Genomic DNA, 60,948 nt, shown 5'->3' on the forward strand with positions numbered 1-60,948 from the left:
AACATGTTAAACACATGTATTCATACAAATCTAGAAATAGTGCAAGAAGAAAGCTATTTACGAGAACCACATTTTTACTACTATTTTTATAAAACATCTTGCATTCACTTTTCCTTGTTTATTTTTTAACTTTATGTAAAGTTAGCGTTAAACAGCACTGCCATGCATATATTGCAGCTGGGGGATGCACACACTTCAATTATTTAAATATTCATTTATTCCAATTTGATTGCTTATATCTAAAAAAATATTGAGCTGTAATGTAAACAATGCATTTTCTCTGAAAAAAAAACAGTGCTTACTGCAATAAGCTGTAGTTGGTCTGGTGACTATAGTGTCCTTTAATTTATTTACCTGTCCTTTGCTCTCTTTGCTTCTTCTTGAGATTTCTGGCTTCTCTACACCTTAGTTTGTACTCTGAACTTAACATTGTCTGCATGGACCTTTGTAATGGATCTGACCTCAAGTTTACTTGAACCCTTAAAATTGGACACCTAGCTATTTTGTTATTTGCTTTTGTTTTTCTTCAGCCCATGTCTGACCTACCCAGAACCAGTCTCCTCACATTTTTGTAAATATTTTATTATATCTTTTCATGTGACAACACTGAAGAAATTACACTCTGCAACAATGTAAAGTAGTACGTGTACAGCCTGTATAACAGTATAAATGTGCTGTCTCCTCAATATAACTCAACACTAGTGATGTCGCGAACATAAAATTTTCGGTTCACAAACCGCGAACGCGAACTTCCGCAAATGTTCGCGAACCGGGCGAACCGCCATAGACTTCAGTAGGTAGGTGAATTTTAAAACCAACAGGGACTCTATCTGGCCACAATAGTGGTTGAAGGGGGAGGAGGGGGAGACCTACTGTCCTCCCCCTCTCCGGCCCCCACCCCTGGGCGGTGGGTGGGGGCCATAATGATAATGAGGGGGGGACCTATAAAAATAACAATAAGGGGGGGACCTATTGTCCACGCTGTGTAAAATGACACAGAGCACTGTGATTGGATGGATTTCAAGCCATCCAATCCCACTCATCTGTGTCATTTTACACAGCGTGGGAAAGTTCTTTGGAATTTTCCCACGCTGTGTAAAATGACAAAGAGCACTCTGATTGGCTTAAACCAGCCAATCAGAGTGTTCTTAGCCTAATTGCAGGGCGTGGCAAGGCTTTATAAGCCTTCCCCCGCCCTGCAGAGCTCAGTCTGTGCGGAGCCCTCCATGGGTGAACATGGATTTTTTTTTTCTTGCGTCGGTTATTATGGTTTTTTATTTGCCCTTTTTTGGGGCTGAAAAAAGAAGATTGTTGAAGAAAGAAAACATTGAATGGTAAGTTGTTTTTATCTAATTTTTTTACAGGTTTTTAGTTAAAGGTCCCCCCCCTCATTATTTTTAGGGGGAGGGGCGTAGGTAGGGAGATTTTTTTTGGGGGGGAGGGGTGACTAGGGTCCCCCCCTTTGTATTTAGGGCCCCCACCCACCGCTCAAGGGTGTGGGCCAGGGGGAACAATAGATCCCGCCCTTATTATTATTTTTAGGGCCCCCAACCAATGCTCAGGGGTGGGGGCCGGGGGGGACAGTAGGTCCCCCTTATTGTTATTTTTAGGGCCCCCACCCACCGCTCAGGGGTGGGGGCCGGGGGGGACAATAGGTCCCCCCTTATTGTTCATTTTATGGCCCCCACCCACCGCTCAGGGGTGGGGGCCGGGGGGGAGGACAATAGGTTTCCCACCCCTATTGGTATTTAGGGCCCCCACCCGCTCAGGGAGGGGGGACCCTTTTTTTTTTTTTTTTAACAGTGAGCAGTAACAGGCTGCTCACTGTTTAATAGACATGCCCCTACTCGCGGTATTGCGAGTAGGGGCACAATTTACTAATACTAAGTAATTTTTACTTAGTATTAGTAAATTTGGCCACAAAAAATTAAATAAAAAATAGGGGGCGGACCAAACATCGCATATGTTCGCCATCCGTGGCGAACGCGAACACGCTATGTTCGCCAGGAACTATTCGCCAGTGAACCGTTTGGGACATCACTACTCAACACACTGCCATTAATGTCTAAACCGTTGGCAACAAAAGTGAGTACACCCCTAAGTGGAAATGTCATAATTGGGCCCAATAAGCCATTTTCCCTCCCCGGTGTCATGTGACTCGTTAGTGTTACAAGGTCTCAGGTGTGTATGGGGAGCAGGTGTGTTAAATTTGGTGTTATCACTTTCACACTCTCTCATACTACTTACTGGAAGTTCAACATGGCACCTTTTGGCAAAGAACTCTCTGAGGATCTGAAAAAAAAATTGTTGCTCTACATAAAGAAGGCCTAGGCTTTAAGAAGATTGCCTAGACCCTAAAACTGAGCTGCAGCATGGTGGGCAAGACCATACAGCGGTTTCACAGGACAGGTTCCACTCAGAACAGGCCTCAACCAAAGAAGCTAAGTGCACATGCTCAGCGTCATATTCAGAGGTTGTCTTTGGGAAATAGACGTATGAGTGCTCCTAGCAGTGCTGCAGAGGTTGAAGGGGTGGGTGGTCAGCCTGTCAGTTCTCAGACCATATGCCGCACATTGCATTAAATTGGTCTGCATGGCTGTCGTCCCAGAAGGAAGCCTCTTCTAAAGATGATGCACAAGAAAGCCCGCAAACAGTTTGCTGAAGACAAGCAGACTAAGAACATGGATTACTGGAACCATGTCCTGCGGTCCGATGAGACCAAGATAAACTCATTTGGTTCAGATGGTGTCAAGCGTGTATCGGCAACCAGGTGAGGAGTACAAAGACAAGCACGTCTTGCCTAGAGTTTGTTGGGGAAAATATTATATATATATATATATATATATATATATATATATATAAAGGCTTGGCCTGTAGTTGTGGGAGGGGCTTGGTTTCCCTATAAAAGGGCTACCAATCCACTCTCACATTACCGTCAATGGTCTGGCGAGTCAGAACGTTACTTCCGGTTCTGACCGCCATCTTGGATTTTCGTCTTACCTGTTCCTCGCGGTCTCCTGGTCTCCTGGTCTCCTGGTCTCCTGGTCCGGTGCTCTCCTGCGTTGTCCGGGCTCCCCAGGGTCTCTTTTCCCGCCACCGCTGTCCGCACAGTTTTCCGGTACTCGCTGCCGCCGAAAAACCGTAAGTGGGGCCCGCCGTAAAGCAAACTGCTTCTTACTCACAGCTTACACGGCGGAGCCCTTTCGCATGTCGGCACTTCTTTATAAATCACTCCGCCGCTCAGTAAAATAATCCATGTCCTTTTAAACTGCAGAACGATATCGCTGCATTCGGCTACACACTTAAAATTTTCTGCTTTCAACTAAACGGTTTAAATATGTACTGTATCACTATTTTAAAATTCACACGTTAATTAGGAATTTTAACACGATCCGGCACCCACTTCTTAGGTGGAATTTCGCCCCCTACCGGTCAATAACGATACTACACACAAATTATTATTTTTTTTTTTTCTTTCTCCCTCTCTTTCTCTTATTATGTATACATAAATTATGCTACACCTGAATTATGATTTCTGACGTCTTCCCACAGGTTCTTTATCAGAAGTTATATTAAGAATTGGGCACCGGAGTCGGTACCATTTTATACCTTATTTATAGGTTGGTAATATTGTCACTGGTTATGTTTTATGTAATGGCCATATAACATTTAATATTAGGTTAAAAATATTATTTACTCTCCTAGGCTTAGTCAGCGGAACGGTAGCTTTTACAAGCAAAAAGCCGGTTTCTCTCGGTTATATCTCCTCCGCAAGTTATCGGGTAGGTTCTGGTTCTAAGGTCCACGATCTGGCCTAACCACTACCCCAGAGTCAGATATTTATATATCATCTTATACCCACAGGTTAACCAACCAACAATATCACAGTTTCTCTGCAATTGAGAGGTCAAGCCTGACTCACTCTTCAGGTACTACGCCAGATCCCACTATTTCCTAAAATATTATTTGAGGGGTACTGGTCCTAGATTAGGTGGCCCAATTAGATAAATATTTTCTGGTCTTAATCCTTAGGCTAGTGGTCCCGCGAGGCCAACATCCCTAACCTCACACTCGGAGGTAATACGTCCCTCGGGCCAAATCATAGCTAGCCGCCTCGCATCAATGCAAAGAGAGGGCCTCACCTGTCACTCCCAATCTTTCTTATGCTTTAAATGACACCGAGAGGCCAACACCCCGCCACAACGTTCGGTGGCCTCAAACGTCCCCTCGGGCCCACGCATAGATAGTGCCTCTCAAGCCGCTTGGCAACTAGCAGGGCCTCATCTGTCACGTTTCAAAAAAGCTTAATTGTTTCACCGCTTGGTATTTTGTTAGCCCACCAGTACCCAACCACAAAACAATTCATACGACTGACTATATATATTTATAATTTCAGTTATGTCACTAACGCCAGTTATTCCTGAAGAACTGTCACCACCTAGCACACCCGCTAGGCCTACCACCCCTGGTCCAAGTACAGACGTGAATAGCCCGGCATCCCTTAGATCGTGGACCATACCACGTCTTACAGCTGAACTAAGAAGACGCTGCATCCCTTTCCCAGCTACAGCTAGAAAGGCGGAGTTGTATAGGCTTCTGAACACTACCACTGACAACTCCGAGGCAGGGGAAGGCCCTAGCGGGTCTCAAGTACCAGCATTTCATACAATGATGACGTCCCTTATGACATACATGGGGAAAATCACTGACAGGCTGGACATATTGGAGGCCGGTAGTGCTACTCACTCCACTACAAATACAACGGTCGCCACTCAGCCTCTTGCTGATACCTTACCCGGTAATACCCCACCAGCCACGGGGGACATAGAATCTATAGATCCCTCACACATGGTCCCAGCTCACCTTAAAAAGGACATTCTGGAAGGCAAGGACGTTAACCTAGCTTCATTGCTTATTGCCTCCCAGGATGTCCTTGAGAACAGGACCTTTGCTTGTGGGGACATTTCTGTAGTCCTTAAAGCTAGGGACCCTCGCCTGAATAAAAATTGAATATACCAGAATTTGTGTTAGGTTTTGGCATCTATAGGGACGTATATTGCACTGTATACCCAGGGAAAAGAGCCGAGCTGGATGCGTACATGCACAAGTTGGTGGATTTGGGGCACAAATACGGTGGTACAGCGTTCTACGATTACCACCGTTCCTTCTCTGCAAAGGTGGCCGCAGCTCTGGCTCAGTTCAATTTAAGCATTAAGTGGAATAAATTGGACACGGAGCTATTCTGTAGGCACTTTGCAGGCCTCAAGCCCCCAACTTGTGCAGTATGCTCATCAGCAACCCACAGCACTAATTTCTGCCCTAATACAGCTGAGGCAGAACAAAACCAAGCAACTACTATCCCCTCAAGGTCAAATAAAGGTTTAAAAGACAAACTAGGAAGAGATATTGTCTTCTTAGGGAAATCCCAAGTATGCAACAATTTTAATGCTGGCAATTGTGGGTTTAGTTCATGTAGACTAATGCATGTCTGTTCACATTGTTTTAGGGCTCATTCCAAGACAATGTGCCCAAATAAAGCTTTTCCTAAACCCTATCTCACATGCGTGAACCTCAGCTTATTCACTGATTTACTACATCTACACCCATCACGACATTTTAGTGACTACCTCATAACAGGTCTATCGGAGGGTTTTCACACAGGGTTGATACACTTACCTACAGGCACACTGGAATGTGACAACTTACTTTCCACACGTGATGACCCACAGCTGGTACATAAACTTATCACAACTGAGGTGGACCAAGGGTTTTTGCTGGGTCCTTTCCACTCACCACCTTTTACTTCTTGGAGAACCAATCCCATTGGGATTGTCACGGGGAAAAACTCACTTAAACCCAGGCTAATCATTGATTTATCCGCACCACATTCCTCTACAGTCCCCAGCTTAAATTCCCTCATACCATCGGAAGAGTTTTCACTGCATTACGCCACTATCGACCATGCCATTGGGGCTATCATTAAAGCAGGCACAGGGGCATGGTTGAGTAAAACGGATGTAGTGAACGTCTTCAAATTACTTCCTATGCACCCTACACTTTGGCACCTTCACGGCATTAAATGGGAAGGGTTATACTATTTTTTCACGCGCCTCACTTTTGGCTCTAAAAGCAGCCCGCGTATTTTCGACACATTTGCAGAGGCCTTATGTTGGTTGTTACTCAATATATGCAAATGTCCCTCAGTGATTCACTATTTAGACGATTTCCTCACAATTGAGAACAACACACTTCCACCCACAAGTTTAAGACACATGTTGGCATTATTTGAGTCACTTTCTATCCCAGTCTCCCCACATAAGACCCTGGGGCCTGACACTCAGATGCAATTTCTGGGGATACAACTAGATACAGTACACATGCAGGCTAGCCTCCCTCATGAGAAAATTGAGCGTATCCTGGCAAGCATTGACCATTACCTACAGCAAGGTCGTTGCACAAAAAAAGATTTACAATCATTGCTGGGATCGCTTAATTTTGCAATGAGAATCATTCCCCAAGGGAGATCATTTATTTCACATTTGCTGTCACTATTTCCACAATTTACCTCAGACACATCTTACATTTCATTGGACAACCACGCAACATCAGATTTGCACATGTGGAGAATTTTCCTCACTTCTTGGAACGGGCGTGCCATGTTTATACCACCTCACTCAGACACTTCACCTACACTATGGACAGACGCTGCAGCAAACACAGGTTTCGCAGCCATATGGGGAGACCAATGGCTTGGGGGTCCGTGGCCAACTGAGGTGACAGCTCTCACAAAATTCACAGAGACCTCTGCTTTATTTGAGTTGTACCCCATCGTGGCAGCAGCCGTTACCTGGGGCCACCAGTGGTCCGGTCACACGGTTTGGTGCTATTCTGACAACATGGCTACTTGCCATATTGTCAATAAAGGCCGGTCATCATCACTGGTAATTATGAGGCTCTTGAGACGACTCACATGGGTAGCAGCCACTTGTCAATTCTTTCTAACATGTATTCACGTTCCAGGGTGCACAAACATCAGTGCTGATCACTTGTCTCGATTTCGTTTTCAGGAATTCTTCTCGACACTGCCCACCGCTTCCAGACTGGCAACACCAGCCCCACTTTTCACAGACATGATAATGGATTAAAAGCCTTGTTAAATCACGCACATCACATTTCTCACCTTGCACTTTCTGTAAATACAAGAAACACTTACGACAGAGCATTTCACATATTCAGGAAATTTATCACGGATTTTCACATTCACGACATGTTTACGATAGAAGCAATTTTGGGTTTCACTTCTTTTTGCCACATCAACCTAAAACTATCATTCAACACTATTAAATTATACCTCACGGGAATTCAACACCACATGCTTATTCAACAACCCAAAGCCACTACTTTCTTGTCATCATATCAAATCAAGACAGTTCTTAGAGGCATTAAAAAATTAGACACACATGTCCCAGCAAAACGACTACCTATAGATAACCATATATTTCATGCCCTAATCGACTTGTTAGATTCCTCCCCGTTTGAGCCCAGGACAAACACGGTCATAAAGACAGCCATATATCTAGCTTTTTATGGATTTCTCCGTCCCAACGAATTCACAACCAGGACTATTACGACCACTGATTACTTAAGAACCATGGACTTAGAGAAACATAACGACCATTACCTACTCATACTCAAACACTCAAAAACCAGCACCATGGGTCATACCGTTACGATCCCTTTGTACCCTACTCATAACAAATGGTGCCCGGTACAAAATGTTGACAATTATCTGCAATCACTCCACAAACAACCATTACAACCTTTGCTAGAACTGCACGGTAACGTTCTAACTACAGCAAGGTTTATGCTCTATGTAAGATTGCTGTTGACTAGACTCGGCTTGAACCCTAGTCAATTTTCAGGTCATTCTTTCCGAATCGGGGCAGCATCCACAGCCTCTGCTAACCACATACCTCCACACATCATCAAAACAATGGGACGCTGGAAATCTTCCGCTTATACTCTTTATATACCCAATCCTGTTAAAGAATTAAGACTAGCTTTTTGTGACTTATCTAAATAAAGTTTGGTCAACGTATTATGTCTTATGGTATTTATTTTTAGAGTATGGAAGAGAAATGGCCAAAAGGCAGTGGGTCCTATAGGACAGACCAGGGGTTAACCCTAATTGGTAAAGGAATAGAAAGAAAAGAACACAGTCTGTCCACATATGTATGCATACATACATCGATATCAAAGCAACAGTCGAAAAAGAATAATAATGACTTTATTAGGTAACACACAAAAAAAAAAAAAACTGAACTATGTACAAAGGGGAGGGGGGAGGGAGAGACAGAAGTATGTCTGATGCGGAAGCACCTAGGTAGTTAAAAATATATATACAGAGATAGGCCTATATATATATACACAGAAGGTTTCTAAGATAATAGAAACCGCTAGCTCAGGCACTCCTCTAGATCTCCTCAATACCATGGGAGGTTTGCCGAGTGATACAGTAATGATACTGTGTGACTAGGTAGGGTAAGCGGCTGTATGCAGGACCACTATGGTAAAAAGGATATTACCCCTCGGTACAATTAATTCTTGCCGAGAGAGATAGACAATCAAACACCTCTATAAGGGTAATACATACATCCATAAGTGGAACCTGGCTGCAGATACCCTTAGAATCTCCTAGGTTGTCAATGATTCTAACGGAGTAAAATAGTGGTAGTATCACAGGATTATTTGTAAAAGTGGTAGTTACTGAGATATACGTTAGAGCGACGTAGCTCCAATTTTCCCCAGTGTTCTCCTCGGAGCAATAAAATTCTTGCCGAGAGAGACAGGAGAAAAATAATAATATACAGATTGGCTGAGCGGTTAACCCGGTGCCTGTGAGCTCAGTAACTGCGGTTGTCCCCACGGTTCTCCTCGGAACAATAAAGTGTCTTGCCGAGGGAGAGAAGGGGGATAAGTGTAATGGTAGACTGAACGGATAACAAAGTAATTTGTCTGTGAACTCCAGGGGATACAATGTCCCAGTCTAACACTCCGTACAGTTGGACTAGTCAGTTAGATGTCAATCTATTGACTGATTCCTAAACACTGGCAACCTGACGAGGATCACTCAGTGGAGTGGAGTTTGCCCGTTTATACACTTCCACTTAACACCACACTAGTATAGTAATATGATGAGCCCAGAGAAATGTAACAATCGGGCTAGGGTATCGTATATGTGGTAGTGAATAGTGTGATCAGGGGCCAAAATCCCTCCTCGTCATGTCATGAAGTGTAAAAGTCCGTAATGGAGGAAAAGGAAAGGTGCCTTCTTGGGTACCCGGTATAGTAAAGAGGAGAAATAGAAGGACACAGATAAAGTGTGTCCTAAGTTTTTAGCAATCGTGCCTATGTAGTGCTCAACAGTACTAAATGATATGCCCTGGTCGGCAACAGAATACTGTGAGTGAGTGCTGGCTAGTATGGGATCGGGTATGGATTTATCCGATCGGAGTAGGTGTTTAAATAACACCAGCCCAACTTATGTAGTAGTGGGGCAACAGGTCTGGACACCCAAAAGCAAGTGTCAGACAGTAACGTTTTGAGGTGAGGATTTCTCCAGCGTCTTGCCCAGTAACGTTTTAGGTGAGGATCTCTCCAGCGTCTTGCCCGACGCGCGTTTCGCCTGGGGGAATGCCAGGCTCGTCAGGGGAAAAGAATTCCCGGATGAATTAGTTTTAAATAGCCCGCCAAGAGCCCTGATTGGTTCCAGGGAGTCTCAGGGGGAGAAGTATGATTACGGTGGCCGGAAAGGCTCATGCCGGTATGGAAAAAGCGTTGTTCCAACTCGGGATAGGTAATAAGAGCCTTGTCTAGGTAATCAGGATAAGATTCATACTCCAGCGGTTGTGGAGTGAAAATTTTACAGGGTGCTGTAAATGTCAGCCTAATACATGCCCATGGTTGGGAAGAAATACTTTGGTGAAAACTTATTAATGAAAGAATAAGTATGATGGTAGACATAGGTAAGGCGACATCAGTGAAGTGTGGCATGGTAAATGCCTATATGGACTCCACGATACTGTCATTTGTCACATCAGTAAACCATGCCATTCAGAAGAGACGGAAAAGAATTTGATAGGTTTAACTGTGGGAGTTGTACAGGTAGTAATATAGTGGGTAGGGAAGATGTTTAATGGATAAATGGAGTATAATTAAACTCCTCATTAAGACCATAGGGGGAAAGGGTCTTGAATGAGAAGATCCATTCAGATGGTATTTATTTTTGCCCACTTTTTACAGGCCTACTGCTCTGTCGGTTTCGGCACACCACAACCGACTAATTCCAACTAATTGGTATTTATGTTATTATATGTTATTATATGTTATGATCTCATATACGGCTATATGGCCACGACCACAAATATAAAGGCTTGGCCTGTAGTTGTGGGAGGGGCTTGGTTTCCCTATAAAAGGGCTACCAATCCACTCTCACATTACCGTCAATGGTCTGGCGAGTCACCCCACCCGCCACTCCCTCTATTACAAACACCCTCTAAGGTGGGCCCACTTTTTACAGGCCTACTGCTCTGTCGGTTTCGGCACACCACAACCGACTAATTCCAACTAATTGGTATTTATGTTATTATATGTTATTATATGTTATGATCTCATATACGGCTATATGGCCACGACCACAAATATATATATATATCTGTTTAATATGTGCTTGATTAAGTCTGTGTGTATGGGAGGTCAGGAATTATCTTCAAAGGGAGTTTCTGTTTAGATAGTTGGACAGATACAGCACCTGAAAGACACCGATCACATTTTACATATAAACTGGTCTTCAAAGGAGTCTCTATCTAGGAAATCACACCTTAGGTTAGAGGCAAAGGGATGGCTGGGAGAGTTCTGTAACATTCTTCTTCTGTAATATTTAACTGGGCAGATTCTAAGTAAAGATTTCTCTCTGGTAAGAACTATGGTGTTGGCTGTTTATTTGTAATATCGGATAGAATACCTTTGTAGTGCTAGTCATATATTTATCTGGACAAGGGGATAAAGTTATATGTTAGTTCTTGGAAGAGGTGACACAGGGATATTACATTCACTATTAATACACAACGCAGAGTGGATTTCTCTCAAAAGGATACCAATTGGAAATATTTGTGGTGAGAGAAGGATTATACAACATAATTGGTGCCGTGACCGTGGCCGGAAGATTTCTTTCTTCAGAATCTGCCTAGGATCCAAGTTTTAACATCAGCGTATTTGGTTCTGTGACTGTCAGCCAGAAGAGGTTTCCAGTGTCTGCATAAAGCTTGGTGAGTATATTTGCTATTTATTCTATTGTTGCAGTGTATATTTTTAATATGGCATGTAAAAAGGTAGATGCAAAAATTACTTGTTCAGAAAATGTTAAACAGTGCTTATGAATTATATTAAGAGACATGGTGGTCCTTATGAAATCTCTCAGGACTGTAAACAGTCATGGGAAAAGATGCAGGAGTTTTTAGGAGAAATGTTATTTGATAAAAACGTGTCTGATAAAAAAAGAAAAGGGTGTATTATGCAAGCATTATTATCATGTTGTTTAAAATTAGAGGGAATTGTAAAAATGAAGGAGGATTAAATGGCAGAGCTTAACTCAGCAATTAACATCAAATCTGAGAAATTGAATAATAAGATTGTAGATCTAAGACTGCATGCAGTTACAACTGGTGAAGCTTTGATTGAAAAGGCCAAAATGTGTGAGGAGCTTACAGTGGAGAATGAGAGGCTGAATGAGAACATTTTGAAGATGCAAAAAGAATTGGATGAATGCCGACATGCTACTAATATGGCTTTTAATAAAATGGCAGAAAGCATGGCACCTTCGAGTAGGTCTCCTGTGTCTGAAATTCCAGGGTCTATTTCTAACCCAAGGATTGGAGATACAGAATACAAACCTCTTTTTCCATGGGAGGATTTGAAAGAAAAGTTGGTGACAAATCTCCCTGATGCTCCAACTACAACAACCACAGTGTTGAATCCTGATAATTCTGGAGAGATTCAGCTGGTTACTAAGCAGTTAAAGCCACAAGAAATGGATGCCATAGTTAGAGAAATAGGGCAGGTCCCTCAGCAGGATATCAATCGCTTTTTGCAATGGTTTTGTGGAATTCAAAGAGTGAAAGAGATGTATAGTTTGACAACTAGTGATATGGAGAGAGTGCTGCAGAGAGTTGTTGGAAATGGATTGTGGGTCAGGATTGTACAGACATGTGGTCAGCAGCGTAGAACTAGGGATATGTTGAAAGAGATCTTGAGAGCACTTTATGGAATTACATCAAATGTGTCATTGTCTGGAAAAATTAAACAGCTGAAACAAGAGTCTCCGTATGAATTGTCAGCTAGAATCTCCACAGTGATGGAACAGTTTGGTGTCAGTAATCCTGGTTTTGAACAGGGAGGGATGGTGCATAGTTCAATGTTTTTGGATGCATTAGAGGAAGATATTAAGGATGAGATATTATCTGTAACCCCAAACCCATCAGAAATGTGTGATTTACTGTTAAGAGCTGATAATTTGTGGCGAAGAAAGGTTAAAAATGAGAGTTTTGCTGTAGATGCTGCCAGGATTTTCAGAGTAGAGAGGAGAGAAAGGGCTACCATGTATCCTCAGAAACCAATCAGGGGAAATAGATTTCAGCATATGGGAAATTTTAGAGGTGAGAATGATTCTGGTAGTGAGAAAAGACAGATAGATCCACAGAGGGACCATAGGAATAGGGATAGTGCTAAAGGGAGCAATGTAATGGGAGACAATTGGAGAAATAGATGGGAGGAGCCTCAGGTAATCAACAATAATTGGAATAATAATAATAACTGGGAGAGGCTAAAATGGAGAGATAATAACTGGGAAAATCACAGTTGGAGAGAAAAACGAAGAAACAACCGAGAGAATACTTGGAGAAGGAACCATAGATGGGATGAGCAGCCCAATAGACGAAATTGGGATAATTGGAGGAATAAAGAAGGGAATAGCGAATACTGGGACCTGAAGAGACAGACTGAGAGATTGGAGGCAGAAGTAAAAGCACTTAGGGAACAGATGAGAGAGGAGGGAAAGACTGATCAATTGAGGGTCCCCACCAATTAATAACTCCCATAATATATATATTTTTTTCTCTACATCTGTATGTTTGTTTTTCTTTTGTTTCTATTTATGGTTACCAATAAAAATAGCCTTAAGCTGATTTTTGATTTTTATCTTTGTATGGCAACAGATCGTTGTCAGTTTTCTATAGATTGCATGCTGACAAACATCTTTGATGGTTTGTCGTTGTTTTTTAACCGAGCTTCAGATTGGAAACGGAGTAATGTTGCACATTTTTTTCCCCTACCATCCATTTCCAAAACCAAAATGGAAAGGTCCATATATTGTGCTTGACAAAATTGGCCCTTCTGTGTATTTGTTAGACGTGGGAGATGAGAACTTTATGCCAAGTTAATGTAAATGTTAACATAGTCTCTTAGTTCTCTATTCCAGATAATTGGAGATGGAGTGGATCCCTGGAAGAGCAGCCCACATAAGGAATATGAAGTGCAAGAAAATAGCAGTCGTGATGTGTTTGGAAATATCCAGGAGGAAGTGATTTACATAAGAGTACCAGTATATTTTGGGCCAATGCCACAAAGGAAGTGAGGATAAAGATGCTGCTGGAGAGAAATTTTACATTTTCCCAGGATGGTGTTGTAACATGCAGCCCCCATCAGACTGGATTACGTAATACAGTTGACCCAGCAATTAACATAAGAATTATAAATTCTCAGGACTGTCCAACTACCACCCTGTGGCCACAGCATGGCCTTTTCTTACAACCAACACAAACTGTTGCGTATACTGATGTATCTTATGTAACATTACCATTATTGTTAAATTTTTATACCAGAGAGTTGCCCAGAGATGATGAAAGAATGGTTTAAAAATGTATTTCAAGCACATATTAATCTATTCTGGGATGCAACACAAGGGCTCAAGTTTAGAGAGAGAGAAAAAAAAAAGGGATCTGGGTACTGATATAATCTCAGGACTCAGTTTGGGAACATCAATTTGGAATAGGGCAGACATAGAGGGTCTTAACTCACGAGAACAAAACTATGTTAATGGGTTGCAGCAAATTATGCTTAAAGAGGGACGAGTGGATTTTAACACTCTAGCTGAAACTGATGTCACGATACAGAACATTCACACAGTTGCTGCAGATTTGCAGTGGATTAATATATCTGTGAATGCTCTCAGAGAATCAGTTAATAACAATAATGTATCTAAAGCTATGGTATGTGGTATAGTTGGAAATTTACTAGACGAACATCTAAATTTAGGCCTCCAAGAAATAAAACGAGGGGAATGGCCCAGAATAATCAATTCTACCCTAGTCTTTGATCTGGTTAGGGAATATGGCATAGATTGTCAGAATATAGTCCTTTCCAAAATTAAAGGTCTGCAGAGTTGGTGCAATAAGTGCAAATTAGGAAAAAGGGTAATTCCATTAATAATTGACATTCCAGTTTGGACAGAACAGCCTGTACCTGTTTATAAGATGACTGTTTGGTGAGTTGGAAGTGGCTAATCACACTAATGTTTTAAAACAATTCCTTCCACAAACTCGCTTAGTAATAAAAGAAGACCAGTTCTGGAAAGTTATCAACCCCAGTTGCTGTGACAGACGTGGTAATGCTTGGCTTTGTTCCTGTGTACTTGAACCACTAGTCCAGGCAGATGGGTGCATGGTGGAAAACTCAGGAAGCTGCCCTGTTCACCTTCACAAACCCATAAATGGTTGGAAAAGAGTGGTGCACGGACAGGGTCCCACGATCTGCGCACTGGGAGTATCTTCAGTTCTGTGGCAGCAAACTATACAATGTAGGGTACCCCAAACAGGATGGTGTGTTAATCTTACCTATAGCTCCATGAAAGTGGGCAAGGAGGTCATAAGAGCCAATATCCAACTCACACAAAGATCTATGGACGTGGTACAGGAAGATCTAGGAAATTGGAATAAAATGGCTCCCTCACTTTTTAAGAAAATCCCACCACTTAATGTAGATTTGGATACATTATTTAAAAGAAATAATCAAATGGTTGTGCAATTGCAAGAGCTGGTGAAGGAAAATGTAGCTAGCCTTAATGATTTAACAAATAGTTTTCAAGAGCCCTGGTGGAGCATACCCTACAATACTACACACACCCAGGATTAAGAACTGCTTCTGTAGTATTTGTTTGTCTACAATTTGTTTTAATCTGCTCTCTATTCATTTTATATTGCTGTTGGAGGAAAGAAATAAAAAAAATCCATACAAAGCAGGAAAAATTAGAGCTCACATCCATTTTAGGGGTATAAAATATATGTGTGGGTTCATGTCTTGCCTTGATTTTTTTTTATATACAGAAATCAGAGTGGGTGGCGGGGTTGTATGTGAATAATCTCCTTATTAGATCTTATTCAAGTGGGGGAGTGTTGGGGAAAATATTATATATATATATATATATATATATATATATATATATATATATATATATATATATATATATATATATATATATATATATATCTGTTTAATATGTGCTTGATTAAGTCTGTGTGTATGGGAGGTCAGGAATTATCTTCAAAGGGAGTTTCTGTTTAGATAGTTGGACAGATACAGCACCTGAAAGACACTGATCACATTTTACATATAAACTGGTCTTCAAAGGAGTCTCTATCTAGGAAATCACACCTTAGGTTAGAGGCAAAGGGATGGCTGGGAGAGTTCTGTAACATTCTTCTTCTGTAATATTTAACTGGGCAGATTCTAAGTAAAGATTTCTCTCTGGTAAGAACTATGGTGTTGGCTGTTTATTTGTAATATCGGATAGAATACCTTTGTAGTGCTAGTCATATATTTATCTGGACAAGGGGATAAAGTTATATGTTAGTTCTTGGAAGAGGTGACACAGGGATATTACATTCACTATTAATACACAACGCAGAGTGGATTTCTCTCAAAAGGATACCAATTGGAAATATTGGTGGTGAGAGAAGGATTATACAACAGAGTTAAGCATGGTGGTGGGAGTGTCATGGTCTGGGCCTGCATGAGTGCTTTTGGCACTGGGAAGCTACAGTTCATTGAGGGAACCATGAATGCCAACATGTACTGTGACATACTGAAGCAGAGCATGATCCCTTCCTTTCGGAGACTGGGCCGCAGGGCAGTATTCCAACATGGTAACGACCTCAAACCCACCTCCAAGATGCCACTGCCTTGCTAATGAAGCTGATGGTAAAGGTGATGGACTGGCCAAGCATGTCTCCAGACCTAAACCCTATTGAGCATCTGTGGGGCATACTCAAACGGAAGGTGGAGCACAAGGTCTCTAACATCCACCAGCTCCGAATGTCGTCATGGAGGAGTGGAAGAGGACTCCAGTGGCAACCTGTGAAGCTCTGGTGAACTCATGCCGATGAGAATTAAGACAGTGCTGTAAAATAATGGTGGCCACACAAAATATTGACACCTTGGGCACAATTTGGACATTTACAGTTAGGGGTGTACTCACTTTTGTTGCCAAAGGTTTATACATTAATGGCTGTGTGTTGAGTTATTTTGAGGGGACATCAAATGTACACTGTTATACAGGGTGTACACTTACTGCTTGACATTGTAGCAGAGTGTCATTTCTTCAGTGTTGTCACATGAAAAGATATAATAAAATATTTACAAAAAATGGGTTTACTCACTTTTTTGAAATACTGTAGATATACACTCTGATCTGACGTGTGAGGATGTAAATGCCTGATGAGTCACACAACAGACACTGGAATGGAGAGTTAGGGTGATAAGTTGGTCACAATGAGATATGGAGACAGTAACCCTGGAATTAGAAAGTGAATGATAATCCTGGAGTGGAAAAGGATAAAATGCGTTTCAAGCTCAGTGATTACATTTATGAGAAAAATGAGTCTTTGGAAATAGTTTTACGTTTAAGTAGGGGTAATATAGGGTAGAGACTTTCAGAGTTATTTTACTAAAGTTAGAATTCAAAGTTAATGCAAAGTGAATTTCACATTTAACGTCAAAATAGTCTAAATGGAAAAGTTATCAAAAAATGATCAAATTATCATAAAAGTCAGCTATGCTCTGAGTTCAGTTACTCTAGTGTTAAATTTGAAATTCACTTTGAATGCTCACTTAAACGCTTCACGCCGTTATGGCGTTCCATGCCGTCCCGCATTAAAAGGGCTTTAAAGCCGTTGCGGCGGCATGGAACGCCGTAACGGCTTAAGCCCCCAGGAGGAGAGGTGTACTCACCTCCGCCACGATCCTCTTCTGGGGGGCTGCCTGACAGCCCAGGCAGCCCCCCTCCGGCAAATGAGGCCCCCGAGGGCCATGTGATTGCTCTCAAAGAGCGATCACATGGCCCCCTATAGCTGGCTGTGCATCTGCCAGCAGGGGGACTGTCTGACAGTCTATCAGACAGTCCTCCTGCTGGTAGGAAAGTATAAAACAAATTAATGAATTAACATGTGTAAAAATAAATTAAATATATTTATATATATATATATATATATATATTATATATATAATATATATACATATTATATATATATGTAACGTCATACAAAGTGTATTTTAATATTAATATAACTATATATATATTAATATTAAAATACACTTAGAATGACGTTACATATATATAATATGTATATATATTATATACAATAGATGTACATATATATATTATATATAAATACGTATGATTAAAATAATAAATAAATAAAATAATAAAATAAATAAATAAAATATTGAAACAAAATTTTATGTATATTATATATGCATATTTAATTTCATTCTAACTGTATTTTGTTATTAGTATATATATATCGGTAACAAAATACACTTAGAATGACATTCTATATATATCTATCTATATATAAAATACAAATATCCACAAATATATATATATAGATAAATACATATAATTACATAAAAGATTACATTAGTATACACGTAGAATTTAAATACCTATAAATGCATATATATATTAAAATTCTACGTGTATATTTAAATAATCTTTTAACATAATTATGTGATTTGATTAATTAAAATTTGATTGACATGCCTGACAACAGGGAGAAACAGGGAGAAACAGGGAGAACGTGCAGAGAATTTAATTCGCAAGCACTATATTTGACCCTGTAACTCTCCAAGACACCATAAAACCTGTACATAGGGGGTACTGTTTTACTCGGGAGACTTCGCTGAACTTAAATATTAGTGTTTCAAACTGGTAAATTGTATTACAACGATGATATTTTAAGTAAAAGTGAAGTTTTTCCATTTTTTTTACAAACAAACGGCACTTTTATGATCTATATTATTGTTGTAATATGTTTTACTGTTTTAAAACACTTATATTTGTGTTTAGTGAAGTCTCCCGAGAATAACAGTACCCCCCATGTACAGGTTTTATGGTGTTTTGGAAAGTTAGAGAGTCACATATAAAGCTTGCATTTCATTTTTTTCACATTGAAATTTGCCAGATTGGTTATGTTGCCTTTGAGAGCGTATGGCAGCCCAGGAATGAGAATTACCCCCATGATGGCATACCATTTGCAAAAGTAGACAACCCAAGGTATTGCAAGTGGGGTATGTCCAGTCTTTCTTAGTAGCCACTTAGTCACAAACACTGGGCAAATATTAGTTTTTTGCTTTTTTCACACAAAAACAAATATGAACGCTAACTTTGGCCAGTGTTTGTGACTAAGTGGCTACTAAAAAAAGACTAAACATATCCCACTTTCAATACCTTGGCTTGTCTACTTTTTCAAATGGTATGCCATTATGGGGGTAATACTCATTCCTGGGCTACCACACCGTCTCAAAGGTAACATTATTAATCTGGCAAATTTCAATTTGAAAATGGAACGTTCTATATTTGACCCTGTAACTTTCCAAAACACAATAAAACCTGTTAATGGGGGGTACTGTTGTACTCGTGAGACATCGCTGATTACAAATATGTGCATTTTTCTGCAGTAAAACCTAACAGTATTATGACATTCACAGCTAAAATGTCAGACGGAAATACACATTTTAAAAAAAATCTTATTTTCTCACTTTTTTTTTAAATTTTATTTATAATAAATTATCTTCCATATATGAATAGTTAATGATAAATTAAAGCCCTGTTTCTCCTGAACAAAATGATATATAATAAGTGTGGGTGCATATAATTTGAAAGAGGGGAACTACGGGTGAACAGACATATAGCGCAAATTCCAGGTTTTGTTTACGTTTTGTTTCGATCAGAACATGCACTATTGACTCCGTCCTGAAGGGGTTAAGTAAGGGGTCAAAGATGATGCATGCAAATTTAAGAGGTGGACATGAGGAGGGTCCAAAGCTGGGGCCCTGGAAGACATCATGTTTTGGGCTTATTTCTCAGGTACAAATGATGACAACAACCCCGGATTATAGTTTACGTAAATACAGTTAAAATAGATTTTATATTTACTTATTATTAAATAGTAAGAAATCACATACTTGATTTTCTGTTCTGATTTCAATATAATGTATTCTGTATGGCAAAGGCAGTTTTAATACACTAGGTGATTGTGGCTGTGTTCCATTAAAACATCCTAGAACAATCAGTTGGACTAATAATGTGTTTAATTTGTTTATTTTTTTTTCAATCTAGCTGATTACCCAACCATATCTCACTCCTGGTGAATTCAGGCTATTGTACATTTTTGTATATATATTTGTTTTTATATTTTGAGTCTCATAGAGAACTCATAAGGATAAGATAACTATAACTGCTGCATTATATGTGTATGTTTATATAAGTACTTTTTTAAACAAACACACATCTGTTTTCTATCACACGCTAACATAATATTTCCATGAGGGCACATGTTTTTATATATTTTTTTGTTATTTTTTTTTTAAACCAACTTCATAGCGCAAATGTATTATGAAATATGAGCTGTAAACATTTGCTTATGTCATTTTACACATAATGTTTATTTTTTAAAAATACATATATAATAGGTTGACAATGTCAGTGTCATTTTGTGAAATGTGAAATTGTAGATTAAAGCAGGCTGCCCTCGAGCAACTTATTGGTAGCAAAGTTATGTCTTTCCTTGCAGTTGGTTGTTAAAGCACTGAGGTGTCTTAAAGTTGTTTTATGGGTTAAATGTTGTAGTCACTGGTGCATATATATCAGGCAGACAGCAGTCATACAGTTAGGTATTTTGTTTCAAACTCTAGTCCTACCCTAAGCAGTGACCAACATAAAACATCAGAACTGGAGAATAAAGAGGTAAGCTTGAATTTATAAAATCAACAAACTATTCTCTAGAGCAAATGGTTATGATTAAAATAAGTTATGTATTAAGAGGTGAGTGTTTTTTATTTTAGTTTTTTTGTTATTTTTTTCAAAGAAGAATATAGTTGCCTTGAGAGGCAGTTCAACTTCATACGACAGGATAAAAACAATCTGCTATAAGCCAAGGGTTTCAAGTTTAAGGTAAATGCTAGCAGGCATCAGTTATTGGGAGAAAGGTCTTTTACATTACATTAATGTAAGTAAACACTTTTTTTGTTGCTAGTTCTAATATTACTTTCAGTATTTAAAAAAAATGATATTAATTATGACAAAATGCATTTAATTGTTTTACATTTGTAACTAGTACAGATCTTGGATTGTTACCAATTTCATAATTGCTTATTGTGCCCATAGCGAATATGTATTACTGATAACTGATTTATTGTATTGTGATTGATTCGTTATAATATTTTATAGCTGGAAACATCTTATGTAGTGATGAAACATGTTAAGTTGTATCAGTAATGTTTGACCTGACATCATTATGATCACTGCAGTGTGAATGCCAAAATGTGTACATGGATTTCTTTTTCTGTACTTTAGATAGCTGAAACTTGTGGAGTTTGTACATGTGAAGATGCAGTGTGTTTGTTAAGGTCCTCTTATATTTGCTTATGTTTATAGTGAGTGCATATTTATATCATCAGCTTTTCATGCAGTTTAATTATAGTTAATTAGCAAGTGTTGTAATTTCAACAATATTTTAATTATTTTTAAATATTCACAGCATTTTAATGAATTTAATAAACTTTTTACAATTTTCACTAAATGACCAATTGTTATGCTTTAGCAAGTTCAAAGACAATTCTAAGTCTATTTTTTCTTTAAAAAAACCAAAAACAAATAACCTAACTCCAATAGCCAGAGGGAATGGAATTCTAGAACAGACTTTGTGTGGGACTATTCTCAGGGACCAGCTGTTTAAATGCTCTTTGATCTATTATGATTGACTAGAAATATCCATAGAAAATATTGTCCAGATGATTTAATATTATTTTTGTCCATGGATTCAAAGTAAGAGCATCTGTATAGAGATACACAATAGAATCTTTATTTTTTTTATGTTCCTCCACTACCCACACATTTCAGGTGCTCAAGAAGATTCAGGAAAATCAACAATTACTATTTGTTTAGTAATCTTTGCAGAATGTTTCATTTTGAATAGAAAATATATTTTATTACGTGGAAATTTAAAAAAAAAAAAAAAACTGTCTGGTTATATGTTGTGTCAGTAATAACAAGATAAACATGGATATTGGCCATGGTTCCACCTGTTGGGCATATCCTGCTGAGAGAACTTTGAATTCCCGAGAGCCTAGAGTGACATAAAAGTAGGAAGTCCAGAGAGTTTAGCTACACCAACTCAAGCCTCATTTTCAGAAAAATTAAAACCTGATGCTGCTTAGGTTGAAACAGGTTCTATAAAGCTGAATAACAACATTATTTACTATCATTCTTTAAGGGCTACAATGGAAGTTTGCAGATTCTTGATGTTCATATTGACCGTTTTCATCTCCACACCTTCTGATGCCCAATTCTACGATTATGTGGACCCTGAACTCTACATTTCAATTTACAATGATTGTCCCAAGGAATGTTCTTGTCCTATACAGTTTCCACGTGCTTTATATTGCGATAATAAAGGCCTGACAGAAGTACCAGTCATCCCATCAAGAGTTTGGTATTTGTATCTTCATAATAACCAAATTAATTCACTCAAAGAAAAATCATTTGCAAATGCTACAGAAATAAAATGGATTAATTTAAACAAAAATAATATCAGCAGCAAAAATATTGACAAGAATTTGTTGAAAAATTTCAAGAATTTACTTTATTTATTCCTAGAAGATAATGATTTAGATGAAGTACCAGCACCATTGCCAGACCATGTAGAGCAACTTCGTTTGGCAAGGAATAAGATCTCAAAGATTCCTGAAGGTGTCTTCAGCAATCTAGAAAACCTCACATTGCTGGACTTACAGGACAACAAGCTCACAGATGGTTCTTTTCAGGCTGATGCCTTTGCAGGACTTAAGAATCTTATGCAACTCAATATTGCTAAAAACACACTTAAGAAAATGCCAACAGGCATTCCATCTAACACCATACAATTGTATTTAGACAACAACAACATTGAAGAAATCCCAAAGAATTACTTTAATGAAATACCCAATATAGCTTTTATTAGACTAAACTACAACAAGTTAGCTGATGCTGGTGTACCCATCAACGTGTTCAATATTACATCTTTATTAGATTTGCAATTATCCCACAATGAACTGACAAATATACCCATGGTTAATGGCCACCTGGAACGTCTTCATCTTGACCACAACAGAATAAAAAGTAAGTTCATGATAAAATAGAGAAGACATTTTAGAAAAAAATAGTCTGAATTACCTTTATGTAACAAATGTACAAGGAAATGAATTAACAAAAGTATTCTTCACTTGGTCAGAAAAGGGACACATCACAGGATATATTTCAGATATGAGGGCGATAGTTATTAAAAAGTATTTTATTGAAACTGCAGTCAAATACTCATTTTGTGTTTCCTCTGTTTCAATACCTTGTTAGCAGCATACATATTATGTAGTAAGAATTTACACTTGAACTGTTACTCATGTATGGTGGTCACGTGAGATCAGCTCACGTCATGCTTGTGCTAGGTAATTAGGTTTCATTTAACAGTGAGTCATGTGAAACAGCTCAGCATGCTGCAATGTCAACAGTCTTGGTAAGTAAGCTCCGACCCAGTCCCAACAGCTCTCAAATTTACTTCCTACGTTTGCTACAATGAATAATACGTTTTGCTGTACTTTCTTGGTGGGGCATGACTTGTATTGAAACTTCATGGGGAAAAATATTAAGTTTAATAAATTAAAACGTTTGGTTTGGTAAGGCAACTCATATTTTAATAATTTTCTTTACATACAAAAATCTACTTTTTATTCCAAATATTTAGTTTTTTTCATTTATGTCATGATTATTAAACTAATCATGAAGAGCTGTTGTTGTTGAAATATGAACACATCATTTTTACATTATTCACTATTAGCATAGTTCTTAACCAAACTATTTTCACATTAAAAACGAGCTTAGCTGAAATTTTAGCTTTTCTTTGTTGTGCTTTTAAGAGTAGAATAGTTTGGGTTATTTCACAGATGGAGACAATTAAAGGGCTAGGTTTTCAATGACATGAAATCCACATGTTCATGGACCCATTTAGAAATCCTTCCCATCTAATTCATGAATTTATCTATTTTTGCTGTTTACTAGTGATATGTGGATTCATGTATATATTCTTGCAAACAAATGGAGATCAATGGAAATGCACAGCTTGGACATTATCAGCAGAATAAACTGCTATCACTTAGTCTACTATACCATTACTAAGATTTTACTAGGGTTTCCAAGATCAAAAATGTGATACTTGAAACGTCAATCTCCTTTTGGTCAACTATAAACTTCTACACATGGGTAATGTTTTTTTCATCAATTTGAAAGTTCTAAACATAGAATGTATATATATATATTCGGCATTTATGCCTTTCTGACAGTTTTTAACAAATATCTGTAGTCATTAAACAATGGATCAGTAAAGTTACTTAAAGGCTGATCTTGTTCATTTTGCAGTAGTGTTGGAATTGTTACATGAAATGGCCAATTGCAGCTGTACAGAAACTAAGCATGTAATGTATTACAATAGATGCTTTTGAATTATAAGATTTTTCTAAAGTAGTTCTTGAAATACCTGGTATAGTGAAAAGCCAGAATATTATAAAAAAGCTAAAACTTGACATTATTAAAATGAATATATATTGGTGATTGTTTTGTGCTTCCTACAGGAATGCATGGAGTTCAAAGGTAAAGTCAACGTTAATGTCAGGAACATATTTTACTTTAATTAATGCCCCCCTCCTTTGGCTTCTCTTTGTAGAATTCACCACAGGCACTGTCTGGTTCTGTCAGTTCACTGAGTGCATGGGTAATGACAGATAGAAGTCTTATGGATTAAATTACTTTCAAGACAGCTGAGCTCTGTTGATCACAGGCTACCACTGGTTTGCCTTATGGTACAGTAAAGATGGAGACCTATTTTTAAGCAAAATAATGACTTCAGCAGCTTCCAAGATTACTATAGTGAAGTATAGACTTGAGAAAGTTTCAAAAAAATTAAACATGGGTGTGATTGAAATTAAAATATGATAACATTCGTGGAGTTAACCTTTGTGAAGTTACATTTTGATTTAAAGTTCAATTTTAAAAATTTAAATTATTTTATTTATTTTGTTATTAAAACGTGAAAAACAAGAATCCATTAACCCCTTAAGGACCAAACTTCTGGAATAAAAGGGAATCGTGGCATGTCACACATGTCATGTGTCCTTAAGGGGTTAAAGACAATGACCTATACTGCAGGCCAAAACTTTTTCTCTCTCTCTCTCTCTCTTTTTTTTTTTTTTTTTTTCAAACTAAACCACCTGCATCCACTATATCCCTGGGGGAATGTAATATCTGGGGTAGACTATCTGAGATAACCTCTGTCAAACACAAGGAGAGGAATGATCCTACCCTCATCTATTAAACTGTCTCTGTATATGTGACTACTAAAAGATCGCTTTAATAGTTTTTATCCTTCGGGCTGTTTATCATACCTTTTTTTTATCATACCCTTCTTTTTGGAAAAAGTTACCATCTGTTAAAGCAGAAGAAACAAACATGAAACTACAATAGGTTAAAGAAAGGCATGTTTACATTAAGTTGCATTATGAATGAATAGTGCAGAGTGACATTCTTTTAATTTTGATTAAACATCTCACATGCTATGACAAGAGATATCTTGACTAGATATGTCAAATATAGGTGTGTGTGTGTGTGTGTGTGTTAATAAAAATGCATCAACAGTTTCCACTAAGAGACACAATTTCACCAATTCACTGTCTTAGTTCCTTAGATGAGTCCTCATTGATGCTATTGGAGTCTCAGTTGTTGAATACTTTGAGGAAGCCAATGCTTCTTAAATATTAATTTAACTGAGCATCCTAAACTGTGCTTTTATGTCTCACTGTTGAAGATTATCCTAGATAAAACAAGCTAGATCCTTATGTGGGCCAGAATAGAATAGACATTTTGTCTACTTCTTCTTTGTTTGTGGGTGGTGTGTGTTTCCTTTGTCAGATTTGGGCTGGTGTCAGAATGAATAACGTTGCTGTGTTAAAGCAACAACAAAATATATATTTGTTTAAATTAATCACTAAAATTACATAATAAATATTATAAATGCTATAGAAATGGATTAGACCAAAAGGTAAACAATCACTAGTGTTTACAGTTTAAATATTAAGTGCCACTCATCAAAAAAACAATGATATAATCAGAATGTAGAGGCAATGGAATGGTATACCATCAAACCCACCACTCATAAAAGGATATATATATATATATATATAGACCAAAAGGTAAACAATCACTAGTGTTTACAGTTTAAATATTATGATATAATCAATGATATATAATCAATGATATAATCAGAATGTAGAGGCAATGGAATGGCATACCATGAAACCCACCACTCATAAAAGGATATATATATATATATATATATATATATATATATATATATATATATCCTTTTATGAGTGGTGGGTTTCATGGTATGCCATTCCATTGCCTCTACATTCTGATTATATCATTGATTATATATCATTGATTATATCATAATATTTAAACTGTAAACACTAGTGATTGTTTACCTTTTGGTCTAATCCATTTCTATAGCATTTATAATATTTATTATGTAATTTTAGTGATTAATTTAAACAAATATATATTTTGTTGTTGCTTTAACACAGCAAAGTTATTCATTCTGACACCATATATATATATATATATATATATAAAACTAAGCCTGAAAATGTAGTTACCCAAACAAATAGTGTGTAACTAACAATTATATCCATAAAACCTACAGGGAAAAAGTAAAACATTGCTTCTTCCGGCATGTGAGACAATTAAACAAGAATACAAGATAATGCATACCCTGATTTAGTATAATCATACTTTTCACTCTCCAATTTAAAACAAATGCTTTTTCACTCACAAGTTTAAGCCTCAAATGATCAGATGTGCAACAATAGCAGTTGATAAACATTTATAATGTGTACAATTCCTTGCCAAAATCTGCCTTAAACCTGTACTATACACCCATCTGCTAATGCCTCCAAAGTACCGATTACAAAGCTAACATTCACACACCCTTGCATTAGTTGAAAATGAACTTGGACTATCTAATTATCTTAATATAAGAAGTAAAACAGTCCCATACTAAAATCATAGACAAATAATACACATTAGCACAAACACCATATTAAATATTCAGCAATGGACTAAAAAGTCCTACATGGGAGAGTGGCAGTAGTAAGGGAAGGAAGCCCTACCCTTATTGATTTTAGGGATAATAGAAAAAACAGGTAACGTAAGAAAAGCAATAGGTAGGGAGAGACCAAAAAACGTATATTGCTGGGGTTTTCTGGGTATGTCAGAGCTGATCTGCAAAGCAGGGAAACTAACTAAATAGTTAGAGTAATTCAGGCTTTCGCCAGGTGCTACCCCAGCGTATATACACAGAGCAGGTGGTCCAAGAGGCAAGAAACTGGGAAAATGTGGAGGGGTCAGTCCCCCCAAAAAACACAAAACACAATAACTCCAAAGAGTCTGTCCCTACATTACCTCGGCACCGTGGACTAACCACTAATGCCTACCTGAACCAATCTCCCTTGGTAGCACTAATATGCACGAGTTTAGTTAAATAAATCCTAAACTAAACTAGTGCATATTAGTGCAACCAAGCGAAAGGTATATTTAATATTCATAAAACACCTAAGGAACCCTCTAAAATTACTCATTCACACACAAAGTAAAACATAAATATGTACATTGTGTGTTCCTCACATCCATTTATGGCTAGTACCATCTCATCACAACCAGGAATTGGGCACACTTTACTCTTAGAAACAAATGTAGCATCATGTACCCATTGGTCATCTGGCTCCCTTTATACTTCCACATTGAGCCTGATACATAATATAGAGGTGTATATGACTGACTGGGTAGTCTGATACCAAGCAAAGGCCCCCACCGGTGTTGTACTGATGATCCTGATTGGTGTTCTAAGAATGGATAGAGGTGGAGACTATTTGGATGTGATTGAGATTCTGCAGAAGAATGGGAGAAGACCAGTGAAGGAGTGGGGGCATGTATGGTTGGCACCTGGATATAGAAATGGATTAGCTAAGCAACATACCTCTTACTTGACAGCATGAACACTTTTTTTTCCATTCAAATTCCCCAGCCTTCTCTGTTTTAACTTAACACCAGCATTATTGCTGCAGATTGTTGGGGAATAGACCATCTCCCCTTTAAACATTGGTTAACACTATTATTTAAAAGGAAAAGAATAGCATATTTCCAATAATACTTGCATGTGAAGCATTACTGGGGCATTAATTATTAGTCTGACCTTAGACAATTCATTTATAAGCCGCTTCATGATATGATTGGCATCCAATGTTTTCCTGATGATGTACCTCTTTTAAAAATATGAATAGATACATAGATGTTATAATTCAGCGTGATGGAGTGAAATGCACTAATATTTCCTCCATAGAAAGTACACTAGTTGTTACTAGAGGAAGCTGTATGCACAGTCATAGACATAATGTACCATCTACAAATACATTTTCACAAACAAAGCAATCCACATAAATTAATCAGCAATCCATATGCATTACCAGTGCCCATTGATTCTATTGTGTGGCTTGAAAGGTTAACCCTGGATGCACATATTGAACTATTGTTGTTTGTGTACACACTAGACACTGTAAATCTGTTTTAAGTATCAGAGGGCACTAGGCACCACTGTTCCTAAAAGTATCACTTACTGTACTTAGTATTTGAGAAAGATTTATGTTTTCAAATACATAATTAATTCTGGCAGCAGAATGGGCACACATTCAGTACACTTTGCAGTATGTGCCAGTAATTCAGTGTGTGGACTCTGCCAGGTCAGTACTGGGCTGCTTCTCAGATGTATTGCAGGCCAGATGTGTAATCAGGTGACATCAGCCGTGCGCAATTCAATGGAGCCAACATCAGCAGAGATTAGTGCCAACATTCAGGCATCAAAGAATTAACTTGTTGAATGGAAGTGCAGAATAAATACATTTAATACAGACCATTGGCTGTTTGGAATTGAATTTTCTTACTGCATTATTGACATCAGGGAAAAAAAAGGATGATACCAGATTTAATGTATGCCCTATTTGAAATTATCCATTATTTGTTGGTCTCATGTGAAAACATTATCAGAATTACATTGGATTTGAGATGTTAATGTATATATATATATATATATATATATATATATATATATATATATATTGCATCAGTCAATATGTAAAGTTAATCTTTTAATTGTTCCCACTTTAGTGAACAGAATGTAAATGAACATATACAGTTGGTATACCAAGTCTTAACCTGGCTCTGCTATTGATTGCAATGTGTGCTTAGGTTCTTTTAAGGACAGCTCTACTAAGATAGATATTAGAAAAATAATTTAAATTCCATAAAAACCAACATCTATGCAATGTTTGATACACTTGCAATCAATACCTAGGCATAGGCGTGCGCACGGGGTGTGCCGGGTGTGCCTGGGCACACCCTAATCCCCGCGGCACGCCTATGCATTGAGACCGGCAGGGGAGATCTCAGGATCTCCCCTGCCGGCTCATGCAGAGCCGGCGCTATCCGAGCGCCGGCTCTGCTCTCAGCCTCCCCTCACTGGTTCACAGGCAGTGAGGGAGGCAGGAGAGGACCCGGGGAGCTATTGCCAGCAGCTCCGCCGGGTTCCTCTCGCGAGATCTGAGCGTTGCCGCGGCAACGCTCAGATCTCGCGTGAGTGAACTCTAGCCCCGGCTAGAGTTCACTCTCCTCTGGACCACCAGGGATGGATGGCAGCAGCAGCAGGATCCCCCCTCCCAGGCATAAGGTAAGAAGGGAGGGGGGATAACTGATCTGCCTCCACCTCCACTGGACCACCAGGGACAAGGAACAAGAATCCCCCCTCCCCACATAAAGTAAGAAGGGAGGGGGGATATTAATTAATGTACCCCCACCTCCACCCCCCACAATCACCCACACACATACACACATACACAGCACACACACACACACATACACAGCACACACACATACAGAGCACACACACACACACATACACAGCACCCACAGACATACACAGCACCCACAGACATACACAGCACCCACACACAGCACCCACAGACATACACAGCACCCACACACATACACAGCACCCACAGACATACACAGCACCCACAGACATACACAGCACCCACACACAGCACCCACAGACATACACAGCACCCACAGGCATACACTGCACCCACAGACATACACAGCACCCACAGACATACACAGCACCCACAGACATACACAGCACACCCACAGACATACACAGCACCCACAGACATACACAGCACCCACAGACATACACAGCACCCACACACAGCACCCACAGACATACACAGCACCCACAGACATACACAGCACCCACACACATACACAGCACCCACACACATACACAGCACACTCACAGACATACACAGCACACCCGCACACATACACAGCACCCACAGACATACACAGCACCCACAGACATACACAACACCCACACACAGCACCCACAGACATACACAGCATCCACAGACATACACAGCACCTACACACATACACAGCACCCACACACATACACAGCACACCCACAGACATACACAGCACACCCACAGACATACACAGCACCCACACACATACACAGCACCCACAGACATACACAGCACCCACAGACATACACAGCACCCACACACAGCACCCACAGACATACACAGCACCCACAGACATACACAGCACCCACAGACATACACAGCACCTACACACATACACAGCACACCAAAAGACATACACAGCACACCCACAGACATACACAGCACCCACACACATACACAGCACCCACAGACATACACAGCACCCACAGACATACACAGCACCCACACACAGCACCCACAGACATACACAGCACCCACAGACATACACAGCACCCACACACATACACAGCACACCCACAGACATACACAGCACACCCACAGACATACACAGCACCCACAGACATACACAGCACCCACAGACATACACAGCACCCACACACAGCACCCACAGACATACACAGCACCCACATACATACACAGCACCCACACACATACACAGCACCCACACACACATACAGCACCCACACACACATACAGCACCCACACACACAGCACCCTCACAAACACAAACAGGACCCTAACAAACACACACACAAAAAACACTACCAGTACCCTCACACACAAACAGCACCCTGACACACAGTACATTTACAGCACCCTCACAAGTGCACACACACAAACACACACACACAAACAGCACCCTGACACACAGTACATTCACAGCACCCTCACAAGCACGCACACACAAACACCCTCACCCACATAGTACACTACCAGCACACACACATCACACTAACAGCACCCTCAGCTTTGTGTGTGTGTGTATATATGTGTATATATATACATACATATACATATATATATATATATATATATATATATATATATATATACACGCCGCGTGTGCTTGTGCTTGAGGGTGCACACCCTAATGCAATAGGCTGCGCACGCCTATGTACCTAGGTAGTCAGTGACTTCAATAACAAAAAAAAACCTAAAATGAACTAATATACCAAATGGACAGCAACTTGCCTTGGGTAGGTTCAGCCCATGTTTTTCAACTTTGAAAAAAGGACCAAAGGAGAAATGGGATGTGCTGGCTGTCTGTGTAAAACAGAGACATGTCATAACTACTAATTTACTGCCTTGAATCAAGTGCATGTGCCTCACATTCGTTTGTGCTCTTTTTCATGTTAGGGAATTCTGGGTATGCCTGCAGGACCTCTGGCAAAGCCACAAACATCTGCCTAGCATAAGTATAATGAAGATCACATAAGGAAAGGGAATGAGATTAAATGCAGCTTTGGCCACTAAAACAGCAAATATCTGATTGTTACATGTGGACACCTATGACACAATTTTCACAATGTGTACAGTATAATCATATGCATGGGCATCCGCAGGAATTTGTCTGGGGGTGGAGGGGGTGGCATAATTGTAAGTGTCATAAAAGGGAAGGGGCATAGTCATTATCACATAAAGCCAGGGTGAAAAGCGTTTTCAGAACTAGGGTGTCAGGAATACATGTTTTTATTCCGGACACTATAGTGTTCCTTTGGGGCAAATTAAAGGAACATTATGGTCACCATAACAACATCTAAATGAAAATGCAATGATGCCAGGAAGCCCCTGGGTGCTCTCTTTCCTATAAGGGGTTAAACCGCTCTCAAATGGTTTAACCCCAAAAGCTTCCTCCAGCTCCAGGTCGCTCAGTGGTATTCGGCTTCTATTATTAGGCTGCCCTCCATGCCTCACTTCCCTAATCTATAGGCTGCCCCCCATGCCTCACCCCCCATAATCTATAGGCTGCCCACCATGCCTTACTACCCTAATCTAAGGCTGCCCCCCATGCCTCACTTCCCTAATCTATAGGCTGCCCCCCACATGCCTCACTTCCCTAATCTATAGGCTGCCCCCATGCCTCACTCCCCTAATCGATAGGCTGCCCCCCATGCCTTACTCCCCTAATCTATAGTCTAGCTCAACCCCCCCCCCACCCATCCCTCACTTACCTGATCTGTAGGTTGTCTCTGTTGCCTGCATGTGTTGCTCCCCTGTGTGGTTTCAGTCAGAGAGAAGCAGGGATAAGATGTAGGTTCCTATCCCTGTCTCTCTCCATTCACAGCGCCGTTATTGCAGTTCATTTTCAATCTCACACAAAAAATAGCAGAACAAGCGAAAAATCCAGGGTGGGGGGCAAGTGTCCATGATCATATGTTCCATTTACACACTATTGGAGTCTCAGAGTACCGAGAACAGAAGATCATGGGCGTGCTTATATAGATCAAACTCATTTTGTAAAATATCACAAGCAAGATAGCAAAATATAATTCAAAATAAAAAACTGCAAAGTAAACTTGGCTCCATGCAAACTTGTAGAACATCTCCAAACCGGTAACTGTGTAAGATAGGGGACCTTTTACAGTTACCGGTTTGAAGATGTTCTACAACTGTATTACAATGACGATTCTACTAAAACTATTACTACAGCTATTGATGTATGAGTAAAGCTATGGTAATAATCATGTTGTGTTTTAGTACATATATATAGTTAGTTACTGACAGATTTTACCATCATTTAATATAACACATTATATCTACCGACACCTTGTTGTAGCCTATCTGCCTGTAATAAACATACCAAAGCCTTTCTGGGTCATATATGCATTTAATTTCATGGAGTTACATTAATATTCTTTAATCCAAATGAGCTACGTAAATTAAAATCATTGTGTTATATGATCATTTTCAACATTTAATATGCAAGACAGAATGTTAACAGCATGAATTCCTTTGTTGCTCAGACAGCATGTGTTATCCTCTTTAGTAGAATGTGATGAGAGATGGAATTTAATTATAGCTTATATCTTAGTGTAACATTGCAATGTCAATATTTAGTTTAAAATAAAAAAAAATGAAATAATAGAGCTCAGGGTATTTTTTACTAGTTATTAAAATGGTAAAGTAAAACAGAGCTGGTACTAAAACCAGAAGTCATCTTTATCATCTCTATAGTGCCGCAGTGACACAACACAGGTCATGAATGTGGACTCTCTACACTGTGGCTCTATGTCTGCATGGTTTGTTCTTTTATGAACCTTTTAATAAGTCAGATATCTTCATTGAACTAAGCATGTCCAACACAGATCTTACATTGGCTGAAAGCACTCAACTGACAATGAGTGTGGCCATATTGTCCTGAAAGGAAGTTCAAGACTGGGTGCACATAAGGACCCAGGTAACTTGTCAAACCATTCTAAAACAGTTTGCCAAATTGCACTGAGATGGCATAGGGGAATTCTGGCACCATAACTTCTACAGCATGCTTGGGGCTTATTTTTTGTATCAGTGATTTCCAAATCTCCTGCTTTGCAGCCATAGCGCTGGTATAAGTTAAAAAGACAGCAAAATAAGATTTTATCACCTCTCACCAATGTGAATTCCAATATATATATATATCGGGAGCCAATGAGTGTCAAGGCCACAGTCCTGGATGAAACACACAACATCCATAAGTACATGATGAAGATGCCTTCCAAAGATTCCAAAGGGAATGCCTGAGACAACAATAGATAGATGATACAAAAAAGAGGAGGTTGCATGGCAAGACAAACATCTCCATGGGGTGTACAACCAGCAGATAATGGATCTGACTCTCAAAATCCTACCAATAGTTGAAAAATGCAGGATTGAAAGACAGCACTGAGGCACTGATCCTAGCAGCACATGAACAGGGATTGAGCACCATATCAATGAATGGAGGTCTACCTCACTAGACCAGACCCAAGGTGCAGACTGGATTTGGTGCAAAATGTTAGCTGGGACAGCATAGAATGAGAGGAACAACCAAGCTGCTGGGATTGGGTACAAAAATATATATGCACAGAATATGTCTAGATGGGAGATACTACAAAGAGTAGTTGAGAATGACAGAGCTAAGATCCTGTTGGACTTTTAGATCCAGTGCGTACAGTGCATCAAAATTTGCTGTGTATGGATCTGTGCAGTCGCAGAGTGGTTAGAGTGCCATGATGACCCCTGTCCACCACTTAGAGTGCATTCAATGTGGAAAGCCAAAAGTACCTTCATTGGGGACTTGAGCATTAGCACTGGACAATTGATCAATGGAATAACATTGCCTGGTCTGATGAATCACGTTTTATTTTAGATAAGGTGTGGGGAAGAGATGACAGCCGTATGCACTATGGGAAGAAGGCAGGCTGGCGGAGGCAGTGTTATGCTCTGGGCAATGTTACATAGTTACATAATTACATAGGCTGAAAAAAGACTTGTGTCCATCAAGTTCAGCCTTTCCTACATCTGTTTTTGCTGTTGATCAAAAAAAAAAGGCAAAAAAAAAAAACAGTTTGAAGCACTTCCAGTTTTGCAACAAACTAGGAAAAAGTCCATCTAGACTCCAGAACGGCAGTAAGATTTATGCTTGGATCAAGAAGCTATTACCCCACAAATTAAAAATTATATCCCTGAATATTGTGCATTTGCAATTATGCATCAAGTTGCCGTTTAAACATCTGTACAGACTCTGATATAACCACTTCTTCAGACAGAGAATTCCACATACTTATTGTTTCTATTGGCCCAAATATATTTGTATAATGCTATCGTATCCCCTTTGAGGTGCTGTTTTTCTAAACTAAAATGTTCCATTCCTTTTATTAATTTAGTAGCCCAGCATATTCAAGGTGTGGTCTTACTAGTGATTTATGAAGAGGCAAAATTATATTCTCATCCCGAGTATTAATGCCCATTTTTTACATGACAATACCTTACTGGCCTTATCCACTGCTGATTGGCAATGCACATTGTTGCCTAGTTTGTTTTCTATACAATTCCCAAATTCTTCTAGTGTGTTGTTATCTCTAATTCACTACCATTTTGAGTTTAAGTTGTGTTTGCATTCTTTAACTTGGAGTGCATAACTTTTTTTTTTTTAGCATTTTTCGACATTACAATTCAACTGCCATTTGAGTGCCCAGTCCCCTGAACTATCTAAATCCCTCTGAAGAAAAGTGATATTTTGCTCACATTGTATTACTTTACAGCTTTGTGTCATCTGCAAACACTGAAACATGGCTTTCAATGCTTATTTCAAGATCATTTATAAATATGTTAAATAAAAGCGGTCCCAGAACAGAACCCTGAGGGACACAATTTACCACTTTTGGCCAGCTTGAAAATGTACATTTAATGCCAATTCTTTTACTTTATTTTTAAGCCAATGTTCTACCCAAGAATTTTCATCTAGACCAATTTCTTGGTCCATGTTCTGTTGGGAAACCTTGTGTCCTGGAATTCATGTGGATGTTACTATGACACATAACACCTACCTGGAAATTGCTGCACACGATGTAAAGCCCTTTATGGCAATGGTGTTCCAGCCGGATAAGGCACCCTGCCATACTGCAAATATTGTTCAGAAATGGTTTGAGGAACATGGCAAAGAATTCAGGGTGTTACCGTGTCCTCCAAAAAAAAAAAAACAATATACATGTGTGTCAGTAATCCTCTTTTCCTTATTTAATATTATTCCCTCTATTAATGAGAATTCATAACTCATATTTCACTTATTACTTCATATCCAACCCGCTTTCCCTTATCTTCCTCCTGTTCTCCTCTTACCTCCCTCCCTTTCCTATATGTGAGTACATTCATCTTCCTTTTTCTTTTTATAACTTAACTCTTCGTACCTTAAATCTAGTGTTTCTATTATTTGTGTTATATTTGTCAATTTCTGAACCTAATATTTATTAATTGTGATCATTTTTCATTTAACTTTTTCTTCTCTTTTCTCGTGTGTAATATTTATAACTAACAATGTAATAGTGATATTACTAATTCTCATCCCATTTGTAATCCAATTAGATATAGTACCCCTTTAATACTTTACTGCAAACCTGTATTTTAATTCGTAATTGTGCATTCTATTATTCAAATTTGAATTATCATTTGAATCACTAGATATTTCCTACCTTGTAGCATGGGCGTAGGAACCGGGGGGGATGGGGGGGACGCATCCCCCCCAGCAAATCATGCGGGGGGGACAGGTAATGGGGAAATCCCCCCCAGCTCCGCCGGCCCCCCTTTTGCTGCAGCTGCCCGAGCGCTCTGCAGAGAGCCTCAGGCGGCTGCAGCTTTGCTCAGGCTGGTGCGTCCATGAGGGCGCACCGCCAGGGCGCAGCCAGAGGAGAGGGGCTGACAGGAGGGAAGCGCTCAGCGCTCCCTCCTGTCACTCTCTCAATGTAGCGTGGCCGAGCGCGGTATAGTCCGCCGGTACAGGGAGCATCTGTCTCCTGTACCCGGCCGGACTAAAAGGAAGTGAACACTGAGTGTGCACTTCCTGTTAGTCCGCCGGGTACAGGAAACAAAAGCTCCCTGTACCCGCGGACAGTACAGAGCTCGGCCACGCTACAACACAGGTAGGGGAGGGTGGAAGAAAGAAACAGGGAGGGGGGATAAAGAAACAGGGAGGGAGGGGGGGGATAAAGAAACAGGGAGGGGGGGATAAAGAAACAGGGAGGGGGGATAAAGAAACAGGGAGGGAGGTAAATAAACAGGGAGGGAGGGGAGGGAGGGGGATAAAGAAACAGGGAGGGGGGGATACAGAAACAGGGAGGGAGGGGGGGATAAAGAAACAGGGAGGGGGATAAAGAAACAGGGAGGGGGGAGAAAGAAACAGGGAGGGAGGGGGGCATAAAGTAACAGGGAGGGGGGGATAAAGAAACATGGAGGGGGGAGAAAGAAACAGGGAGGGAGGGGGGAAGAAAGAAACAGGGAGGGGGGGATAAAGAAACAGGGAGGGGGGGTAAAGAAACAGGGAGGGAGGTAAAGAAACAGGGATGGAGGGAGGTAAAGAAACAGGGAGGGAGGGGGGATAAAGAAACAGGGAGGGAGGATAAAGAAACAGGGAGGGAGGGGGGAGAAAGAAACAGGGAGGGAGGGGGGGAAACAGGGGGGGGGAGAAAGAAACAGGGAGGAAGGGGGTCAGAAAGAAACAGGGAGGGGGGATAAAGAAACAGGGAGGGGGATAAAGAAACAGGGAGGGGGGATAAAGAAACAGGGAGGGGGGATAAAGAAACAGGGAGGGGGATAAAGAAACAGGGAGGGGGGATAAAGAAACAGGGAGGGGGTAAAGAAACAGGGAGGGGGGGTAAAGAAACAGGGAGGGGGTAAAGAAACAGGGAGGGAGGTAAAGAAACAGGGAGGGGGGATAAAGAAACAGGGAGGGAGGGGGGATAAAGAAACAGGGAGGGAGGGGGGGATAAAGAAACAGGGAGGGAGGGGGGGATAAAGAAACAGGGGGGGATAAAGAAACAGGGAGGGGGGATAAAGAAACAGGGAGGGGGATAAAGAAACAGGGAGGGAGGGGGGATAAATAAACCGGGAGGGAGGGGGGATAAAGAAACAGGGAGGGAGGGCGGGATAAAGAAACAGGGAGGGAGGGGGGATAAAGAAACAGGGAGGGAGGGGGGGATAAAGAAACAGGGAGGGAGGGGGGCATAAAGAAACAGGGAGGGGGGGGATAAAATAACAGGGAGGGAGGGGGATAAAGAAACAGGGAGGGGGGATAAAGAAACAGGGAGGGAGGGCGGGATAAAGAAACAGGGAGGGAGGGCGGATAAAGAAACAGGGAGGGAGGGGGGATAAAGAAACAGGGAGGGGGGAAGAAACAGGGAGGGGGGAGGGGGGAGAAAGAGTGACAAGGGAGGGGGAGAGAGTGACAAGGGAGGGGGAGAGAGAGTGACAAGGGAGGGGGAGAGAGAGAGAGAATGACAAGGGAGGGGGAGAGAGAGAGTGACGAGGGAGAGAGATTGACATCCATCACACACACACACAATCACACAATCATGCCACCCTTACACACACAGAAACACACAATTCATCCTTACACACACTCAATGCACCCCGTGCACACACACACGATCACACAATCATGCAATCCTTACACACACAGAAACACACAATGCCTTCCTTACACACACTCAATGCACCCCGTACACACACTCAATGCACCCTTTACAGACGCACACACTGCATCCCGTACATACACAGAATCACACCTTGCAGCCCTTACACATACAAACACAGATTCACACAATGCATTCCTTACACACATATCAGGACATCCCCTACACACTCCACCCCCTGTGAACAAACTCATTGGTGGAACGTGAAGGTGGACCCTGGGACCCAGACCTTGAGCTGTGTAAAGGGCCCCCCAAAAATGGAGCTGCTTCCCGTTCTCACAGAACATTGATTTTTGGGACCACAGTTACAAACAGCCTCCAGAGAGCCTGTTCTACACCAGACCAGTGGAGCCAGACTGCAGCTAGAGTCCATCATCATCCTCATCTGGTTGTAAGTAGGCAATCTAGCATATTATTCGTGGCACTAATCTCTAATTTACCTCACATTAAAGAAACACTATAGTCCCCAGAAGCACTGCAGCTTAATGTAGTGGTTCTGGTGTCTATAGCCTGTCCCTGCAGGCCTTTTAATGTAAACACGGCGGCACTCCAGCACTGGCGTTAGTTAACATGGCAGAAAAATAATTGGAAAGGGTTAGGGGGGCTACTAATAAGGATAGGGGAGAGGGGTAGGTAGAAAAATAATTGGAAGGGTTTAGGGGGGCTACTAATATGGATGGGAGGAGGGGGGAGGTAGAAAAATTATTGGAAGGGGTTAGGGGAGTACTAATATGAATGGAAGAGGTAGGGTGGGTTCTAATATGCATGGAAGGAGTTAGGGGGTACTAATATGCATGGAAGTGGTTAGGGGGTACTAATATGCATGGAAGGGGGTTAATATGCGTGGAAGGGGTAGGTGGGGTTCTTTTGTGCATGGAAGGGGTAGGGTTGGTTCTAATATTCATGGGAAGGGTAGGGGTGGTTCTAATCAGGAGGATCCCGGCACTGTATCTGGGTAAGTGAAACCCCTTCCTTGTAGTGACCCTTTAATGTTATTATTTAATCATTTATATAGCGACTGCAAATTCCGTAGCGCTGTACAATGGGATAAACAACTCCTAGTTTACGGAATAAGAATATACCCGGCGAGTAAAAATGTTATCCCCCCCAGATTTTTTGGGGTTCCTACGCCCATGCCTTGTAGTATCTCCTTATATAATACCCGAGAGAATCACTACCCTATTATTCTAAATTATTATTCTACTTATATATTTTATATCTGCTCTCTTTCTTAGAGAAACAGGTACTGGAGGCAAGAAGAGAAGAAAAAGAAAAAAAAAAATACATGTAAACCCATCTATACACTTTTTGGATGCTATTCATTCAATAGCTACAAATTGCATTTCCTTAAACCCCTTTTTTATAGCTGCTACATCAGAGAATGTATATGATTTTGCCTCATATGAGACCACAATTTTGCTTGGGTATCTCCATGAGTACCTAATATTCTTTTGCCTTAAAACCTTTGTATATGCTAAGAACGGTTTACATTTTGCCCTAGTATGATATGATATGTCTGGAAATATGATAATATCGTGATAATGTTCTTTTAATTTGGTCGATCTTATTGACCTTAATATTTGCTCTTTTGTCTTATATGAAGCACAGCTTATAAAAACGTCTCTTGGGGCACCTTGTGCTACTGTTTCCGGTTTCATAATTCTATGACACCGCTCTAACATCTGTGAAGGGTTTGACAATTGAATGTCTAAATGTTGAAAAAGACTCAGTATATAATCTTGTAGTTTTTCATGAGTAACTGTCTCTGGAATTCCTCTGAGTCTTAGGATATTACGCCTCATTCTGTCTTCTAAATCTGCAATTTTTAGTTCCAGGTCTACTATTCTTTTCATTGCATTTTCTTGGGCATCTTCCACTGTCGCTTGTTGATATTCTAGAGATTCCATTTTTTCTTCATTAATTTTAACTTTCTTCTCTATAAATAGAATTTCAGATTTAAATTCCAAAAAGCCCGCTTGAATTTCATTCTTGATCTTGTCAAATTGCCGTTCAAAAGCTGTATCTAAATATTCCTGTATTTCTACAAGATTAGCCTCTTTTTGGTACTGTTTTAAGCAATCCTTCTGTGGTGTAATGATTTCTATTTCTTTAAATGAGGTCTCTGTTTCATTTTGTTGCTCTGACTCTTGTCTTTGTTGCGACAAAATTAAGGCCGATAATCTTTTTTTTTTTTTGGTTTGTTTTCCAACTTCCTCTCCTTCTCTCTCTTCGTTAGTTGTTTGCCCTCCTGGGCCTTTTTTGCTGCAATCAAGAAAAAAAAAAAAAAAAATCGAATTTAAATTTCCTCTTTTCTTATTCCTTTTTGGGTTTCTTCCCACTGGATTGTAGCTTTAGTACTTCCACCAATACAGTGCTTTATATCTGTTTATATTATATTTAAAATATCCTTTTAAGTTTAGTTGAATAGTTGCTTGGATTTGGGTCTAGCTTTAATTTATATCTCTGATCATCAACCGCTTTTCCTTTTCTTCCCCTATTTTGTCTTCCTTTTTTCCCTTTATCACTACAAACGTTCTGAGCAATTATAGGGATATAACCAGCATAGAAAAGAGAAAGAAAAAAAAAATTTAAAAAATGAAAGAAAAAAGCCAAAGAGATATGGGTTATCCACCTAAACAGGATTTTTAGCCCTGAATAACAATTCCTTTAGGGTGTGCCCAGATTCTGTTTGGCAACAGTTACTTTTCCAGTTGCCTTTATAATCTCTCCATCATATCCTTTTAGCAGACATTCATTTGATGTCGAATTAACCGACTGCTTTTCATATATCCTTTTTTTCCTTATGCCTCTCCTCCATTCCTTTATATCCTTTATATCCTTTGTATCCTACTATTATTTCACCACCCCATCACCCTTTTTCACCCTTTCATTTTCTTCCACCTTTATTTATCTTGTTCCTTTCTTTTTTTTTTTCTTTTAGTAGTAGCTTGCCTCTTTAATTGACGTTGTTTGCCCTTTTCTTTATATTGCCTTATCTTTCAATATTAGATTTTATATATAAAGCATATACGGTTGAGAGGGGAGAAAGAACGGCATAAAACAAAAAATAAAAATGAGTCCACCTGGGACCCAGCCGACGTTCTCACCGACTCCAACTCCTTTTCTGTCTCCTTCGCTCCGTTTCCTCTTTCCAGGGCTGGCAAACAGGCAGGCTCTCCTTTTCACAGTTTGATCTTCGTTTGGTGTCTTAGGGTGTTGGGGGGTTTGTTTGGTCGGAGAAATTACTCCAGGCTTTAAACCATTCACTGACCTCGGTCTAACAAATCCAGCGGGTCTCCTCTACACGCTCACTCCTTCAGGGCATCAGCATCACTGCGCTCGTGGTCGTACGCTCCCGTGCGTGCGTGCGACCTACGACATCGCTCCTCCCCCCGTCGTCTTAAAGGATCTATTGCTAATGTCTTGGTGCCAGATACCACAGGATATGTTCAGAGGTTTTGTTGAGTCTTGTGGACTCGACGCATCAGAGCTTTCTTGGCAGCTTGATTGGGACCCACACAATATTAGGAAGCTGGTTTCAATGTTGCAGCTGATCAGTGTATATATCAGTGTACATATGATTCATTTGGAAATATATTACATACAAAATCATTTACCTTTTTATGATTGAACAAATAATTGTATAATATGCAAATAATATGCAAATATGCGAGTTGGTTGTGTCTATAACATGATCACCAAGATCACCAAGCAGTCTCATTATCCTATGAATACATCATATGATATAAAAAAACAATCATGTACTGTACTGGATGTATACTGTGTTAGCCATTACTTTCAGAAAACTTTTCATTAAATCTGCTTTTAAGTTTTGCTCTTCCTGTCACTTTCGCTTTATTGTTTATTTGTCTACATTTGTTACAGTGTAACTCCTTTAACATATTTAATTTAAATACTCTGTCTATTAAAAACATAGATTTTGTCTTTAACGTTCTTCCAGAGGGATTGCCTGATTGTTCTGCAGTAAGGGTTTCATTAGCTCATCCCCAATGACGTATCTCAGCAGGGTCAGATGATGAGAATAACAGGCTATTCAACTTTATGAGTCAGGCTCCATGTGGGTCTACACTTAACTCATAAAAGCAAGAGTCGGATAAAGTGAAATTAATGTAGGAGGAATGAAATATTGTGCTCATGGGAACTAGGAAAACAAGAGACAGTTGCGATCTGTGGGTATTACAAAATAAGTAGAATCGATGTAACCCGGGGTGAGCTGGAACTGGGGGGCAGGGAGGAAATTGCGATTAAAATGTGATCATTTCAATCTAGAGAAACAAAACATCCACACATCCACAGACTTTGAATTTTTCAATAAATTATTTTTTTACTTGGTGGGAGGCCAACATAATAGCAGCAGTATGTATTTATACTGAACATGCATAAATGGGGTGCTGCTACAATACACAAAATCCAGCGCACTCTCTCATCCACTAAACAGCAACTTCAAATCAGCTCACAGATTTTAATAGTTTTTTTTTGTTTGTTTTTTTTTAAAAACCTAATCTAGGCAAAAATAATGGGGATTTTGTTTCATTATATGATCATACATTGCATAAGCCTGCCACAACGCCAATGTACCCCATTTTTGGCAGGTCCTACTCTAACAGCCTAATGTCTTACTTGGGGAAAAATTCCATCTGGGGCTCTCTGCAGTACAAGGCTAAATAGGGCCCTGGAATGAGGCACCTGTGACATTTAGGGGTGCAAAGCCAAGGAGTTGGCCTGGACTCCCAAATATATATACGAAACCAGGGGGCTGCACTCACCTGAACATGCATAATGGGGTGCTGCTGGGTTCTATCTAATAAAATCTGTGAGCTTTGAAGTTGCTGTTTAGTGGATGAGTGAGCTGGATCTTGTGTATTGTCTGAATTGGCCCCAGCAGCACCCCGTTTATGCATGTCCAGGTGAGTGCAGCCCCTTGGTTTCAAATATATATTTGGGAGTCCAGGCCAACTCCTTGGTTTTGAAATCCTCCCTGTCACAGGTGCCTTATTTCAGGGCCCTATTTAACCTTGTACTGCAGAGAGCCCCAGATGGATTCCCCCCCCCCCCCCGAAACCCCCACGTAAGTGGGTTAATCTCATAAGAGCAGACCTTGTGTTGTTAGAGTAGGACCTGCTGATAGTGTACATTGACGTTGTGGCAGGCTTATGCATTGTATGATCATATAATGTAACTAAACCCTTTGCCTAGATTAGGTGTTTTAATAAAATCTGTGAGCTTTGAAGTTGTTGTTTACTGGATGAGTGAGTGAGCTGGATCGTGTGTGTATGTGTATGGTTATCAACTTATAATATTGGCTTAAAACAAAATGATATCTGATTAATATCAGATTGATAGCTAAACATTAAAATCTTATCCAAGCAGGAGCTTTCATATATATAAGTTCCAAATTTTTCCATTATGAAACAATTCCCCCATGAACTTTATATGAATTGAATCTGAATTATTTTTTTGTGGAAGGATTCACAGCAAATTTTCATTTGGAAGATCATATATCCTATATATTTCTCATGTCAAGCATAGCAAGCATAATTAATTGTTGCATTATCAATATATTTTCATTAAGTGTGATGTGCGTAGTATGTATATGGATTTATAGACTGATTACCTGGTAGAGGCAGTAGTAGGGCTGATTACAGCATGGGAAGAGTTTGAGTTTGTTTGGTTGTTTAGGAAGGCATTGTGTGCCAAATCACACGAAAAATTAGCAAAATAAATTATTTTTGAAGCCTGGCACCAAACTGTGTCGCTTGGCCAAGGTATGAAATTCTGCACCCAAAAAGACAATCATGTCTATCTCCTGTCAGTATTTGGTTGTTCTTGCTTGTGCTAAGTGACCATTAGCAGTCAGGATACAATACTGACAATTCTCTGCCAGGGGTATAACCAAATACCCATAGTAATAACCCAGAGAGTAATAATCATATCTCCCATTGTACATATTAGGAATGTGGAGTGTGTGCCCTCGAAAAGGAACATGTTTTTTTGTAAACTTCTTCATAAATATTGGTGTTTAAATTGGTCAAAAGGGGGTGTGAAATCAACCTAGACACCCTACAGTCCTTACCTCCACCCTATGTATTTCTATGCTTGCTTGGAAATTTGATATGTGGAAAAAGGAATAAATCTATGGAACTATGTGCCCACTGTGAGCCAGATCTAATTTGGGTGACTGCCAGTTTCTCTCGGTGCTCCCCCGATCTGAAGATACCACTACTGTAAAAGCTAAGTGAGCAATTAGGAGTCTCTTTTCATTTCCGTTTTTTGTTTTTAACTGTTAGTGTAAATTATACATCATCTATTTTTTTTTTAGTTATGCACTGTGACTGTTTTGTTCATAATAAATATTCCTTTATTAAGTTCTCCCTATGTCTCATAAAGGATCACACTACCTTAAAAGACCAATTTGTTAATACTTTCAATTGCATAGATATTTTTGCAAAACTGTATTTTGTGGGTTTTTAATCTAATTCGTTTGGAGAACCTATGACACTTGATTACAAATTCCCTTGGTGGAGGCAGCTTTTGATACTAGAGTTAAGTGTGGTTCTCATTATTTTCGGTGTGGTACATACAAATAGGGATTATTAACCCTTTCACTCTCGGAAACAAGTGGCGATCATGCTTGAAGTTTGTGACATGTGAAAAAATGATGTCCATGATCCATATCTGAAGCTCAAAAGCCATTGTGTTGCTGTTATCTCATCCTCTTTGCCCCTAGTAATGATATCACTTTTCTGTTCCTCCTTTTGTCATTGCCAGAGTGACCTTCAAGGTTATTACCTAACTGGAACTCAACTTGGACAGACCAGAAAAATTCCATATTTAGATTAATATGACCTAGAGAATTGTTCCAGATCAGCTATTTTGGTCTAAAAATTGCAAATTCATCCTCAAGTCCCATCATTTTTTTAAGTTTAGTGAATAACACAGAGTATGTTTTAGAATAAGACTTTAATTTGTTTTCAGAAAAGCTAACATCTTCCATCTGTAGTACAAAGCGACTTTGAATAGTTAATGACAAAACAGTCTACAAATGAAAGATTTCCATTGAAGTATTAATTGCTAATTATAATGCACTGGTAGTTATTAGTGGGGACAAATGTTTGACAGCTACAATTTCACTGTCCAAAAGCTAAACATATTGTCATGCTGCATAAAGATGAACCACTTAATTGGAATGTATAGGATTGTAACTACTGGTCCATGCATGTCAGAAAATGCTATAACTATAGAGCTGTGTACCTTCAGGGTTCTTTCTAACTAGCAACCATTTCTATTCTTCTGCCTTGTCGGCAACCTTCAGCTACCATAAAATAATAATGACGCAGAGCTCTTATTTCAATGAAATGCACATGCAGATCACTCTCATAATCAATACTTATCTCTTACTTACTTTTTAAATATTTGCACTGATTTATTTCTTTTTACACTATGATGTGTGTATGCAATCAAAGATTTTACTGTCCTATCAGTTGTTGACAAGAAGATGAGTTTCACCAATGTAGTTGTAGGATTCCAAGGTTGTTACCCGAGGCCTATGTCCTCAGGCTGTCACCTCTAACGTTGATGGTGGCATCCTTACTTGAAGTTGTAAGTATGCACTTCCAGTTATCCCTGATAATAACGTGTATAAATGGTTTAAAGGTATCTCTTTGCTGATAAATAATATAGAAACATAGAATGTGATTGCAGATAAGAACCATTCGGCCCATCTAGTCTGCCCAATTTTCAAAATACTTTTAATTAGTCCCTGGCCTTATTTTATAGTTAGGATAGACTTATTCTTTTAAATATAGTCTCCTCCTTTACTGTGTTGATTCCCTTTATGTATTTAAATGTTTCTATCATATCCCCCCTGTCTCGTCTTTCCTCCAAGCTATACATGTTAAGATCCTTTAACCTTTCCTGGTAAGTTTTATCCTGCAATCCATGAACCAGTTTAGTAGCCCCTCTCTGAACTCTCTCTAAAGTATCAATATCCTTCTGAAGATACGGTCTTCAGTACTGCGTACAATACTCCAAGTGAGGTCTCACAAGTGTTCTGTACAATGGCATGAGCACTTCCCTCTTTCTACTGCTAATACCTCTCCCTATACAACCAAGCATTCTGCTAGCATTTCCTGCTGCTCTATTACATTGTCTTCATACCTTTAATTCATCAGAAATAATCACCCCTAAATCCCTTTCCTCAGATGTTGATGTTAGGACTCTATCAAATATTCCATACTCTGCCCTTGTTTTTACGTCCAAGATGCATTATATTGCACTTATCCACATTAAATGTCAGTTTCCACAACTCTAACTATTTTTCTAGTTTACCTAAATAATTTGCCGTTTGGCTTATCCCTCCTGGAACATCAACCCTGTTACATATCTTAGTATCATGTGCAAAAAGACACACCTTACCATCAAGACCTTCTGCAATATCACTTATAAAAATAATAAAGAAAATGGGTCCAAGTACAGATCCCTGAGGTACCCCACTGGTAACAAGACCATGCTTAAAAAATACTCCATTGACTACAACCCTCTGTTGCCTGTCACTCAGCCACTGCCTAACCCATTTAACAATATTGGAATCTAAACTTAAAGATTGCAGTTTATTTATAAGATTTTTATGTGCAACAGTGTCATAATGAAATCTAGGTCAGCAATGTCTAGTGCACCACCCTGATGTTTTATTTTAGTTACCCAATCAAAAAAATCAATAAGATTAGTTTGGCATGATCTCCCTGAAGTAAATCCATGTTGTCTCTGATCTTGAAATCCATGTGATTTTAGATCTTCAACAATCCTATCCTTTAACATGGTTTCCAATACTTTCCCCACAACTGAAGTAAGGCTTACTGACCTATAATTGCCCACCTCTACCCTTCTACCTTTCTTTTGAATGGGCACAACATTAGCTAATTTTACATCTTCTCTGACTATTCCCGTTAACAATGATTGGTTGAATAAATGGTTTTGCTAGTACACCACTAAGTTATTTTAATAACTTTGGCCCATCAGGCCCATCAACTTAATCATTATCTGTCTCATAGGAGATATTATCTATGATTGTTAAATATGGTTGCTTAATCAAGTGAACAATGCTCAGACCCAAGCAGATGTTTGATACAATAGGTCCATAAGTAAGCCAAGAACTGCCACAGAAAAAGATATAAAGGCTACTAAAAATGAATGGATCATACTGTGGAGACATCAACCTACTACGTAAGCCTAATAAAATGTGTTCTATCACCATTGCATGTTGCCTTGTTCTCAACATTGCTATTGGTACACATGTATGCTACACATGTGTTGGATTGTACTATGTTTGCTGATCTAAACATCCATGTCCCTGAGTTTGTAGACAGAGGAAGTTTTAGAGATATGCTGACATATGCTGAAGTCATAGAGGTTAACACAGTAAAGGAGATTAAGCATGCGTGGGATAGGCATAAAGCTATCCTAACTATAAGATAAGGCCAGGGACTAATAAAAGTATTTAGAAAACTGGGCAGACTAGATGGGCCGAATGGTTCTTATGTGCCGTCACATTCTATGTTTCTATGTTTCTACATATAACAGGGTCATTCACAAATAAGATGCATATTGGTTTCATACAATGTTTTCTACAGGACACATATGCACTTATTGGAATATCTCCTGGCTATATCTTATTATGAAATGTTTATTTTCAAAGGAGCCAGGGATAAATAGAAGTGCTTCTGCCTCCACATAATGTAAAATTGTGTGATTACCCATATAGAAATAAAACCAGCCTTTACCTTCACTAGTTATATTTTTTCTTTCCTTTACGATATGCGTTTTCGGGAAATGTATGTGAAACATGTGTTGCAGTAGAAGTGTTTGAAGTTGAACCTGTATTACCAACATCAACAATATTTAACTTACAGTTAGACATGATACAGGTCCATGTTCCAAGTTTAACACAATGAAAAGGAGAGAAAAGTGGCAGATTATGTGTATTTTAGGGGTCGTAGCAAGTGATCTTTTCACCGTTGTTTTATTATTTACTTCTTGATCAGATGCTATGCCAACTGAGTATGTAGTTTTTATTTTAAACATTGTTTATTTTTCTGCATGGTTGTCAGGATAGATAACCCAACATGCAGAATAAGGTCACACAAGTACAGGAAATACAGTAGATAGCAGTATGTATTACTAGACCTTAGAGTGACTGGGTTTTTGCAAAGAACAAGAGATAGAAATGTTAAAATAACAGGCCAAGGTCAGGGACAATGGAGATAAACAAGTTAAAGTCAGGCATACTTTGGAAAAATAATTCTAAAAGTATTTTTAAAAATATAAAATGCAAAACCTTATCCAAAAATATAAAACCATAGTCATTAACAACACTTAGAGATGTGTGTTTGATTGGTGCCACTCACATTGATATTCACTATCCCTTAACTTTGATAATGCCATCTTGCACTCAAGTTACATTGGTGTTTCACTATGTCTGACATGAGTTTTCTAGACTTTGTGCTTAATGGTGAGCCTGAATTATGAGTGTAACTAATGTCACATATTATGCAATTGGTAAATCGATCCTTTAATGATCCGTTGTTACTATTCACTATAAACTCTTACCAAGATCTGTTTCATAATTTTGGTACATTCTTTTGTATTATTAATAAAAAAGGCAAGTAGTATAATGTTCTGTTATCCTTCACTGCGCGGATACAATTCACCGAGGGCATAAACATAATATGTTGCAATAATTACAAATGTTTTTCATTCATTTGTATTGTGTAAAACAGAATTTAGCTTAATGCCAGTAAAAGGAAATGTAGAAAGTAAATTATTTTTGATCTTAGCATGACATCATTTTCCATATGTTTCAAATATAATTTGAAGGATTTGCTTTGCAAATCCTGAGGATGATTTAAATGGACACATATTATATGTGTTCTCACAACATTTTATAATAAGATTATATTAAAATATATATTATATAGCTTTATAAATGTATGTAAGAACAAATTTATTCAAATTGAGCTCTTATTTGAAGTGGTAAGTCTTTCAAAATTAGGTTCCATGGTTCACTCATATTAGGAGTTTGCAGTGACTAACTTGTCTTTTCTACTTTGCACCTAGCTGGAATATGTGTAATATTAAATATGCTAGCAACTGCTTCTTACCTGATAGTAGTTTTACTATGTAGCATGGAAATCTGGTGCTACAAACGGGGTTGTTCATTAAAGTTCAAATTCAGACTGCAAATTCACGCTATTCAGCAATGTCTGGATTTTAAAATTTCTCCTGAATTTGGTCTAAATTTCAGCTGGACTAAACACTGCTGAATAGTTGAAATCTAGACCCAGATGCCTAAAATGCAAACATGGATTTTCAAATATTGGAACTATTTGACCAGGGCCCTAAAATATTATAATTAGGGCCCCTCCCACTGCCCATGAGGGAGAGCCACCTTACCTCTACCCACTGCCCATGAGGGAGAGCCACCTTACCTCCACCCACTGCCCATGAGGGAGAGCCACCTTACCTCCACCCACTGCCCATGAGGGAGAGCCAAGGAGGGACAATAGTTTCCACCTTACCTCCACCCACCATTTATGGGTTGGGGAAGGGTGGACCCCAGTCGCTTGTTATAAACTTTTAGTGGATGTGACCCCACTAGCCACATTGTAGGAATTAAACCACTAATATGGTAATATGGGGTAATATGGCGGTTTTATTGACACCCATAGGCATTCTAATCATTTATTTATTATCTTTTTTTATTGTAGCCGCTGGCTAAAATGTGCTGACCAGCTGCTTCATAATTAACCCTTGCATTTCATAGGTTTATTTTTTTCTTAAAACTATTTGCCTTCTGGCTGCCGATGCTGCCAGCAGACAAATAGTACTTAAAATTATCATTCACTTAAATAAAAAAAAAAAATGTGATAATAAAAGTTTATTAAAATCAGTCATTTGTATAAGATTCGGCTGTGAAAGCACTGATGTAAATCCGGACACCGAATGGATCCGGGCAATTGCTGCAGGTTCACTTGAGCCAACTGCATTCGGGCCAAGTTTTGACCTTTTCACAGGATTTAGTCCATCCAGACAAAATACAGTGTTTTACCCTGTTAGTGTTTATTATCTCCTTTTAACCTCCATTGAAGATATTAAACTTACAGCAGCTGTTGCTGACTGCAAACAGTGAAATTTTGTGGCATGAAAAAAGTTGTCAGTCCTTAAGTTTGCCGACTTCTACTTACATTATCTGTTGATGATAACTAATGGTCTCAACTTTTACCCATGGAAACACGCTCATAAAAACATCACTTTAGGATTGCAATGCAGGTCTCCGTACAATCTCATGTAATGTGTATTGTTTATTGAGGATTCAGAGACATCAGTTGTTATGGATAGATAAGTATGTATGAAATATTTTGATATTACTTCTGTTTTTTTTTTTAAGAACTCTATCACTCAACAGGTATTAAGTCAGGTTACCTGCTGAAACTGCTCCAAAACTGCACCTGCATGTCACTGTTACTGCTCCAGTACTGCACCTGCATGCCACTGTTACTGCTACAATACTGCACCTGCATGCCACTATTACTGCTCCAATACTGCACTAACATGCCACTGTTACTGCTCCAATACTGCACCTGCATGCCACTATTACTGCTCCAATACTGCACTAACATGCCACTGTTACTGCTCAAATACTGCACTAACATGCCACTGTTACTGCTCCAATACTGCACCTGCATGCCACTGTTACTGCTCTAATACTGCGCATGCCACTATTACTGCTCCAATACTGCACCTGCATGCTTCTGTTACTGCTCCAATACTGCACTAACATGCCACTGTTACTGCTCCAATACTGCACTAACATGCCACTGTTACTGCTCCAATACTGCACCTGCATGCTTCTGTTACTGCTCCAATACTGCACTAACATGCCACTGTTACTGCTCCAATACTGCACCTGCATGTCACTGTTACTGCTCCAATACTGCACCTGCATGTCACTGTTACTGCTCCAATACTGCACCTGCATGCCACTGTTACTGCACCAATACTGCACCTGCATGTCACTGTTACTGCACCAATACTGCACCTGCATGTCACTGTTACTGCTCCAATACTGCACCTACATGCCACTGTTACTGCTGCAATACTGCACCTGCATGCTACTGTTACTGCTCCAATACTGCACTAACATGCCACTGTTACTGCTCCAATACTGCATCTGCATGCCACTGTTACTGCTCCAATACTGCACTGGCATTCCCACTGTTACTGATCCAATACTGCACTAACATGCCACTGTTACTGATCCAATACTGCACTAACATGCCACTGTTACTGCTCCAATACTACACCTGCATGCCACTGTTACTGCTCCAATACTGCACTGACATTCCCACTGTTACTGATCCAATACTGCACTAACATGCCACTGTTACTGCTCCAATACTGCACTAACATGCCACTGTTACTGCTCCAATACTGCACTAACATGCCACTGTTACTGCTCCAATACTGCACTAACATGCCACTGTTACTGCTCCAATACTGCACATGCATGTCACTGTTACTGCTCCAATACTGCACTAACATGCCACTATTACTGCTACAATACTGCACCTGCATGTCACTGTTACTGCTCCAATACTGCACCTGCATGTCACTGTTACTGCTCCAATACTGCACCTGCATGCCACTGTTACTGCACCAATACTGCACCTGCATGTCACTGTTACTGCACCAATACTGCACCTGCATGTCACTGTTACTGCTCCAATACTGCACCTACATGCCACTGTTACTGCTGCAATACTGCACCTGCATGCTACTGTTACTGCTCCAATACTGCACTAACATGCCACTGTTACTGCTCCAATACTGCATCTGCATGCCACTGTTACTGCTCCAATACTGCACCTGCATGTCACTGTTACTGCTCCAATACTGCACCTGCATGTCACTGTTACTGCTCCAATACTGCACCTGCATGCCACTTTTACTGCACCAATACTGCACCTGCATGTCACTGTTACTGCACCAATACTGCACCTGCATGTCACTGTTACTGCTCCAATACTGCACCTACATGCCACTGTTACTGCTGCAATACTGCACCTGCATGCTACTGTTACTGCTCCAATACTGCACTAACATGCCACTGTTACTGCTCCAATACTGCATCTGCATGCCACTGTTACTGCTCCAATACTGCACTGGCATTCCCACCGTTACTGATCCAATACTGCACTAACATGCCACTGTTACTGCTCCAATACTGCACTAACATGCCACTGTTACTGCTCCAATACTGCACTAACATGCCACTGTTACTGCTCCAATACTGCACCTGCATGTCACTGTTACTGCTCCAATACTGCACCTGCATGTCACTGTTACTGCTCCAATACTGCACCTGCATGCCACTTTTACTGCACCAATACTGCACCTGCATGTCACTGTTACTGCACCAATACTGCTCCTGCATGTCACTGTTACTGCTCCAATACTGCACCTACATGCCACTGTTACTGCTGCAATACTGCACCTGCATGCTACTGTTACTGCTCCAATACTGCACTAACATGCCACTGTTACTGCTCCAATACTGCATCTGCATGCCACTGTTACTGCTCCAATACTGCACTGGCATTCCCACTGTTACTGATCCAATACTGCACTAACATGCCATTGTTACTGCTCCAATACTGCACTAACATGCCACTGTTACTGCTCCAATACTGCACTAACATGCCACTGTTACTGCTACAATACTGCACATGCATGTCACTGTTACTGCTCCAATACTACACTGGCTAAAGAGGAATCTACAGAGAAACGCAGTACAAGTGCATGTATACTTGGACATTCCTTCACTTGCGTCATATGCAAGTATGTGTCTGCATGCACAGCACCACAGGGGTTCAATTAATTTATATGTCTTCCCAGGCAGACCATGTGAATTAAAAAAAGTTAATACATTCTTTCTAAAAGTGAATAGCATAACTCATTACTCAGTTTTAGTTAGCTGTTGGTTTATACATTACACTTACAGTTTACTGTGGAATTCCAATAATTTACTGTTTAGTAAATAGCCCAGTAGTGATGTCCCGAACTGTTTACTGGCCAATAGTTCCTGGCGAACATAGCGTGTTCGCATTCGCCACGGATGGCGAACATATGCGATGTTCGGTCCGCCCCCTATTAATTTACTAATACTAAGTAAAAATTACTTAGTATTAGTAAATTGTGCCCCTACTCGCAATACCGCGAGTAGGGGCATGTCTATTAAACAGTGAGCAGCCTGTGGCTGCTCACTGTTAAAAAAAAAAAGGGGTGGGGCCCTAAAAATAACAATAAGGGGGGGACCTACTGTCCCCCCGGCCCCCACCCCTGAGCGGTGGGTGGGGGCCCTAAAAATAACAATAAGGGGGGACCTATTGTCCCCCCTGGCCCCCACCCCTGAGTGGTGGGTGGGGGCCCTAAAATTAACAATAAGGGGGGGACCTATTGTCCCCCCTGGCCCCCCACCCCTGAGCGGTGGGTGGGGGCCCTAAAAATAACAATAAGGGGGGACCTATTGTCCCCCCTGGCCCCCACCCCTGAGCGGTGGGTGGGGGCCCTAAAATTAACAATAAGGGGGGGACCTATTGTCCCCCCTGGCCCCCCACCCCTGAGCGGTGGGTGGGGGCCCTAAAAATAACAATAAGGGGGGACCTATTGTCCCCCCCGTCCCCCACCCCTGAGCGGTGGATGGGGGACCTAAAAATAACAATAAGGGGGGGACCTATTGTCCCCCCCCGGCCCCCACCCCTGAGCAATGGGTGGGGGCCCTAAAAATAACAATAAGGGGGGACCTATTGTCCCCCTCGGCCCCCACCCCTTAGCGGTGGGTGGGGGCCCTAAATACAAAGGAGGGGGCCCTAGTCACCCCTCCCCCCCTCAAAAAAAATTATCTCCCTACCTACCCCCCTCACCCTAAAAATAATGAAGGGGGGACCTTTAACTACGCTGTGTAAAATGACACAGAGCACTGTGATTGGATGGATTTCAAGCCATCCAATCACAGTGCTCTGTGTCATTTTACACAGCGTGGGAAAGTTCTGTGGAATTTTCCCACGCTGTGTAAAATGACACAGAGCACTGTGACACAGAGCACTGTGATTGGATGGATTATCATTATGGCCCCCATCCGCCACCCAGGGGTGGGGGCCGGAGAGGGGGAGGACAGTAGGTCCCCCCCTCATTATCTTTATGGCCCCCACCCAAACCCAGGGGTGGGGGCCGGGGGGGGGAAGGAGAGTAGGTCTCCTCCTCCCCCCCTTCAACCACTATTGTGAACAGAAAGAGTCCCTGTGGGTTTTAAAATTCGCCTGCCTATTGAAGGCTATGGCGGTTCGCCCGGCTCGCCCGGTTCGCGAACATTTGCGGACGTTCGCGTCCACCGTTCGCGAACCGAAAATGTTATGTTCGCGACATCACTATAGCACAGTTATACATGTGTTAATCCAAAAATACAAAATGAAACCCTGCGCTCAAATTCCCACTACTACTGGGCATCCGCAATGATTATAGTAAACCTTCGCCCTGACACATACCTGTCCTTTGCTTTCTCCTAAAGGGCAGCACTCTATTCTCTCCTCAAGCTCTGTTGCACTAGACTGTAAGCTCGTTTGAGCAGGATTTTGAGTTTTTTTTTTAATTGTCTTATTTATTGTTAAATCTCCCCTTTTTAATATTGTAAAGTGCTGCGAAATCTGTTGGCACTGTATAAATTCTAATAATAATAATAATAATAATAATAATAATAATAATAATAATAACACGAACAATAAAAACCAAAGAAAAAAGTTACTTGCACACTATTTTGTTTCCAAAATTCTTATACAATATTACATTCACAGCAAAATACAATTTACAAGGAAAGGAAAACCAGCAGGTATTACAAATAGTATTAATAAAATAAGAGCAAATTTGAATTATCATAATTCATACATTTCTGTGACACCATTTCATACATATTGTGGATGAAACATATTAACCCCTAATGGTACTTGAAAAGACAGTAAAGACATAGTGCCCAATATCTACTAAATCATGGGTGCCCAAAAAGTATATCCCTAGATATTTTAAAACTACAACTTGATGCTTTGGCATTCTAAAAGCATTCTAAAAGCATGCAAAGCATCATGGAAGCTGTAGTTTTACAACATATGGGGATCTATCTCTTGGGCACCCCTGTACTAAATGTATAGTTGTCACTATAGTATAGTTGTTTGAAAAAAAAAAGAAAAAAACTAAACATTAACTCAGACAATACCTTTATATCTAATAAACATAGGATGGTTGTGGACTGGAGGAAGAGAGAAACAGGGTAATTCAATCAAAGTGTGCAGGAGAGGAGGTACCCGAATAATGCTATTCATTTTTATAGGGATTCAAACTTTTTTATTATATCATCCCAAAAACCAATCCGTCGAAATTTTACATTAGATGGAATTCCAATTCTTTTTTCCATGTTGAGTGATAGCTTAGTTAAGATTTAATTGTATAACAATCTGGTGTAATGGGACCGGTTCAATTTCTTGCAATAGTTATTTTAACGGCTATTAATGTATGAATTAATATTTTTAGGCAGTTTCTATTGGTAGGTGGCAGATTAAGGTATAAACGTATCATTTCTAGTCTGAGTGTTAGATTAAGGCCCAATAATATGTTGACTTTAATGCCAACTTTCCACCAGGCCTTTCTAATAGTGGGGCAGTTCCACCATATATTGATGAGATCTGCATCTTGGTTACCAAATCTCCAGCATGCCGATGACAGTATTGATCCTGCCCCACAAGGATATTTCTCTATTCCTCCACAATTTAAAGTTAATATTTATCTCTTTTATCAAAAGTAGTAGGCTGATCTATAATCATTTTTGCGGCTTTGTTCAGTTCTACATACTTAAATAAGTCAAATGTTCTTTGGTCCATAGAAAGTCGAATCTTTCAGCAATATCCGCTTTCATCTTAGTAGGCAAATAACTTGGAGGTAAATAACTTTTTTTTGTATAACTCCAATGGCCATTCAAGTGTTAGCTCACCTGCCACATCGAGGCAAAACCTCCTAGGTGAGTCCTACACTAACAATTCACCTTACTGCTTTAAGCTAAAAGGCAAAATCTCTAATATGAACATTTTGCTATTATAAAGCACAACCATACTTCATCAACCCTTTTCTTAAATTGCAGGATGCCCACATTTTGACCATATGTCAGTTCATCTCAGCAAACATTTAGTACCGAAAAAATGAATGGAAAGCTAATCATTTGGCCCAAATTCTGATAAATTGCAGTTTCGGAACAAAACAAATCTCAAAGTCTAATGTAGATATATGTTTCTATTTTGCATTGAAAAGCCATACTTAGCATTCCTTTTGTATCCATTTGTATTCTTCACTCAGTAAAGAATGAATTTCTCCAACTCAGTTTTGCTCTTCGGCACCTCTGTCGACTGTAAATGACGCACCTACTCGTTTCTCTCACACTCTAGACCAGGAGTAGGCAAGCTTTGGCAATCCAGATGTTGTGGACTGCATCACCCCTGATGTTTTGCCAGAATTATGGCTGTAAGGCATGCATGGGAGATGTAGTCGACAACATCTGGAGGTTGCCTACCCCTGTTCTAGACTAAACATTTTTAGATTAAATTTCATAGCTGCATTACATGTAAATAGGGGGAATAATGTATAATTATGATCACAGTAATTAAGCAACTAGGGTTCTTGGAAGCTGCAGTACCACCCAACAGTCCTCGATAGAGTACCTATGCTTACTTACCTGATACTAAGACATTACAACCACGTACAGACATTATTTTTTAGTCTGCTGGCATATTTAGAATGTTATATTCCTAAAAGTGCCATGCAGTTTTTTTGATCAATACCAATAATAATAATAATAACATTTAGTAATGTTTATCTATATGGCAATATGTATATGGCAAAAAAAGTGACATTTGTTTCTGTTATTTTTTTTTTCTGGTTGTATGACAATTTTTCACATGAGCTATGAACATTTTTTTCCTGTCATATTTTAATGGATGAATTAAAATTGCTTGACTTAACATACTTGTGTAAGTATTCTAGCAATATATAAGCAAAAATCTGTTTGTAGCCTGTGTTTACTAGCAGTACACCGAATGGTTCCAACAAATAATATGCTATCACAAAGGTCATATGTGGCCACGGTGCTGAGGTTTTCATAGAGAAAGATTTATAGAGGGTCAAGTTGACACTAGTGGGGCTCAAGACCCTGAAACCCTCATCTTTACTTTTTTACCTCGTCCTACACCTTTTGTTCTAAGGTTTAATTTGTTCTGGTGTGCAATTTTGAGGTTCCTGCATCTATTCAGCCACTTGATACTGAATGTGCGCCTACTGTGGGACAGTTTGTCTTTTACCCTTGAGCATTATTTTGTCTCTCCCCTTTCATGCCGGTGTTAGTCACTTTATTCCATAGAATCATTAAAGGTAGGGCTTCCTCCACTATTACTTGATCGTTCTCCTATTTAAGTCCCCCTGCTATTGAGAGTTGCCTAACTTTGTATACCTGTACCTATTTGAGGGTTATTTCCTCCTCCCAGGAGTTTGACTGTAGGCTCTATTTAGAGAATATCCAATAGTCCCTGATATTTTCTCGGGCTTTTGGATTAATTTACTTCTGATCCTTCTTTCTTTATGCCTCAAGCATGATCGCTTTTCGGAGCCTTTCTCCCTGTATCGGATCACTGTGACAGGCGTTTGCAGTGTCCCAATTCCTCAGACAATGGCATAGGGCTGCATGCAGTCTATGCTCTCTGTACACTCTGAGATCAGAACATGCAAGTTATTTCTGACTCTATCTCTAGTGAGCAACAACGTCAAATTGGGTGAAATCAACAGATCCTATATGTAACTTCATACGTACAGTGTCTAACTTCTAACAGGGACTACTGCTCTACTCAGTATATGTAGATGGCCATAAATTTATTTTCTTCTTGCGTTAGAACACATTAGGGTTTCAATATTGAAAGGAAAAATTTAATGCTCTGCGTTTATGTGTTCAAAAACACAAAATGAATTATAACCATAAAGCCTGTCAGACGTTTGTGATGCGATGGTTACATATAAAGTGCCAAAATGCTTCCTGGTAAATAACCTGGGTGGTCTATATTTTACAAATATAAACTTTTGTGTGTGTTCACATTTGGTGACTGCATTCAGTTTCAGTATACAAATGCTTGCAATAACTTATCTTTAAACTATAATTAATTCAGCGTTACATTAGTCATATAATAAAAAAAATAAAACATATAAGATAGTTTACCAATAAGAATGTATAAATGAATCTATTCTGAGATACTTTCCCTTAGTTTCATTATTTGTGTAGAAATTATTACAAACAAACCTTTCATAGAGGTACATTATACATATACGCCATAGACTGTTACTCCCATGATTCTCAGCAAAGGGATGTGTAACTGAGAGTGATGGGTATAACACTATACATTATCTTTAATTAAAAAAGCCTGTTCTATATATGTGAACCTTAACTCCATCACTGCCGTATATGCTCTGCCTGTCTCATAATCGCTTATAGTTATAGTTCATGTCATATTGAAGACAGATATTTCTTATTTCGTCTTGCTAGAAAATATTTGAATTTAAACATTAATGTGTTTCTTGTAATATGTGACCTAAAAATACATTTATTTATTTATAAAATATTTTGCCAGGAAGGATATATTGAGTTTTCTCTTGTTTTCAAGCATGTCCTAGGTCCACAAAACATTGCATTGATACAATAGGGTAACAAAAAAAATACAAAAACAGTATTAATACACAATATATAAAAAATGTAACATAGGACAGGTAGGAAATGTATAATCAACCATGACAGGTGCATTCTGTTTTGAGATATGTAGAGAGGGATCTCTTAAAGTATAAAATACTGGAGAAGATTTGAAAGTGTGCGGGATGTCGTTCCATAATTGTGGCGCTGTCTAGGCTTAAGGAGGATCGAGGTGCTTTCTTTTTGTATTGAGGTAGACTAAATAAAGTGCTGGTATTGGATCGGAGGTTATAGGAGGTGGGAACTGCCGGGTAGAGCATTCTGCTCAGGTAGGGTGGGAGGTTCCCAAAAACCTTTTAAACACAATGCTGGAAAGATGAAGGGTCTGTTTGGATACCAGCGACAGCCAGTTTAGTTCTGTATAGGGCACCTAGTTTTGGATAACGTTTAGATGTGGAGGCCAAAGGATAGATTGGGGTCTAACACCATACCCAGGTATTTGAAAGAGTGGACATGCCAAAATAGATGAAACTCTTACATAAAGTTTAATTATTTTAGTTATTTTTCTGTAGCAACCCTAGTTTGGTACAAATACACTTACAAAACAGAGACATACATGCGTTTTGCCTTATTTCAACTTTTTGTATATAATCTGTGAAGGTGCAAAATTATGGTTGAACAAACACATGGCGAATTGCTCAAAATAGCTTGTGTCTTTTGTGCATCAAGCAACAACAACAACAACAACAACAAAAATGCAATGAATACAAAAAGACCTTATTTTGCTGTAGAGGTCTTTGTTTTTTTATATTCTATCATTCATATTTTGCAGATATCTCTGGAAATATAATATGCCCAAAAGAAGTCATAGAAGAATATGACCCATATTTCCCGCGAGGACCTCGACTTCGTTATTTGCGCCTGGAAGGAAATGAAATTAAGCCGCCAATTCCACTAGATCTTATCATATGCTTTAGACTTTTGCAGGCTGTTATCATTTAAATATTTTTGCTGGTAGTTGGTTTCCATGAATAGAGTGTAATCACTATGACATATTTTACAATCAAGGAACACTATGCTATGTCTTTTCTAATTCTATCTTCTTTATGTCATTACATCTTAGAGTAACCCAATCATTTTCCAATCTAATATATATATATATATAGGTAGCATATCATTTCAATGCATTTTTTTCTATTCGAATTTAGAAATATTTGCCACCTTTATACTAACTCTAATTAGTTGTTTCCAATAGAGGCATTGCCATTTTATTTTACTTGTATTAAAAAAAGGAGGCCAGCAAATATTTAGTGATTAAGACAAAAGGAGAAATCTATAATGACTATGTGTCCTCCCTTAGCTAAAGAAAAATGGTATTTATTTTAATTAATAACAGCTGCATACTGTTACTGTATTCATTTTGTCTTTACATTACATTGGTGGTTGGCTTGTAAAGGTATTATGTGTCAATAAATAAAGTTTACAAAAGTTAAAAATTATATTGAACAATATACTGACTATAAAGACCTAATAATAATTATTATTATTAATATTATTACAGCTTTGTACCATAAAGATTGTGATGAGACCAAACACGATAAGATAACCTCAATGCAAATACAAAAATTACTGTTATGTATATCCTGCATATATCAAGATGGACTGTGAGTCCTTCTTGGGCATAAAAAGTTGAGAAATCTTGCTTCCATAACTATCCTAGAGTTCACAGCTTGACATGCAAATGAGCACAGGCAGGCGATGTGTTTCAGACTTCCTATTGCATTTCTGCAGATACCCTTAGCAATGGACACTGTTTTAAACACAGATTTTTTTTTTAAATGAAAGCATCAACCTTGATCT

At 39.4% G+C, this 60,948-nt stretch overlaps 1 protein-coding gene and 1 pseudogene across 2 annotated transcripts; both read left to right on the forward strand.

Annotated features, from left to right (window-relative positions):
* Positions 1-11,434: 11,434 nt before the first annotated feature.
* On the forward strand, positions 11,435-13,690 carry LOC134601618 (uncharacterized; annotated as a pseudogene).
* Positions 13,691-20,265: 6,575 nt separating this feature from the next.
* KERA (keratocan) lies at positions 20,266-60,544 on the forward strand. Of its 2 annotated transcripts, XM_063447116.1 has the most exons (4): positions 20,266-20,356; positions 20,478-20,618; positions 21,885-22,768; positions 59,921-60,544. In XM_063447116.1, coding segments are annotated over exons 2-4 (1,056 nt in total). In that variant the 5' UTR covers positions 20,266-20,356; positions 20,478-20,616; the 3' UTR covers positions 60,091-60,544. The 2 variants fall into 2 exon arrangements, with proteins under 2 accessions (XP_063303186.1, XP_063303187.1); XM_063447117.1 differs by lacking the exon at positions 20,478-20,618 and having other exon boundaries at positions 20,274-20,356.
* Positions 60,545-60,948: the final 404 nt, after the last annotated feature.

This window comes from Pelobates fuscus, chromosome 3, assembly GCF_036172605.1.
Source record: "Pelobates fuscus isolate aPelFus1 chromosome 3, aPelFus1.pri, whole genome shotgun sequence".
Lineage (NCBI taxonomy): Eukaryota > Metazoa > Chordata > Amphibia > Anura > Pelobatidae > Pelobates > Pelobates fuscus.

Excerpts from the sequence above, each read along its gene's own strand:
- KERA (XM_063447116.1), top strand. Across the intron at positions 22,769-59,920 it reads TGACCACAACAGAATAAAAA|ATATCTCTGGAAATATAATA; the intron begins GTAAGTTCATGA and ends CATATTTTGCAG.